Source organism: Martes martes (genome assembly GCF_963455335.1).
Source record: "Martes martes genome assembly, chromosome: 3".
NCBI lineage: Eukaryota > Metazoa > Chordata > Mammalia > Carnivora > Mustelidae > Martes > Martes martes.
The window spans coordinates 115,907,381-115,979,469 of NC_137890.1; the positions used below are offsets into that span (position 1 = coordinate 115,907,381).

A 72,089-nucleotide genomic window follows, 5' to 3' on the forward strand; every position below is an offset into this window, starting at 1 on the left:
CCTGGATGTTTAGGGTTTTTTTTGTTTTAGACAATTTAGAGCCATCGAAGAATTAGGAAGATGGAGACCTCATGATTAAAGCAATGCTTTAAGAAGCTAAATCTGGTAGTGCTTTGGATGATTAGTTATAGGAAGGAAAGAAAATAAGATTAATTAGAGCACAGTGACCAAATGCGCAGGTTTGAAAGGGGCAGTTTCAATGTGTGTCAGTTGTACTAGTGTAAGTATTGAAAGAGTTTCTTCACTCCCCACAATGTCTTTTTTACACTCAAAAATGTCCCAGTTTGGAAGATAAATAATTATGAAGGCAGTTGAGAGCCTGAGTAATACAGAACAGTAATGGAGGACAGTTAAATAGAAAGGAGGATGGATGTGAGAGAATCTTGGTGTTGTTAGAATAATCAATTTGTATTTTTTAGTTCAAGTTGATGGATAATAAAATCTCAGTAACAAGGAGGATAAAAGAGAGAAAGAAGAAAAAGAAGAAACGATTTAGGAGAGAAAATGATGACTTTAACCTGGAATCTGATGCGGTGGCAGGATATTCATGTTGAGCCATGAGGTAGCCTATTGGAAATATGAGGCTGGAGTTCATATGGAAGTGATTATTGAAATCATGGAAGTGAATGAGATTGCCAAAGAACAGGGAATAATTAAAGATGGCAAAGAGGCCTAGAGGACTTTCAAGGAAAGCCTATTTAGAAAAATTCTCAAACAGTAAATACTAAATGAAGTTAATAGAGTTAATAGATAATTCTGCAATTACTTGAGCACGTTGAGCCCAGTCAACCACCGCCCGCAGGGAATGATGAGTTTGAAAGTAGCTGGTCAAGAAACCAAAGGGCAACTTCACAAACTTTCCTGCTTGTTAACACTTCGTGAAATTTGCATTAACATTTTCCTTGCGAATGTGAATTCCTCCCAAGTATTATGTTATAACCATAACACATACGCTTAGTCCAGGACTTGAGTGATTAATATGCAGGTGAAGAAAAGGTTTCCCTTCTTCCCTTCTAGGTTCCTTGGCTGGTCTCATAATTAAATTGGCATAAAACAAACAGGAGAAAAACAAATTTAATTTCATACTCATGGGAGCCCCAAAGATAAGAGACTTCAAAAAAAGTGACCAAAGCAGGAAGCTTTTATAGCTTTCAGACAAAGAAACAGTATCTGTGAAGATTTGACAAAGCAAAGAGGTTTGGGCTTAAGGTAACAAATTAATGAAGAAGTAACAAAGTTTGCTTATCCAGCCTTCTTGGCCTTGAATTCCCTATCTCTGGCAATAATGATGCTTTCTCCCTACCTGGTATAGAAAGGATAAATTCACATGGGAGGTTTATTTCCTGTGTTCAGAGTGTCCTTTTTACACTGGTTATTTCTTAAGTACTTTAATTCAAAATAATCAATATGCCTAAGCGGCATGCTTTGTGAGCCTTCAGATGTAAGAAGGTAAATATTGCAGTAGGTGATGTGGGCCACTTAAGTGTCTACATTCTCTGTCACTCCTCCCTGTACATGACTAAAGAACAGAATTCATCTCTGAATTATCAGTGCCTTCAGAACTACAGGGTACATTGGCAAATTATCAAGCATTCATATGTAAAAGCCCATGACTTACTGTTTGATTTATATCTAGAGATGTAAATTTCATCCAGGAAAGACCAGATACATCTTAAAATTACTACATGGAATTGATAAACATATAAAAAAAAAAGATCTGAATTTAAGGCTACTTTGACAATTGAGAAAAGGGTGCCTTAAAAATGTTTATATTTTATAGAGCAAATTCATATTCTTTTTTCTCTTAAAACAAAGCCATATGAAAGCACTTTAAATGCAAAACTTCATGTACTGTGCTGGAAGTTGAAATTAAACACGAGTACCCCCATGGTTTTTAGCCTGTCTCTTAAAACAAAACAAAACAAAACAAAACTTTGATGTTTCAGTACCAACAACATTTATAATTAACTACAAGTCTAACTGAAAACAGAGACTTTGCAACCGCTATGCTCTCTTCCTTCATTTAACAAAATTCACTTTTTGGAGTAGAAACAGTTTTAAAGTAAACCACATATTTTTCCATATATCTGAAAACAAATGGCACAGTCAACTGGAGTTAATTTATGAGGAAGAAAACAGAGGATTATAATGAATCTTTCCAAGCAATTTCAATACATTCCAAACCTTAACCTACTGTCAAAAAGACAAATAGTGCAGCAACTCTGCTAAGACTCTCTGAAAAGCAATGTGTTTTTAATACCTGCTTGGGAAAAAAAAAAGTATGTGTCCCATTAAGAATTCAGATACTTTGCCAATATTGTAAGATGAATTCAGGTAATATGGTAATCCGCAATATGCAAAGTTCATTAGTCATCAATGCAACCAATTTTTCCAGGTTGGTATTAGGACTTTCACATGTAAAACTGAAAATTTTTAATACAGTCATCATGGGAAACTTGTGCCTGATGGTAAAACACATTCATTATTAAGTTGTAAAGTCAATTCATGGCTAGAATCTAGCTAGAGACACTATGCTGTTTGACATCGTTAATGGCTTCATCTTTGTTTTTTTTTAAAGGACTACCATATTCATATCAAGAAAAAAATCTGTAAACCGTTTTTGGTGATAGGTTTAGTAAACAGCCTATTGAGGCTGAGAAGTTTTCTTTCCCAGGAGCTAAACTATTTCCACGATAGGTTCAGAGGATGAGGCAAAATAAACTGTGGTCTTGTATGTTCCCTGAATTTCCAAATTTTAAAGTGGAGAGCTTGAACAGTTTGTTATTACCACTTTGAATGCTTTCCCCATTTTTAGGATGGTGTTAACTTCAGTCTTCATCATTAACATATAGGCAAGTAAATGAACCAACAAACCAAAAGTGGTCAAATGTGTCAAAATTATTTCTTGAGATCCAATTTAAAGCAACAGCTTCTAACCTAAACATATGGAAATAAAAACAAAGCATAAAGATACATCTGTATCTTCTCTGAGAAGGTAATCCACCGAATATTTAAGCTTCTATAAATTTATACAGTTTTAAAGAATTTGTTAGTTATTGTGGCTTTTACATAGAAAGTCTTAGGAAGGATTTGAAAGCAGTAATTTGGGGAAAATTTTTTTGTTTCACATAATCATTTAAATACAGACACATTTTTTTAATAGTGAATTCAAAAGAAGTATGTGCAATAATAAGATCATTCTTTCAGCCACTCAGTAGACCTCTTTATCAATTTCCGCTGCAGTTCTTTACATTTACTTATATCTGAATTGTTCTCATGAGATTTTAATATTTCATACTATAATCACACAGAGAATTTCTACTCAAATGTTTAACCATAAAAAAAATCTTAACAAAATAAAGCAAATTGTTCTTTCTTGAGTATGAACATTCTTAATATTTACAAAGCTATTTCTGTCAAGTAATTTCATAAATAGTACTGACTAAAAACACAAGATACCTGGGTAAACATAAGGATACGTGGTGAAGAATTAATGGGGGGGGTAGTAACTTTGTGAACCCCCACACTTCTGCAAGATTTTGAAGGTTAGGCCAAATCTTTCCTGCAACAAAGAAGTAGTGCAAATCTAAATTAAGACTTCACTTCCACTTTTGGCCAAGATGTCACAATGAATCAGATTTATCTCCTGCTTGAAAAATGGTTTTCAAGGCACTGAGTATCAGACAATAGGAAGTGATCCCTAACAGATGGAAAACAAAGAGCCCCGTGATTGCTCCCAGCTAACTATGTGGAGTTTCCAGGCCACAGAGCAGGAAGGCAAAACCCAGGAGGATATGGAGTCTAGGAAGGCCAAGGCAACTACAATTTGTAAGACAAGAGAAAGCCATACACAAGGCCACTCTAGAGATATTTAGAAGATGTTCTCAACTGAGTACTAATGACATGTCCATGCATTTCAGTAAAGTCTACAAGGCTGGAGGAAAAAACCACCTAAAAGTTTTAGAGAGAATAATACTCAAAGCTCAGACGGAGCCAGAACAATTCCTGCTCTCACCAATCAGAGAGGAAGATATCCTAATTCATGGGGCATCTGGCACAGTACTCAGAAAGGTTTTGCCTCACTTGTGAGGAAAATTACACCTAGACTAAATCTGTTCCTAAGCAACTTAACTACATACAAAACCCAAGTAATATTTACAGAAATACAAAAATATCCATCACTCAACAAAGAACAGTTCAAAATATTTAATCATCCAATTGAAAATTATCAGGTGAAAGAAGCACAAAAATATAACCCATAATGAGAAGAAAACTAACCAGTCAAAATTAACACAGATTACAGCTTATAAGTGAAAAGAAATAAAATGAAATCATACAGTCAATCTAAAAACAAGGTAGTAAAAGGAAAAAGAACAGAAACAAGAGCATGATGGTAGACTTCAACCCAATCAGATGCGTAATCATATTACATGTAAATGGTCTAAAGACTCCAATTAAAAGGCACAGATTATTAGATTAGATTAAAAAAAAACAAGACCTAACTACATGTTGTCTAAAAGAAACCCACTTTAAATATAAAGACATAAATAGGATAAATGTAAAAGGACGGAAAGATAAGCCATGCTAGCTAGCACTTATCAGTAATGATACAAAAGGACTAAAAAACACTACTGACCAACTTGACCTAATAAACATTTATAGAACATAACAACCAACAACAGCAGAAATACACATGGGACATTCACCAAGATTAACCATACACTGGATCATAAAATAAATCTCAATGATTTTAAAAGGATCCAAATAAAAAAAAATATGTTCTCCATTCAAAACAGAATTAGGAATAAGTAACAGATGATTCTTGGAAAATTTCCAAATATTTGTGAAATAACACATTTCTAAATATCTCACTGGTCAAGTGAAATTAGGAAGTATTTTGATCTGAATTAAAATGCAAATTTATGGGATATAACATATCAAAACTTATGAGATGCAGCCAAAGCAGTAATTAGAGGAATATAAGTAAATATATGCTAATACATTGAAAACATATGAAATAGCCAAATTCCTTGAGACACAAACTAGCAAAGCCTAAACAAGAAGACATAATCTAAACACCTCTCTATCTATTAAAAGATACTGAATTTATATTTGAAAATCTTTCTACAAAGGTGGTTTCACTGGTGAATTCTACCATATATTTAGGGAAGATCTAATACATAGCACCTTCCAGAAAATCAAGGAGATGAAATATTTCCCAATTCATTCTATAAGAACAGTACTACCCTGATCCCAAAATGAAAGACATTTCAAGAAAACTACAAACTAACTCATCAATTATACACATAACCATAAATACCCTAAATATAATTTTATCAAATCAAATTTAACAATGTATTAAAAAATACATTATGATCAAGTAGAGTTTATCTCAGAAATTCAAAGTTGGCTTCATCATATTAACATGTTACAAATTTAAAAAATCATATGATCACTTCAGAGGATTCAAAAGCCAACACCTATTCTTGACTAAAACAAAACCAAAACCCCTCCAACTCTCAGTAAGTTTGGAAAAGAAGGGAACTTGCTCAATCTTATATAAGGAAATTATAAAAAATCTACAGCTAACATTACTTACTGGTGAAAAGACTGAATGCTCTTCACCTAAGATAATGAACAAAGTAAAAATGTTTGGTTTTACCACTTCTATTTAATACCTTACTAAAGGTTTTAGCCTTTTTAAAAAATATTAAAAAAAAATTTTTTAAATAAAGGTTCAAGTAGTAAATAAGTCAGGCTTTGTGGGGCCATTTCATCTTTGTAGTCACCACTAAACTATCATTGTAGCGTGAAAGAAGGGAAGATAATATACATAAACAAATGTATTTGAATAAAACTTCATTTACAAAAACAGGCTTGCTGACTCATGCACAATAATGCAATTATGCAAGAAAAAGAAACAAAACATATCCAGATTGGAAAGAAAGAAAACTCTCTTTATTCACATGTGACTCTCAGATGATCATCTATGTGGAAGACTGTGAAATCTACAAAAGGAGCTAGTAGAATTAAGTGAGTTTAGCAATGTTGCAGAATACAATCAAAATGCAAAATTGTGTTTCTGTATATTAACCACCAATAACTGTAAACTGAAATTTTAAAAAATACCATTTACAATAACATCAAAAAATATGAAATACTTAAGGATAAATATGACAAAAAATGTGTAAGAACAGCATACTGAAAACTACAAAACACTGAAATTCAAAGACTTAAATAAAATGGAGACATGTATCATATTCATAGATCAGAAGTTTCAATACTGAAATGTCAATTCCTTGCAAATCTGATCTACAAATTTATTACAAGTCTGATCAAAATTCTAGCAGTATTTTTTTTTTTTTTTGGTAAAAATTGGCAAGCTCATTATTCTAAAATGCACATGGAAATGCATAGAATCTAGAATGGCCAAAGCAACTTTGTAAAAGATTAAAAAAGTTGGAGGAATTATTGTGATTTCAAGACTCTATTAGTATAAAGCTACAGTCATGAAGAAAGCGTGATATCGATATGCTAGCCAAAGAGATAAATGAATCAAAATAGTTAAAAAAAAAAACAACAGTTGAATTGTCAATTGATGGTCAGTTGATTTTCAACAAAGATACAAAGGCAATTCAGTGTAGAACAGTCTTCCAATAAATGGTGCTGGAATTATCAGGTTGTTCACTATGCACAGATATATTAACTTATATCCATACTTTGGACCAGATTAAAAATTAACCCTAAATGGATAACAGACCTAAATTAAAACTGATTACATCAAGTGTTAGTGAGTATGTAGAACAAACAGAACTCTTATAAACTGCTGGTGGAAACACAGAATAGTACAACCACTTTGAAAACATTGTAGAAATTTCTTAAAAGCTAAAAATATGAACTAGATGGGACACCTGGGTGACTTGGTCGGTTAAGTGGCTGCCTTCGGCTCGGGTCTTGATCTCAGAGTGCTGGGATCGAGTCGCACGTCAGAATCCCTGCTCAGCGGGAAGCCTGCTTCTCCCTCTCCCACTCCCCCTGCTTGTGGTTCCCTCTCTGTCTCTGTCAAATAAATAAAATCTTTTAAAAAAAGAAATATGAACTAGACATTCCATTTTTATGTATTTATCCAAATGAAATGAAACTGTATGTTCATACAAAGACTTGTATGTGAATATTCACGGTAATTTTATAACTCCAAACTGGAAATAACCCTAAAATGTACCAACAGACTAATAGATAAACAAGTTATTTTATCCATACAAGAAAATACTACTTAGCAACAAAAAAGAATGCACTATTGATACCTCCAACATCATGGATATATCTCCAACAATTATGCCAAGTTAAAAAAAATACGTATGATTTTACTTACATAAAGTTAAAGAAAATGCAAATGAAACTATGGTGATAAGTGCTTGCTTGAAGACAGAAGGACTACCAAGGGCATGAGGAATATTCTAGTGCGGTTAAATATGTACAACGTATCATAACTGTGATTATGATTTTACAGATATATACATTTGTCAAACAAAATTGTTTACTTCAAATATGCATAGTTTGTGTCAATATACCTCAATAAATCTGTGTAATGAAGAGCTATTTGGTTTTTTATTTTTATTTTTTAATTTTTATTATTTTTTTCTTTTTTAAGATTTTATTTATTGGACAGACAGAGATCACAAGTAGGCAGAGAGGCAGGCAGAGAGAGAGATGGGGAAGCAGGCTCCCTGCTGAGCAGAGAGCCCAATGTGGGGCTTGATCCCAGGACCCTGGGATCACGACCTGAGCCGAAGCAGAGGCTTTAACCCACTGAGCCACCCAGGCGCCCCCTATTTGGTTTTTTAAAAAAGGTATTATTTGAGAGAGAGGGAGAACGAGTGGAGGGAGAGGCAGAGGGAGAAGTAGACTCCCCAAGGAACAGGGAGCCTGATGTGTGACCCAATCCCAGGACCCCGGGATCATGACCTGGGCCGAAGACAGATGTTTAACCAACTGAGCCTCCCAGGTACTCTGAAAAGCCATTTGGTTTTATCAGAAGAATTAATTCAGACACGTCTATCAATTTACCTCTGAAATTTGCCTTATTTTACACCTTCAAATGTTAGTAACTCACTACATAAGGTCACATTTTGAAAAATAAATTTCATTTAAAACTGTGGCAAAAATCTCCATGTGAAGACCATTGCACAGCAAATTCCAATGTGTTATGTACTTCTCATAGAAAAGCTTATTCTCAGTTCTACAGACAAGTATGGTGATTCTTATGAAATTAGATCAGATACAAAAACAGTACAAGAATAAACCTGTTAGCAGCTTAAGTTTGTTGTCAAAGCCTCTGAAATATTATTGGCTCACTTTTAATTTTTTCCTATGCTTTTATTGTTTGCCTCTGGACAAGTTCTGACAGTCAGTTTTGCACTTGGTCTTCTGATCTTCAACTATCAAAGAGAAGAGAAAATGAAAAAGATGGACAGGCTTTTGAAAACTGTTAGCACCATTCAACTCTGTTCAGGAAGAATGCAGTGAGTGATATGCATTATCATTTAAGAATCTTACTGAAACTTATTTCTGTACTTATTTTCATTTGACTTCAAATAAACTGGCAGATTTCTAGGCAGCATATAAAGCTTGTATTAAATTACAAGGGCACCTGGGTGGCTCAGTAAGTTAAGCTTCTGGCTCTTGATTTAGGCTTAGGTCATGATCTCAGGGTCCTGAGATCCTGTCCTGTGCTCAGGCTCTGTGCTGAGTAGGGAGTCTGTTTGGGGTTCTGTCTCCCTCTGCAACCCTGCCCCCCCACCCCTGCCAAATAAAGAATTTAAGAAATTAAGAAATTTTTTTCCTTTTTTCCTTTTATATATACATGACACATGTAAAGGATGAAGAGATTTATGTTCCTGCCCAGATGAAACTTTTTGATTTTATGCAAATGAATTATCAGGAAAATTGATCCTAAACCATTTCACTTGTTCTTGCATTCCTATATTTTTAAGGAGTATTACATGTTTGTACAGTAGCATGCTGTGTATGGACACAGGGTTCTGTGATTAGCATGAAACTACCGTCCCAGTGAATGCCTTCCCAGCCTTCCCAACACTGTTTTCTTACAGACAACTCACCTGTGTTGATAATTCTGTCACTTCTAATAGCGATTCTTACTGTTTTAAATAAGAGTATGTATAATTTTTTTATCTCTAATATTGGATGATCAAGTTCTTTGCTGTCAAAAATCTTGGGAGGGGGGAGGTGTGGCATGGGTGTCAAGGATGAATGGGGTCTCCTATATATAAGCCATTTCACACATCTAAGTGTCCTTGAAGGCTGCATATTAGCTGGCTGAGTCTTTACCCCTCCCATTAAAAGACTACACTGGGGGAAAAAATTAAAAAGACCAATCAGATAATTAAAAAACGGCAATGATTAGCTCAAACTAGATGGTATCGTAATTCTTTTTAGTCCTGCCTGAAGATAAATAGGCTAAAACTATTAGCAATTAATCCCCACCCCCTTACAGGAGTGGAAGATAGTTCTGGAGTATAAAAGATATTAATTATTTATGTTTCCTCCGTGGTGGGTAATCAGTGCAAGAGGTACTGGACTATCTAATAAATCTTAGCATATTAGAAGAAAATAATCCATGGAGTGAACTACCAATGTAGTTAGTTAATTAGCTTGACTATAACTGAATGGATAATAGCTGGTATAGTTATGCATTATCTCCACAAATTAACTGGCTTCTCAATCACATGTTAATTCACAAAATCATCAAAAGGATTTAGCTACTAAATTAAAGGATGAACATTACTATTAATGCAGTGGATTCTACTACCCTACGTTGAACTTTTCTATGTGCAATACATACAATATATACAATAATGCACAATTATGAACTGATCCACACAATTAGTGTATCATACACTGTACTTTTAAATTGAGGGATTTCTATTAACTCAAGTACTTTCAATTATACATTCTTACTTTATATGCCATAAACAGGATTATTCAAGATAAATACTAAGTATGGAAACACCATCACAAAATTCTTAAAATATGTAGTGTAGTCAAAATGGTACTGATGACCTTTGTCACAGAAATACACAGAACCTTAAGACTTAGATAAAAATAATTTCAAGGATTCACAGGTAGAAACAGCTGTACATGTAGAATAAAACTGATGTATGTTCCTTTGAGAACACTGGTACAACCTGGAGATTAACTACCCAAAAAAGTGGTTAATAGGATAAAAAGAACATGGGCTGATGAAATCTCCTGGATATTGAGGAGAAAACTGAAAGTTCTCACATTTGGGAAAATAATCTCATTTTACAGACTATAAGGAAATAAATGCAAAACTATGGAAGGCTTACACTGTAAGTTTCTGAATGTCTAAATCACAAGCCTTTTAAAATGAAGCTAAGTCTCATAACTGAAATTAGATTACAGAGATATACTATGTTAACAATGGGAATGAGAAAAAAGAACAATTTGTAGGAAAAAACTATGTAGTTATGTGTAAATGGGTTTGAAAAGAGGAGCTAATTTCAGATTTACTGTGCTAATATATGGTAACTGTACTGTGAACAATACAAAACTGTATCGATTGGTCTCTGAAATATACTGTTATTTTAGAAGATTTAATTTTACATTTTGATTTTCTCATATTAAAATATTTTGCATTCTCCAAGCATATATTGATTGTATTTATAATGGAAGAAACCTAAGGGCAAGATAGGTGAAGGCCATCTTAAAGAATTGTAGGTATCGGGACGCATGGATGGCTCAGTCAGTTAAGCCACTGCCTTAGGCTCAGGTCATGATCCCAGGGTCCTGGGATCAAGTCCCGCACTGGGCTCCTTGCTTGGCAGGGAGCCTGCTTCTCTCTCTGCCTCTGCCTGCCACTCTGCCTGGTTGTGCTCTCGAACTCTCTCTCTCTGACAAATAAATAAAATCTTAAAAAAAAAAAAAAAAAAAAGACGGGGCACCTGCGTGGCTCAGTGGGTTAAGCCTCTGCCTTCGGCTCAGGTCATGATCTCAGGGTCCTGGGATCGAGCCCTGCATTGGGCTCTCTGCTTGGTGGGGAGCCTGCTTCCTCCTCTTTCTCTACCTACTTGTGATCTCTATCAAATAAATAAATAAAATCTTAAAAAAAAATTGTTGGTATCAAAAATTACCTCCATGATAGCATTTCCCTTTGACTGACTTACTAAAGAAAATCTGGGTTTTCAAAATCACGTATTTGCTGTAAGGTAGTAATACTTTAAATTCAAGAACTAAAAGTCTTCAGCGTACTTTTGTTTGAACAGGCCTTCCACGTACATTTAAAAACACATACACACACACTTTAGGGCCTAAAGTAAAAGGACTAAAGGTAAGGTCTAAAGTAATACAATTATTTGGAAAAGTTTTAGATGGTTTCAAAAGTGAAAAAGAAAAGAAGTGCTTGGGTTATAGCTTTAGAAAGATTTAAACTCTACATTATTTTGAAAATATTTCATTATTAAATATTATAATTGGTAACATTTAGAACTTTTCATAAAGAAATAAACAATCTTTCATAGATCAAAATTTTAAAACTCAAGCAGTCTTTTTATATACAAAATATACTTTCATTGCATATGGGAAATAAACTTGGTTCATGTTCTACATTTTAAAAGTTTCAATTACAGTACAAGTCATTATCAACTTTGATATTATCATTTGACAAGATTTACAATCATGTTTTCTTAGGTTTTATAACTGAGAAGCACTTTAACTGCTATACGCAGATGAAGAAACTAAGTTTCAGATTTAAAAATCAAACAATTTATCTGAGGCAGAAATGAAATTGGGGCCATCACCAGACATGCTCATACTATTATCTTAGTCTAATGCTTTAGAATCCATTTTTATTTGCAGATAACAAAAGAAACACAGCACAAATATTTGAAAATAAAATGACAAAAAGCTGCCGGCACAAATTTGCCATTTGTAAATTATGTCCATTTAACTGTATCATCCTAATTTTTCAGGGAACTCAATGACAAAGACCCTCAGCTCAGTTTTCTGGTGAATTTGTTTACACTTTTTCATAGTAATCAAATTTCAGCATGTAATATTGTTAATACCATGGGTCTCCACAAAAATGGCTAAGTGGTAATTAGTTCTGTAGGTGATATTTAATTAGGCTGATATCTATCAATTAGGGAATTACTCTTTCCTATAGCATTATCTATAGTCTCTTTTTAAAGCCAAATTCATAGTTTACTGAATTCATAGTAGTACTGTCAGTATTCTACATAGTCCCATAACCAGTTAAGAGAATCCATTAACTGTCTATACCTTCTGTGCTAACTATAAGGGATCCTCAAACTATAAATTCTAAGAAAATATTCATATAAAAACTTAAAGAAAAAAAAGGACTATATTTGGATTTTAATGTATGATGGTCTTTATTTACAACTTTATTGGCAAAAAAGAAGAGGGAAACATTTAAAACAGTTTAACACAGGGCATTGCAGCTGATTCTGTCAGGTTAAAGAAGTTTCTTTTTAAATGTCCATCTAATTGTCCAAAGATATACAATACTGAATCTGCATATGCAGTTTTCTTTATGAAATACAGTGCTCGTATTTTAGGCAGTCCTTGAAACACATAAATACAAAGAAAAACACTCATTAAAAACTGTGTTAAATGAAGGGTATTTTAAATTTAAATTTATGTTGTTCTTATAATACATGCCCAATGAAAACCAAAAGCTGGAAAAGCAGTCACACTTCCTACTTGAATGGACAGTTACAACAATCATTTTCTGCAATGACCATTATATTTTCAATTTATCATGAACTACTCTGAACTTACTATGAGATGTAGCCAAAGTCAGAAGACAAGACGTAGGGAGAATATTCCTTTTTTGGAGGACAGTAAGCCCTCCAGAATCAGCATGGGAAATAAACATCCTGTTGAAGAATTCTAGGTGGAAAAAAATTACTGTAGTCAATTTCAACTCATGCTGAGCTGGCTTAATTTTTTCAGACTTGTCTGGTGTCATTCTTCTAAATCAAGTGTGTTTAATTCTTCTTCTAGTTCATCCAAATCTTCCCCAGTAAAAAGATTTTCATCAACAGGAACAGCATCGATGGCTCCATTTTCCTGTCCCTCCCCTTCGTTGTCCTCTTCCAAATCACTTCTTTCACCATTTTCAGCCCTACCTCCAGAAGCTTCACTTAATTTGTTTTCTAAAAGTAAACATTGAAATCAGTAAGGACAAGAAACAAATACTATTCCATTAGCAACTGAGAGTCACAGACTGACACATTTTTTTTTCCTTTTTCAATGAAAGCTTTTCCTAAGATTACTCCAACAAGAAATGATCTTTTTCTAAGCCTAAGAAAGCTGAAGCTATATACCTAGTGCAAGTATGTTGTGCACTATAGACATTTGATTGCTTAATGGTATACATTTGAAAACAAGATTTATCTTATATAATTTAGTGTTTTCCTATATGACCTAGCAATTAGATTTTTAAAAAGTCAACTTCCACATAGTATTTTGAACAAATGACTATGGAATCAAAAAATGTTTATTAGCAGCTACTTAGCTTTTGATTTGGGGGACAGCAGTTAAATCACACTAGTTGTAATGTTGCAAAGAGATGTGAATCCAAAAACATTTCAACTTATCAAATAGTGAAAAAAGAACCTAGGGTTATGCAGCTACTTTATAGGCTAGGAAAGACTGAGAAAACAAAAATGCTGTCTTTTCATGTTCAAAGACACCAATATTTATACAAAGACAATTTTTAATAGCCTCACTTAGATTTTAGCTATTTTAAACATCTTTGATGTCAAGTCTTGGGGGATTACAGACTCTGAAGTACTTGCAATTTTGCCTACTGTTACCAGCCCTACTTCTAAAAGGAGCAAATCCAGTCTTAAGATTGGCATTAAGACAATAGCCTGACAGCACTCAGACCTCAGGAGGGCAAGCCAGTTTTTCAAGTTATAACTTGCATTCCTTTATTGTAAAAATAAGGTTAGTTTTTGCTCTCTCAACCTTTGTCTTGATTAGTATTCTACGTTTTCCTCTCATACTAACCATGCCAAACGTTCACTTTTCTTTCAACTCCTCAGTCAAGGCACCATTAGACATAAATTTTATCAACAAGCCTTACTACCCAGCCTTTGCCCCATTCTCTCTCTTAACTGAACTTATTACTTATATTTCCAGATCTTGTTTCTATAACTAATATCCTTTCATCTTCCATTTTTCTTTTTCCCCTGCTATATAAGCCCTTCCCATGACCATGTCTCCCCCTCAAACAAAATCTGTAAGAGTGATCTGCACTTATTTTTCTCCTCATTCCTCTTATCATTGCAATCCTGATGAAAACTGGTACCCTAATTCCTACAACTCCTTTCTTACTGCAACTAAAGATTTCCAGTTTAAATCCAACTTAATTTTTCTGAAACTCTTCTTTCTTTTCCTTTGTACTTCTCAAGCTTTCCCTCTTTTGAGTACTCTAAGTGATGTTTGCTGTATATTCTATAATATTCCCATGTTAAGTATTGTGCCTGGGTGAGTTCATTCACTCTAAGCTACCAAAGAAAATGATTTTCCAAAGTTTTTCTCCTGTTGACAGTGTCACTTTTGATAATTAAAATATCTCAAAATCATGAGGTTCCAAACTGATTAGCTACACCTCCAAATTCATTTTTGTCCCCTTCTACTTCCAGTTAATGGCTTCAGTATCCACCTAGCCACCAATTCTATAGCTTCCACGACTCACTATTTCTATATAGCCAAACCACACATATTTATGTTACCAGTCTGGTACCTGCAGACATCAGTTTGCCAGTCTGGTCTAACTGTCCACCCCTGCTATCTTTAGACAGTGTCCTAGTTCTTGGAATCTTGGAATACAAAAGTTAGCATACTTACCATCCTTTTCTGAAGTATATGTGCTGAATCTTTCAAGACTGGCTACAGTAATACCTGTCTCATCTACATCTCTTGGGATATACAGGCTTAAATCTATGTCATTTACACTCACAGAATCATCAACCTTTAAAAACATAAAAAATAAAGTTGTTACTTATGAGAACAGCTTTCATAAATTACTTACCTTTTACCTCTGACATTTATCTTAGTGAAACAAAATTAATACTAATGCCAAGTGAAAACAGTAACTGACAACTGCCAAAATTCACTCGTTTTCTTAAACTTCTTAGGAAAAAAAATAGTAATGTCATATTTCAACTTTCTTCCTCTCACATACAGAATATGATGCTTTTATTTTCAACTCGAAGACAGAGGTTAAAATTTTATACTATACAAAAAATGAATAATCAGCTATGTTTGCCTGTAACTGAGTGATTTTGCTGTTGTCTCCTGCTCCCTCCTCAATCTTCCTCCTACTCTGTACTTTTTAGTCTCTGTCCCTTTTTTTTCCAGTATAAAATACTGAACAAACAAAAAAATCATTTTCCTTTTAGGAGAATAAAACACATACTTTTTAGCTAATACATACAAGCATTTAAATCTACCCCAGTCACTGTTCTACTTTCTGTATAAAGAACTATAATATAATTTTATTAACTCATTTAACTCTCACAAGTAGCCTGCATGTAGGGATTATCATTATGTCCTTATTACAGATCAAGGTAGAGACCTACAGTGTAAATGATTTCCCAGGTTAGAGTCAGGATTTGGACTGAGGCCCTAGAGTTGATTCTCTTAACCATGCTATTCTATTGTTATTCTCCACTGTTTCTCTTCATCAACATGAGGAGATGAGGTGCCAAAGCTGCTTCTTACCTCATCACCACCTGTTCCTTGGGTGTAACGGGTATCATCTGCTTCCTCATCATCATCATCAACCAGTTCAGGACGAAATTCAAACACCTCACGACCACTAATCTATTCAGATACACAAATATATCAACTCATGGTAAAATTCAAACATTTCTTGGTCATGGATTTCAGACATAAACATGATTAAATTATAATAAATTCTTTCATGACACAGAAATTATAAAATGAAAGAAAAAATAAAGAATCTCTTCAGGTGAGTTTGGGACGTACCACTAACGCCTTCCCTGCCTTGAAGTCTGCTTTCCTTCTTTCCATATCTTGCTCAAGTTTATCAATCTTTTCTTGTCTTTTTCTTTTCTTCCATGCAAGAAAAGATTCTAGAGTGATTTTGGTAACATTTGGACCTAGGGCAGAACGCTGCAAAAACGAAAGAGTTGTTTATTTTCCCCCAAATCACCTATAACAATATTTAATAATTTTCTCTTAATGCAATTAAGTTCTTGCCTGTGACTGTTATGACATCAAATTTAGAATAAACAGATTTATTTTCATTTTATATGGCAATGAATAAAATGAGTGTCCAGAGATACAAACATTTGTAAACACAGTAAAATATATTATTCTGAGCTGCATTTCTTTTCAATACTGAAAGTGAGTAAAACCTGTCATATGAGAAATGGTTTTAAAATAAGTCAACTGCTGAAAACAAAAAATATCAAAAGTACCATGAAAATATCCAAGTTTCATTTGTGTTCCTCAGGAAAAGAGGGAAAAAACTAGGCAAAAACACCATCTGCTCCTCGGAGCCAATAATCAAGTAATAAATGTACGGAAAAATAATACTTCCTGAACATCTGCCAGCTATTCAGTATTAAATGTTTTCTACACATATGCTAACACGCTGATCTCCACAAATAAGCAAACAGAAAGATATGGGAAACTTACCGAGGTTAACAGCTAGTACCTGTAGAAGTAGGATACAAACAATCCGAAATATACCAGACTCCAAAGTCTGTATTTTCTATTATAGCACAGTGCCTCATATGAGACACTAAACAATACGTCCATTTAAGAACAAATGTATATAATCCCAACCTTAGACATTTACACAACATATTTAGACAATCCAAAGACAAAATGGATATAACTTGAAATATACAATCCTAAACCTAGTACTTCCAATAATCTCAACATTTTCTTGTCACTCCCAGGAGCCATATCTACTAACTCAGTGGCCCCATCTGCTATCTCATGGAGTAAACCTCTTTTGTGCTGAACCAGAAATGAGAAGCAGAAGACTATCTTCAATGAGACATATTCCCCTCTACCAACACAGTGAGAGTTTTGACCTCAGGGATGATAAAATATACAACTGGAAAACTGTAGGAGCTGTTTCCTTCAATACATATTACTGATTAGTAAAATGGCTAAAAAATAAGACATCAGGGGAAACATCTAAAACTTCAAGTTCAATCAGTCTGAATATCATTTTAATGAATATACTAGTACAACAATCTTATAGAATTTATTTGATAAACCAGTGGCATAAAAAATTGTTTTATAATCCTAAAATTAATGTCAATCATGGACTAGTGATTATGGTTAGGTTTATATTCTAGACATAAAATAACTAAAGAAAAAGTAAGGCAACTTTGGGAAAAGGTCGCATTTTTTCCCCTTTCATAATAACATGCTATTGCCCCCAAGTGGTAAATATTATAATTTCATGATAAATACTACTTTAGTTTTATAGTAGGAAAGAATTCTACTTACCTCTCTTTCAATTAGATCTTCTAATGAAATTTCATCTTCTTTCTCTTCTTTTTTTTTATCTTTTTTCAATACAAATCCAGGAGGAAGTGCATGACGATACATGCAAATATCACCACCTCCAGGGCATACCCAAAACCAGCCATATTTGTTGTTTTCAATAGCTTCAAGGAAATGCTTACACACCTATAGAGACAATATTATTCACAATAGTGGCTCAGTGAAGTCCATTTCCAAGGTAAATGCTTAAATATATGGAACAAGTACATTCTTATTCACATCCTTAGGCTATTCACTTTTCAGAACACCCTTGGCACAGAAATGTACATGTAAATCAATCTTAAAATACTTAATATGATGGTAAATTCCCTTTAGAGAAGATCTATATAAAATTTCTATTTTCAACACTGCTCCAAATTCTGAATTACACAAAAGGACATGCCTCAGTTTAGTCTTTGTAAATGTAATCCAACCCTGATTTTTAAATAAATGAAAAAAAAAGAGAATGTGGTTACAAAAACTAAAACCAATGATTTTGTTTTGATCTTTCCTAAAAACTCATCACATGCAATAGTGATACAAATACTATTTGAATTACCTGAAATTATAGGCAATTTCTCACATCTAAGAAGGGAGAAAGCAAGCAAGGTACAAAAGGAACACAAAGGACAGTGACCTTTGGTGCAGAATACAATTGTACTGAAGCCTCAGGTAATAAACTTTAAAAGAAAGAAGTGAAAATTAACTAATAAACAATATTCTTTTCCTGAAAAAAAATACAGCAGATATAAATAAAACTAGTGTTTAGAAATTTTCTAGCATATCAAGGTTTTTCACTATAACTGCACTATAGGTAAATATGTGGACATGAATGCTGGGTCCGAGAAAAAAGGTACAAATTTTTAAAAGTGCATTTCCTGGAATACTAGAGCCATTACCTATCCAAAACTCATTTTCACCTTCTTGATTTAAAAATCTCATCATTAGAGTAGGTGTTTATCAATTGTCCCTCCATTCACTTTGCACAAGGAAAGAATTCTTGTCTGAATATGTGATCGTGTTCATCCATATCTGAAAGTAAAATCACCTCAGAAAATGACACTTGAGGACTTTAGTCACATGCTTTTCAAAGGCTACTTTTGAAAAAGAATCTAATTTTGTATGACTTAACACTTGCAAATTCCAACAAAGCTTGATGCACTTTATAAAAAGCTCCAATAATTTAAAAAATAATCCAGTAAAAAATAGCAGCAAATACCTTGCCACATAATTCTCCCTAATGATAAATATCACAGCAACTCAATTCAAGAAAAGGACATACTATTTGAGTTTTTGGTTTTTTCTTTTCCGCCTCACCGTGCTTCTTGTTCACTACTTCTTCCAGTTTTTTCTCATCCCAATTATCCATAGTATCTAAATAAAAAGAGATACGAAAACTAAATACTGTAATTTTATCTACTGTTCCCAAAACATATTGCATATCTCCTTAGACAGGAAAGCTGGATATAAGACTTATAACCTAACACATTTTCTTTAAATGGCACCGAAGATAGGAATAAACAGTGCTATGAAATTATTCACCAAAATCCCAAGCAGTTTAGGCAAATGAGAAGGTAGTACTGGAAGAAAGGGTGAGACTAATCCAAAAGAAGTAACTGCTTTTTATACATCCTCATTTATTTAACCAAAGGACATAATGCTGTCAACTCAGATTTTGTGAAAAATATTTTTTTTTTTTTTTACAAACACAGCCTTCCTAAGAGCAAAATATTCTTCAAATTCTAAATATCTTAGTTAACAACCAAAAGATATTTTTAAGAAAATGTCTTAAAAAAAATACCTTTTTCAAGTTCTTCATCTCTTGCATCAATGTAAACACTTCGCTTTTCACACTTTCTCTCCAGAGTCAAGTCATGAGAGAACTTACATTTATCTCCTTTAGTACACTGTCCTTGCTTAAAGAATGCACACACCACGGATTTGGGATCTGCACCTATGTCAAATGGCACATGGTATTTGTATTACAATCTGCCAGATCACAAAGTATAGCTTCTATCTGAGATATAATTACCACTGGTGAATTTGTTATTTTCCATTCACTGATGTGAGAGGAAAATACCACTTATAGGTGATTACTAAGACATTTCTTTAAAGCTCATTCTACACCATTTTTTACCTATTTTTGTTTCTTTTATTCTTACCATTATTCCTTCTATTCTTACTCTTATTTCCAGGGGTGGGAAACCAAACAAACTCAGAGGTTATTCCATAGTCACTTGTCTAGTTTGAGTCAATGAGGCAGAGGCAAAAGAGAAATATAAACATACATGGAGATATACTACCAAGAGTTTGGAACTTATAATTTATAGAACCACAGGTTGTCTACCAACCTGTGGTTGATTATAAATCAACTAGCAGACTGTCTAAATCCTTAATTTTACCGTAAGTGGGGGGCTAGTGGCTGGATTTATAGTTGTACAATCACATAGCTGAGCACATATATAGAGGAACTATAAGAAAATCATTGATACAGTTTAATTTTGACAAAGGGAATATCATTTCCATAGCAGACACACTGGTTTATATGAAGAAAATATGCATCAAAACAAATTAAAGGTTTTTTAAATAGTAGTTGACCCACAATGTTACATTAGTTTCAGGAGTACAACAAAGAGATTTGACAAGCCTATATGCCACCCTCACCACAAGTGTAGCTGCCATCTGTCACCATGCAGTGCTATTATAATACCACTGACTATACTCCCTCTGCTGTACCTTTTATACTCATGACTTCTTCACTCTGTAACTGGAAGCCTATACATTCCACTCCCCTTCATCCTTTTGCCCATCCCAGGCCCCCAAACTCCTCCCCTCTGGCAAAGGATCAGTTTATTCTCTGTATTTATGGGTTTGTGCTTTTTGTGTGTATTCATAAAACAAATCAAGAGGCTTTTAAATATGAATTATATTTGATAAAGATAATACTTCCGACATTTAAAGTTTACCTTTACTTATTTTTTGAGCAGCAACTACGGGTTTGAACAGCTCATTTAGTTCCTGCAATTCTTTTTTCTTGTCATCTTTCTTCAATTTCTTTTCAGCCTCACTTTGTGCTACCTAAAATATTCCCAGGAATAATATGAAAATTTGTTTTCATATAATAAAACTGTTCTCATACAATAGTACATAGAGCATCACTAACAAAACATTTGCACATTTATGTATATATAGTCCATACCTCTTAGTATCAGTGTTACAATGGCCTTTAAGTATATATTAAATCGTGTGGTTAAACTATTAAATGAAACTGCGAAATCTTATATCAGTTGACTTAAAAAAATTTATAAATGGTACCATGCCAAGTAAAAAGCATATTCAAAGCTTACAGCAATAAGCATTTATTAAGCATTTGCTACATGCCCAGCACTTTTAGTAAATGGTTCTCACCTGGGATTTTCTTCTTATGACAACCACCCACTTCCCAGAAACATGAGGGTGCCTTTTGAAGATCAGAAATGCAAACATCCGGAAATGCGCAGTCCCAGACAATAAAGAACTGTACCACCCAAAATACCTATTCCCCTTGTGGAAAAACACTGAGCTAGGTCAATGTGGGAGATAAAACAAAACAAATATGACATATGACATAGTTCCAGGCACACAATTTACATACCTAATATGATTAGAGGATTCATCCAAACATTTATATGTCAGGTCCTATGTTAGATGACAGGGAATACAAAGATGAAAAGATAAAGATGCTTATTTAAAGAAGCTCAGACTCTAGTGGGAAGACAGACATGTCAACAACTGTAATATAATACATGGTTCTCTGGGAACAAGGAACGCCTATATGCCTATGAAAATTAGACTGAGCTAATACTTTATGGATGAATTTTTCTGATGGGTAAGAAAAGGAATGCAGAGAGCCAGCCAATGCAAAGATACAGGCACGAGAACGAACACAGTATGAGAAACATCGATGAAAAGTTTGGACTGCATCAGTAGGTGACAGGTAAAACTCCATGGCTTAAAGCAAGTCAATGACACAATCAGACTGTATTTTATAAAGACCACAATGGCAACTGTGTGAAAAGTGGACTAGAAGGAGCCCAAGAACAGCAAGGAAAATGAAGAGGCTAATGCAACTGGTGTAGGCAAGAAAACACAAGAGCTTAAAATAGGCATTAGTAGCAAGGTTGGAGAAAGAGGTGAGAACTCTTAAGGAGGTAGAACTGACAGTACGAAGTGACTGACTAGACAGGAAGTAGAAAAGAGAGGGTGGGGTCTAGGACTATCACATGTATGGTTAGTGCTGTTAAACAAGACAGGGTATACAGGAGTAACAGGTTTCAGGGCAGAAGGTGGAGATGAACTCAGTTTTAGACATACTGAGTATGAGATGCTTACAGAGCAACTGAATAGAGCTACTTAGAAGGCAAGTGGACAAGGATCTTGATACCTGGGGAGAGAGTCTGATTTGAAATATTTTAGAAACAGCTTACAGATAATAATTGATTAAAACTTTGAGTGTGTATGAGATTACTCAAGAATAGCATAAAGAAGTGATTAAAAAAAAGTGACAAGAGCAGAGGACAGTTCCCTGAAGAATACCAGTATTAAATGAGCCAACACAACTTTAAAAAGCCCATAAAAGGGTCCAAGAAACATCAAAGATACAGGTGGAAATCCAGTACAAAAAAAGTACTTAAGAAAGGAGAAATTTTAGGAAGGCAATGGTCAAATGCTATAAGGCTAAAGACATCCCAAATCCTAACTTTGATCATATGGTAGATGTGTTCAAATGGAAAAATCAGAAAACATTTTTTAAAAAGAAAAATTTAAGTCATTTTATCTATAATAAAACTATCGTTTGCTCATGAGGTTCATCTTAAACATTCATGGACCCAGAGCAAGGATACATTGGAAGCCCATAAACCACTTCTGTGAATATTTGTAAGTTAGAAATCAAACTAATGCTAAATAAAATATGGTTTGTACCCCTACTTGACAAATATACCTTACAACCTGGAAGGACGGGCTCAAATTTAAAATGCCCAGGTTCCATGGAGTTCTACACTGGAGCACAGCAGTACAACAAGAGTCAACTTCTGGCTCTTCCTTGTCCCACACTGAGTTTCATCCCACCATGTGTGTGCATGAAGGTGGAAGGTGTGGGGAAGGACATGGTATGGATTCAGGTCTGTCCATACTCCCAGCACATACCCTTCTTTTTTTGTGTATGTGCTGCTGAAGTGAACACACAACCTTCCTTTTGAGTACTTCAGGCACATTGGCAGTACAGTATACCCTAAGTATAGGCAACATGACCTTTGTAGGCCCTGAAGTATTGTGGAGTGGGATGGTATAAACTCCCTTAACCTCACTGACTCCTTGCCTGTGGGAGAGCTATGTCTAGAGGAGACACAGAGTAGGATCATCCTCCACAGTACAGGGCCTACAGTGGGGTACCTACTGCCTGGCTCTAACAGCTGGACTGCTGCTCATTTTGCAGATAAAAGCCCAAGTACCCAAGAAATTATCAAAAATTATAATACTGAAGGTACCATTAATCCTAACCACCACCACCACTGAAAGTTTCAGGCTTTCTTGGGTCTATAAAATATAAAATTACCTGTCAATATACTTCCCACTAGAAGAAAAATAGGGAGAGGAGAACAGGATTGAAGAAAGGAATAAGGGAAGAAAAGTAAATTCTTTTCACACACCTATATGCACCAGAAGATTCACATTATCTTCTCATTTAACCACCACAGGTACCTTACAAGGGTAATTGCCTTTCCACTGTAGAGATAAGTATCACTAAAATTTAAGTTCATGTAACAAATAAGATGACTCCAAGATCTAAGCATACATTTTTATTAAACCAGGCTACTAAATTAGCAGCATGGAAGATCAATAGTTTTTGGCTCTAGAATCAAGCTGGGTATAAGAAAAGAAAAATGCTCGAGGCACTAATCTGCAGACAATATATGTGAGAGAAATTTGTTTCAGATTGCAGTCACAAACATATATTCTGATATTCTCAGATGAAAAAAAGTATTTCCAAAAGTTAAGGATAGAGTGGCAAAAAGAGTACTTTTTAAAATAAAGATGCATGTCTGTAAAAGCTTAAACTCAAGAAAGTGAAAGATCTAAAGAACATGAAGAAAAGGAGCTAACTTTTTTGAATGTGTTGCCAATAGATAAAATCATTTCAAAATTCATATGGAAGAATAAATGCCTAAGAATAGCCAAGAAAAATATAAAAGAAGTAACATTTGGGGGAAAGGACTTCCTTTAAGAGCTAACAGAACAGGGGCACCTGGGTGGCTCAGTGGGTTAAGCCTCTGCCTTCGGCTCAGGTCATGATCTCAGGGTCCTGGGATTGAGCCCCGCATCGGGCTCTCTGCTTGGCGGGGAGCCTGCTTCCCCCTCTCTGCCTACTTGTGATCTCTGTCAAATAAATAAATACAATCTTAAAGAAAAAAAAAAGCTAACAGAACATGTTACTAGGTCACTATAATAAAAATCAATGGGATACTGGTTTAGGGACAGACAATAAACAGAACAGAACAGAGAATCCAGGAATAGATCCTAATATATTTGAGACTTTACTATATGTCAACAATGGTATTTCAGTTTGGTGGGATAAATGATGCGGTGTAAGTGGCTATTTATTTGAAAGAAAATTAACTTACTGACATACAAAATAAATTTATGACATATTATAGACTGTAAAAATAAAATAGAAATCTAGGAAAAACACACATAATCCAGTAGTGCAAGAGACTTTTTAACTGTATTTTTAAAAAGCCAGACATACCTGACAATACAAAAAATAAAAATTATTGTACAGCAAATGAAACAGAAACATCACAAATTATCTGTAATGCAGACAAGGGTGTCTCTCAAAAATGATAAGAAAAAGACAACCAGAAAAGCAAAGGATATGAATACACAAGTCAGCAAAGTATAAACCCATACAGCCAACAACCATTTGAAAAGGTACTCAAAACAGAACAACAACAACAAAAAACCAAATGATACTCAAACTCACTAGTAGTGAGGGAAACAAAGCAAAGAATGAGGTCTCAATTTATACTTACCAGATTGGAAAACATTAAAAGAACGTTAGTACCTACAACTCATGCACTGCAAATGAAAATGTGAAGGATTACAATCACCACAGAAACTAATCTAATCTATTAAAATTAGATATCTGGGGAACCTGGGTGGCTCAGTTGGTTAACCACCAGATTCTTGATTTCCACTCACATAATGATCTCAGAGTCATGAGATCGAGGCCTGCATTAGCTCCGAGCTAATTGGGATTCTCCCCTCCCCACCCAGCTGGCACTCTCACACTCTCTCTCTTTAAAAAACAAACAAACAAAAAAAAGAAGTCCGTTTCCCTTGATCTAGAAATGTGTCACAAAAAAGCACAAATGCCTGTAAGAACACATGTACATGGACATTGCTCATAGAATTATTCTAATGTCAAAAAGCTAGAAACAAAGTGATCACTTATAGTGAAATGGATGTATACAGTACACCCATATTGTAGAATAGTATGAAGCCATTAGAAGAAATTAGAGCTATATCAAAATGGCTTAGAGAAATATCTAAGACATACTGCTGAGTAACAAAGGCAAGACGCAGAAAAGTTTTAAGGTAGGATTCCATTTTAAAATACAATTACCATTCCAAATACGTCTATCTGTAACAGATGTCTTATTATATCCATATGAAGAAAATGCAGAAATTTTAAGTTATTTACCTGACGTGGATTTTGTTGACCAAACTTAACCTGATGAGTGACAGCCTTAATAAACTTCTGTTGCTTTGCTCCTTTCTTATTCTTTAGACCAAAAGTTTTGTCCTGAATGAAAAAGAGAACAGAAATATCTTAGCAATTTATATTAATTTCTCACCTACTTTTTTCAGTCAGATTAAAAATCACTCTTTCATTTATGCACTGGTAAGAAAACTTTAGTATGCTATATAAACATGCAAAACACGAAAACATCAAGTCGACCCACAATTTTTTACAATTCAATATATACTTACAACTATCGTTATTAAACCTGTTACTCTAGGATGCTTTTTCCAAAGTGTGTTTCAGAATATAAATTTTACAGGATGTGCAGGGTTGGAATACAGGACAAGATGACCTACAGTCAAGAAAGTTTAGGAAAATGCTTGCCTACAGTGTTTTTAATTCTTAAATGTAAGATATCTTAGAGCCTTTACCAGAAGGGATGCAGTATGTAGCAATTCTGAATCTTTTTTTTACTTCAGAATGCATTCTTCTCAGAGTACCCTAAGGGATTACGTACTACCGAACACATTTTAGGAATACTGCATAAGTATTATGTACTCCACTGTTTTTTTGTTTGTTTGTTTGTTTTTTGTAAGAGAATTATCTTCTCAAAACAATTTAAAAATTTTTTAAAAAGATTTATTTATAAGGGTGCCTGAGTGGCTTAGTCGGTTGAGCTCTGTTCTTCTACTGAGCCAGTTACCAACTTATCCATACACTATCAATCTTTGTAGACTGAGGTTCAAACAAATGTTTAACTTCATCCTTTTTAAAAAATTATTTATTTTTTAAAGTAAGCTTCATGCCCAATATGCAGGCTGAACTCATGACCTTGTGATCAAGAGTTCCACACTCAGGGAACCTGGGAGGCTCAGCTGGTTAAGCATCGGCCTTTGGCTCTGGTCATGATACTAGGGTTCTGGGATAAAGTCCCATATTGGGGTCTTTGCTCAGTGGGGAGCCTGCTTCTCCCTCTGCCTACTGCTTCCTCTGCTTGTTCTCTCTGACAAATAAAATCTGGAAAAAAAAAAAGTTGCATGCTCTACCAACTGAATCGACTAGCTGACCCTAGATGTTTAATTTTAAAATGGCAATTTGCATCTTTTTCATTCTCGTTTGTGGTTAGGTCTGAGAAAGGATGAAGGGGTAAAAGGGTCTATACTATTGAAAGGAACATGAGACCCTCTGAAAATAATCAGTCTGAAATAAACTGACGATTTTAAAGCCTTCATTTTGGTATTATTCTGAGGAAGGGACAAAGTAATAGGAAGTATTACAGCTGCAGAATACCTATGTGGACATGTTGGAAATGAAAAACAGTACTGATATGATTAGTATTTGAAAACATTCAGCATGACGTAACTTTACAGAATCGCAAAATCAGTAAAACAGATCTTTCAGTTTTCTTAACATTTGCAAAGTTGAAGACAGTTTAGCTCTGGAAGGTTCTCATTAAGAAGTATCTTTTTATTCATTCACATCTACATCCATCCATATACCAAAATTTCACTTTCCCCTACTTAAAATTTCTCTCATTTTAATATTCCATCATATTTCAAAATTCTACATGACTTTTCTATAATTTACGCATGTAAAAAAAGTAGTACAAACATGCTGAACTTGAGTTTTTTTTAGGGCTGGTGTCCCCCTTTTTTAAAAAAAATATTTATTTATTTGACAGAGAGAGGGATCACAATTAGGCAGAGGGACAGGCAGAGAGAGGGGGAAAGTAGGCTCCCCGCTGGGCAGGGAGCCCGATGTGGGGCTCGATCCCAAGACCCTGAGATCATGACCCGAGCTGAAGGCAGAGGCTTAACCCACTGAGCCACACAGGTGCCCTTGGTGTCCCTTGTTTTTATAGGTAAGAGAGTTCAACATTCAATTCAGTAAGAAGAAAAGATGGTCAAGTATAATGTGATATATGAAAAGAAATGAGCACATGCAGCAACCGGGTATGAAATGGCACTTTCCTTTTACAAAAAGTGAGTTCTCATGGGAGATAGGGGACATGGAAAATCCTAGATAAAAATATCAAGATCAAAGTGCAACTGCATCTACATAAGGCCTGCCAGAGAAGAGCGTAACTAGGGTTCAAACCATGCCCCATATGTTAATCACAAAACTATTGAATAAACAAGGCCAAACAGCAAGATAGATACTAACATATGACGATTAAGGAAAGAAAAAAGTGCTCTAAGGGGACCTGCCTAGTTAGAAAAAAATACTCATGACAACAGTTTCTGATAGAAGTATATAAGCTCCAGATCCCAAAAGAAAAACAGTTTTTCTGGTTTAATTACACCGCTTTAGCACATAATTAACCAGCCTAAAAGAGATAATGAATGAGTTGTGTTTTTAAAGTCTTTAATTAGGTTAGAGCTCAGAAATCATTATTTTTTTCACAGAGACAGGGGACACATCTATTCAACATTCATGAAACCTAAAGTCAACATATATTTTATTGAATCCTCTTAATCTTATGTTATATTGAAGCTGAGAACTGTTCAACAATTCTTCTAAAGTCAGACTGTATAGTGTAATGATTTAACAGTATAAGCTCGAGCCAGGCTGCAAAAGTTCTAAGCTTAAACAAAACTGAGCAAATTACCTTTTTTGCCACAGTTTTCTATTTTGTAAAGTGGGTCTCACTCTAACCTTTTAGAACTGTTGTGGAAGTTAAAAGATTTACTACAAAGTAGTGGAGCACACTGGTTAACAGTAGGGGGGTCCGCAGCCACACTTCCTGGGTTTGAATCGTGGTTCTGCCAATGGCCAATTTAGTAACCTTGGCCAAGTTATTTAACCCCTGTACCTGTTTCCTCAATTATAAAAAGGGTGATAAAACTTATGTCACTGAGAGAATTTAAAAAGCTGCATAAATTTATCACTTGTACGTGACTTGTCTTCTCTCCTTTCTCCAACACACTGATAATTGTGTATGGCTCACTAAGTGTTAACTATTAAGTGACACAGATGATATTTGAACCAAGGTATATTTGACTCCAAGCAAAGTCTTTGTTCTTTCCACCATGAAAAACTATTTTCCAGAGAAACCTAGTTAGGTTACTGTGCAGGTTGGTACACAAAAAGCTTTCTGAATACCACATTGTTGATGTGGATACTAACACCACCTATTGAAAACAGGATGGTTTATAATTTGGAATATTTCAAAAGGGCTTTCTCCCTTTTTCTTCAATTTAGGACACTTATGTGAAGATTAACCTGGATTTTTTGCAGGTGGGGAGTATGAGACAGGAAGACTGGAGGTTACAATCGAACCCAAATCGTACTTAAAATAAAACTGGGAGGAGCGCCTGGGTGCCTCAGTTGGTTAAGCAACTGCCTTGTGCTGGGGTCAGGATCCTGGAGTCCTGCATTGGGCTCCCCACTGAGTAGGGGGCCTGCTTTTCCCTTTGACCCTCCACTCCCCGTGCTTTCACTCTCTCAATCAAATAAATAAAATCTTAAAAAAAATCTCTTATTTTAAAAAAATAAAAAATGAAAAATAAACTTGGAAATAGTAGTCCTCATTGGATCAATATGGTCCCAAGGTTTAGGTTATAAGGAAGGAACAGTGTATGTGTATGTTTCAGATGTTCAAAACTGAATACGAAGCAGTTTAGAAAACACGTATTTTTTTTTTTTTTTTTAAGGATGGCTCTCTGAAGCTCCAAGAGCCTTAACATTCAATGAACTCCAGACTTCACTTAAAACTGACCCATTCTTCCCCCTGCCATCCCATTAAGTAATCATGCTTCTTTTACAGCCAGCCTCCACTCCTTAAATAAGATGTGTGAAAACAAGGGGGAAGGGTTGGGAGAGCAGGACAATACTGAATAGTACTCCAAGACAACTAGAGACTACCTTTTGGGACACTAGGGTAAGCAGAAACAAGCATTGTTTTATTTCGTTAGTCATTGTCTGCCTCCCCCACCTGCCACACGCACTGTCTAATGTATTTTTGTTCTCCATTCATGAAATGGATATTCTACAGCTGGTTAATCTAACTTCAAATAATCAACAACTGGCCTTGACTAAAGTTTTTCCATTGGCAACCAATCATTTCTCTTTCTCCATCCTTAACACATCTGGATACCATCTCTTTAGGTGTCTTACTACCACTTTCTTGCTGCTACAAGTCCTTAGCTGAACACTTTATTTGCATGCCCTACAACCCAAGGATCCTTTCTCTTCCCATTATCAAATCTAATTCTCAAAGTTGACTTCAGTTTATTAAATGTTAGCTATAAGAAAGCAAATAGTATATGCCATTTGAGATAATTGCATAAATGTTTAACAGAACCATAACATATTTTGATATACTCATTTCAGAAAGAAAATACCTATTAATGCAAATCAATTAATACATTTTGGAAGGTTTAAAGAGAGAAAGAAAAAAAAATGTAGGCAACAGAAGGAAATTATTTCAGGTGACAGAAAGTAAACTCTATATAGACAGCACAGGCCAGTCTGATTATTTTCACTTACTAATTCTTTTTTAAATAGTAAATAATAGCAGCTGCCATTTATTATCTATATGTCAAGTATTTTACAAATGTCATTTCATTTAACCCACAGCTCTATAATACAGGAATTAGTTCCATTTTGCTGATAAGAAGTACATCAGTCTTTGCTCCCAGCTCCTCAATCCATTTTCATCCTTAACCCCATACACTAGCCATCAGGCTATGCTAGGGTTTGGGGGAAGTTAAAAAAAAAAAAAAAAAGGTCATCTATAATATTTAACAAAGAGGAATATATTATTTCCTAATCAGGCTGAGTAACAGAATTTTCTACGTAAATCTCATTTCACAACAAATGATAAACTTAACACTAAATTCACAATATTGTTGTACCTCTCCACTGGTAGCAAATATCCATGCAGTACACTTGAGTCTACAAAACCTTACTACCATTAAGAAAAAAAAAAGATGCCCACCATATATGATAAATGGGGGGAGGGGCAGGCTAATATCATCACTGTTAGGGTATTTTTGGTTAAAAAAATGCAGTTGTCTAATTTCGTATTTTTCTTTGGCTAAGTTTTCATTAACGAAACTAAGGTTGCTTTCTCTTTACCTTAAGAATAACTGTGTACAAGATGAATGAACCCATTATATACCTACACTTTTAGTTGATAAACAGTACATAACTTTCATGTAAAACTCCTTAAAACAAAAATACTACTCCTGCCAATTTAAAATAAAATCACTGCATACAGTTAAAGTTCAATAATGCAGGAGGTATATTTTGTCAGGTAACATTTAATTTCACGTCAATAAGGAAATTTCACTTTGTATCATGTTAATTCAATCTTAGTAAAGGAAACTGACAAGTATAATGTGATCCCTAAAATGTCCCTGGTTTACATAGCACTGAGTGCTATGAGATCACCATTCCCAGAGATCTACTCAAGTGGCAGTGTCCAGATTGTTCAAAAAGGTGACAGGAGTCACATGTGTGAAGAAGATAGTCATTTGCTTTCAAAGTTCTGGCTATCTGCTTCATCACAATTCTAAATAGAACAAATTAGCAATAAGAATACAGGTTGGGAGGATGCACCTGAGTGGCTCAGTCAATTCAGCCTCCGACTCCTGACCTCAGCTCAGGCCATGATTTCAGGGTTATGAGTTCAAGCCCTAAGGTGGGCTCCAAGTGGAGCCCACTCAAAAAAAAAAAAAAAAAAAAGAATACAGGTTCTGCTTCAGAGCTGGAACTCAGCAAAGATTACTAGAATTCTTTATAAGGATGTTAAACCAGCAGAATTTAAAAATTATGTAAAAATTGACAAAGACAAGTTCCAATAAGGTTTATACTATGAAGCCCTGAGGGTTTTCACTGCTGTTTTTCAAGGCTATAAATACCAAATATTAAAAACAGTAATCATTTAGGTATGCCTGGGTGGCTCAGTTGGTTAAGCGTCTGCCTTCCCCTCAGGTCATGATCCCAGAGTCCTAGGATTGAGTCCTGCATGGGCTACTTGCTCAGCGGGGAACCTGCTTTTCCCTCTGTCTGCCGCTCCTCCCGCTTGAGTGTTCTCTCTCTGACAAATAAATAAAAACTTTGAAAAACAAATAAACAAAACCAGTAATCATTTATAAATAAACTCATTTCAGAACAAACAACATGCATTTTGGTCGAGTTCTGAGAAAAAGTAACAATTCCACAAATGGTGTCCATTATTCAGGTATACCATAATAGGAAAATGGTCATGGGTTTTTCCAATTATATCCAAAGAACACGAAGATCTGTTCAAAAGTCACTGATGGTTCACTCTCAGGAAACTCACTGGTAGTCATTAGAAGGCAAATATAAAACATTCAAGAACGTCAATAATGTTCCTCGGCCATAAAGAGCTGTAGACTCAAGGCACTAATTGAATAAATGTGTGTATACAGACATATATATGTGCATCTACATATCTATGAATACATAACAAATTCAGGTACGGCACTTAGTACAGCTAGTGACACTGAAACGATCTCTTTTAAAGCAGAGCGGATGTAATTCACAATGTATATATATAGAGAGCCATGTACAAAACGGTGAGCTGAGACCTTAAAGAAACCACCACTCTATGGAACTTGTAATGGATCGAAAAAGCCACGAAGTGGTAATTTGTTAGCTCGAAACAACTACCACTCCCAAGTGATGGGTAAAATTGGAACACAAAGGCTCCTCACGGAGCCGACCCCCCAGAAAAAGTCTGACCCGAGCCCATTCAGCGTACTTTCCAAAAACACCAGGCTAGAAATGTCTTCAATTTTAAGGACTAGCGAAGGTCAAAACCCTGAAACGGGTAGGGGAGAGGGGTGCCCTTTCGGACCTGGGTCGGTGAAGGCGGGCGCGTGGGCGGAGAAGCAAAGGCTAGATGCGGGGGCGCCAGCAGCGTCACTATAGCGATGAGAGGTAGGGAGCGTCATCACGGGGCTGGGGAAGGGGCAGTGGCCCACAGAGCCAGAGGGGGACACGTCGTCCCGGAAGACGCGAGCAGAAGCCGTGGAGCGGGGAACCAGGAGGCTGCTTCCCTGAGGGCTCACAGCATGAGTGGGGGAGGGGGTGGGTACTCACTTCAATAATCTTCTCCTTCTTTTTCTGCTCCGCCTTTTTGCTGCCCCCGGCCTGAGCCTGTTTCTTGGGGGGCATTGCGGAGACAGGTGGCACCGGCCAGACTTAAGCGCAGCTGGACACCGTCAGGGGATCTGGCCCCGCGGCAGGAGGAAGAGGACACGGGCCTCCTTCGCCGCCGCACCGCACGGAAAGCAAGGCGCTCACTCGCCGCCGAAATGCGGCCTTTGCGACAGGTCGGTGCCGCAGAGCATTGTGGGTCGCGAGGAGGGCGCCCGGAAACGGAGCTGCGCGTGCGCTTCTGCCGCGGCCGGCCAGGAGGGGGCAGGGAAGGGACGTGGGGAAATGACTTGGCATCACTTGTGATGTCGTTCATCCACCTGGTCCTTTCTAGGTTGTGTCAGGCCTTAGGATCAATGCGGCGAGTTGGTTGGCGCCCGGTGCGCTTTGGTCCTCCCTTCAGGTTCGTTGTTGTTGAGGATGGGCGATTCTTTTGTCCTGCCTGATCCGTTAATGATTGCCCTTACCGTTCCCATCCTGAATGATCACCGAGCAGCCGCCGCAACTCAGGGTTGCTCCGAGGGCCACGGTACTCAAGTTACTTTCTTAGGCACAGATGGAACAGGGCCGGCGAATACAGCATACTTCGGGTTCCTACAAAGTCTTATTAAGACATGGAAAAAGTTTCATTTGAAGGGAGCCTGGGGTGGCAGCCCAGAGAAGGGGGAACTTGAACTCTTTGATGTACTGTACTTATCATTTTCAGATTTCAGGAAAGTGTCTAGATGATTCCTAAAAACCCATTTGTAATGTGAAAACCAAACCTAGTTTGGGGGTGGAGAGCACATCTCAACAACTTTCATTAAGTTCTTGAAAGGCTGGAAACTCCTTGGCACATTACACACATTATTTCATTTAGTTATCACAAGGACTTTGAGGTAGGAATTGTTACTATTTGCGTTTTATAGATGAAGCACAGAAAGAAAGAAACATGCCCAAGGTTATGTTAAAGGCTGAGCCACGGATTTCAACTTTGACAGTCTCATTCCTATCTAAATTCCTATCACTAATATTACAAAAGTCTAGATTTCTATCACTAATATTACAAAAATGGTCCTGTTTGAAAAAGTACGTGAATGAATGGCTGGTTCATATTTCTACAAACCAAAATACTGTTGTTGTTTTTTTTTTAATGTAATGCTTGGCTGTTATTTTTGTTCCATGATTATCATTTAATCTGTTTCTGTTAGAAAAGTACTATAGGGCCTAGAGTCATCTTTATAGATAAAGGTTTTAAATCTTTTTCATTAATTTCCATAAGGAGAGAACTAAGAGTTCCTTTAATTAGTGCAATTGATTATTTGAGTAGTAGCTTTCTACATAAGCTAGATAATGCCAAAGAATCCCAAGTATGGGTGTGTGTGCTTGTGTATATGTGTTTGTGTATATACAGATCTTTCTGAACTCACGATGGGGTTATGTCCTGATAAAACCATGGTGAGTTGAAAATATTAAGTCAAAGTGCAATTAATATATTTAATCCACTGACCATCATAGCTTAGCCTAGTCTACCTTAAACATGCTCGGAACACTCACATTAGCTTTCAGTTGGGCAAAATCATTTAATGCAAAGCCTATTTTATAATGAAGTATTTAATAGCTCATGCAATTTATTGAATGTTGTACTGAAAGCAAAAAAAAAAAAAAAAAAAAAAAAGAATGGCAGGGGTGCCTGGGTGGCTCAGTCATTAAATGTCTGCCTTCAGCTCAGGTCATGATCCCAGGATCCTGGGATCAAGCCCCGCAATAAGCCCCACATCAGGCTCCCTGCTCAGCAGGAGGCCTGCTTCCTCTCTCACTCTCCCTGGTTTATTCCTTCTCTCACTGTCTCTCTGTCAAAGTAAATAAATACATAAATAAAATCTTAAAATGAAAGAAAACAAAACAAAAAAACAATGGCACTATGGGTAAAGAATGGTTATGGGTCTGTTGGTTGTTTACCCTTGTGATCACATGGCTGACTAGGAGCTGTTGCTGCTGCTTCTGCCCAGCATTGGGAGAGTATCTTATAACATATGAGTAGCCTGGGAAAAGATAAAAATTCAAAATTTGAAATATGGTTTCTATTGAATGCATATCACGTTTGTATCATTAAAAGTAAAAAAAAAAAATTAAGTCAAACCTTCGTAAGTCGGGTACTGGCTGTATATACAATCATGAAATTTACTTCCTCTGGGCTCCTTTCTCAGGTTGATGGACTACCCTATCTTTTACTTCTTTATTTACTCCCTTATTTATTTCCTTGTTTATCTTTTTTTTTGTGGTTGTTCTTGTTAGAGCACAGAGGGACCCTGCCTTCTTTCCTCTTTACTCAGTTTTATAATTGATTTGATTCTTTGGGGATTCTCTCCTTTAAGAGGGGTGGAATGTAGTTGTCTTAATTGTTACTTTTTAGTGCTTTCAAAAATACACTTTGGGCCCTTTGTTTTTGGAAGAATTTTACTGGCAATTGTTCTTATGAATCTGATCAATAATGAGTAACAAATATAGGGGAAAATACAAAGAATCTAGAATCTCATAAATTATAATAGTAGTGCTGGGTCCATAATTTTTCACTACCTTCTGCCTTTCACATTTGCTTTTGTTTCTGCCCTGACGTGATTTATGTAGAGGAAAAAGATCCTTCCTGGCCTCAACTGAAAAATAAACATTTCTAAATATGGTGTCTTCTCTGATAGCTCTCTCTCACAGTCATTTCTTCATCAGTCAGAAATCTGACTAATTGAACTCACTGTTTTCTGAAATAAGGTAATTGCTGGTTTGCAATCTCTGATAGAAAACCACAACAAGAGGAGGAATTCTATACCTGCTACTCCACTTCTTCATAATTCAAGCTAAACTCCCACAAAACAAAGTTTAAAGTTGTAGTCAGGGGTTACCAAATTCAAATGCCCAAAAGGCAGGGATATACATTTCGGTGTCAAGATGAGTGAAATACATTAGGGAATGGTGGGACCACAGCCAAGCCTGAGGTAAATGCAAACCATTAAAGAGAGGAAAAAAAAAAAAAAGCCATACCCGCCTGGCTGATTTGATGGACAGGCTGTGAATTTACTGCCTTGGACACCATTTCCAAAACTTTACATCTTTAGAAGACATCAGAATATACTCTTTGAACCTGAGTCACTAGGGTGTAGATTTGGTATGGAAGTCTTTTTTTTTTTATTATTGTTGTTACCCAACATCCAAAGGTCCTTCCTGACCATGGTTAATAATATTGTATCGTATACTTGAAAATTGCTAAGAGAATAGATTTTAAGATTTTATTTATTTATTTGACAGACAGAGATCGCAAGCAGGCAGAGAGAGAGAGAGAGAGGAGGAAGCAGGCTCCCTGCTGAGCAGGGAGCCCGATGCGAGGCTCGATGCGAGGCTCGATCCCAGGACCCCGGGATCACGACCTGAGCTGAAGGCAGAGGCTTTAACCCACTGAGCCACCCAGGCGCCCAATTTTAAAAGTTCTTTCTCACATAACAGAAGGAACTATGTGACATGATGGATGTGTTAACTAACTTTATCACAGTATCATTTTGTAATATATACGTATATCAAATCATGTTGTATACCTTAAACTTAACACAGTGTTATACGTTACTTATATATCAATAAAAATGGAGGGAAGAAAGAGAACAGGGTAGAGATCCAAGATGTAAGACAAAGCAAACAAAGGTCCTCCCTGTGTGTGTGAAAGAGAATTACCCATTTTGTTATAATTCCCACTTTACAAGCTAAATGGGGGCAAGTTTCTCCTTTTCCCTTACTCCACACAACCAGATCCTCAATTCATAATCTAGGGCAGGGCAGGAAGATTCTTCTTTCTCTCCCACCCACACCTAAGGCTTTGTTCTTAAAGGAATGAGACAAGACTCAGGAAGAGTTCTGGAGTTCTTAAGGGCATTTTAGGGATTACAGATCCAGTGGTGGTAGGCCAGTGGCAACATCTGCACTAGACTTTAATTATATTCTTTGGTATTCTCTCTTGCTGCTTTGTTTTCCTAGTCTGATTTTCTAGGCTTCCAAAGATTCTGGTTTACTAAGATTTCCAGGATTCCTTAAATTCTGTGAGAAATATTTCCAATAAATTTACTTTTTACTTAAGTTAGTCTTGAATTTAGTTGTTTGCAACCAAGAACTCTGTAGTGAATTGTGTTCCCCCTTTATTCGTATGTTAAACCACCAATCTTAGTACCTCCAAATGTGAAATTGTGGCTGTTTGGAGATAGGGCTTTTCTGGAGTTGATTAAGTTGAAATGAGGTGATTAGGGTTGGCTCTAAAGGAATCTAACCGGTCTTCTAATAAGATGAGGAAATTTGGACATACAAAGAGACATTAGAAATGGCTGCACTCAGGGGAAATACCACATGAGGACAGAGCAGGAAAACCACCATCTGTAAGCCAAGGAGAGAGGCCTCAGAAGAAACCACCACCTTGATCTTGGATTGCTAGCCTCCAGTATCATACGGATATAAATTTCTGTTGGGTAAGCCACCCATCTGTGGTATTTTGTCATGGCAGCTCTAGCAAAGTACTACAGCCCTGACTGGTAAAGGACCAGTCTTTTCTGTAGATGTTGCTATTACGGTGAGCAAAGACAAGACTGCTAGCTTATCTAAATAAATTCTTGTCATAGAAGTAAGACCAATCTGGTCATATAAGTCACTGATGCATTTTATGAGTTGAGGCAGTACATAGTAGAAAGTATTTTGATTTATATATAATATTGGATTCTTCAAAATGCGTCTGACATGTAGTCAGTTTCCTTTAAGACATTTTTTTCTCTCCAAAATAATAAACTATTACAAAAGATTTGCCAGTGTTTCAATAGAGCATGTAAAATCTCTTTTCACTTGTCAGTATGAGTTTAAATTCTGTAAACCTTCACTTCAACCTACACTGACATAAAATTTTCTTAAATGGGTGACTTATGTGGGTGACTTATCTGTTGCTATTTGAAATATTTCTTGGTGCCATTCTGATAATAGTTATTATGGCATTTGTCAAGATATCAAGATATACAATTTCCAAATATTTTTTGTTTCATTGAAGTTAAAACCAGTTCCCATCAATCATGTCATTGCCCTAGTAATAGTTTTCTGATGGCTTCCCATGCCCCTTCAAATTCAATACTAAGGATTCTATATTTTGCTCAGCCCAATAATGATTACTTTTTATCTGGTTATTTCAGTTTATACTCTCCATTTTAGGACAACTTTCCTATCCCCTCTGTACCCCATATACTAGACTCCACACTCATCAGTTTTTCATAAATAGCCCCATGTATGTAACAGAAACTGCCTACCTTTTATCTAGGTACCATAAATAGAAACTGATGAGTCATCTTTGATTCCTCCTTCAGCTTCCAAATCCAGTCAAGTCCTAATTATTCTTTCTTTTATTTTTTAAAGAGAATTATTTATTTTAGAGAGAGAGAGAAAGAGAGCAAGAGAGTGAGTGGGGAAGGGGACAGGAGGGGCAGAGGAAGAGGGAGAGGAAGGCTCAAGCAGACTCCACAATGAGCGGGGGAACCTGATGTGGGGCTTGATCCCATGACCCTCAGATCATGACCTGAGCCAAAACCAAGAGTGGGATGCTCTACCTACTGTGCTACCCAGGTGCCCCCTAATGACTCTACCTTTTAAATATTTTTCAGATTATGCCCTTCCTACCTCACTATTTTATTCCCAGGACACATCTCTTGCTTGAACTATTGCGAAAAACTCCTATTCTCATTTTCAGTATTTCTCCTTCACATATGTTCTTAAAAAGTTAGTAGATTGCTAGCATTTTTAGTTAGTATATCATCAAACAAATGAACAAAGAAGAAACAAGCAGTCATGGATAAAATACTTCATGTGGCTTCATGTTTTATATACATTTCAAATAATCAGGATATTACATAAAATGAGTCTTATTTTCTGTTTGAAACATATCTAGGTTTTTGTGACATTAAGTGTATATATATATTTTTTGTTATTGCCCAAATAACACCACAACTTCCAGATGTCTGCTATCTGAATACATTTTAGAATAACTGATTTATTTAATCAAACACCATGTCACCTATGTATGTGGATTTAGCAGTCATCCCAGAATGCTAAAATCTTTGAAGTGGTTTTTAAGTTTGTTCCTGGAAAGAACTATCAAGTTAAATGCTTCATTTTTCTGTTAAGAAAACTAACTTCTACTTGTTTTCTATGATACAGTGTTTAGAAGATCAAATTTTAGAGTCAGAACTATATGGGTTAAATCTCATCCTTTCCACTTCTGTAAGTGATTTTAGGCAAACTCCTGAACACCTCTAAGCTTTGGTTTCCTCATATATAAAAGAGAAATAGGAGCACCTGGGTGGCTCAGTGGGTTAAGCCACTGCCTTCGGCTCAGGTCATGATCTCAGCGGTCCTGGGATCGAGTCCCGCATCTGGCTCTCTGCTCAGTGGGGAGCCTGCTTCTCTCCCTCTCTCTCTCTCTGCTTACTTGTGATCTCTCTCTGTCAAACAAATAAAATCTTTAAAAAAAAGAGAAATAATTATACTCTTCATAGCTTACAAAGCTATTGGAAGGATGAAATGACATAATGCATCAGAGTGCATGACACATGGTAAGCACAAAATCAGTTTATATTACTATATAATCCAGGTCATAGTATAAAGAAGTAAATAGTTTAGTGCTGACTCATTAATTTCTAAAGGAACTTACTCCAAGAAATATTAGGAATGTATAAATGGGAGATTGGGTAACTAGGTGTGGGATCTGAGGTAGAAGAAGCCAGAAAGTAAGGAGAGGATTTCCATGTGTCAAGCATGGCCAAATGATCAGTGATGATGTTAGGTAGGTTATATCAGTAATGTACAGAGTGTAGGGGGTATGGGGTAATGCATCCAGTTTTGGCTCAGTTGCATATAGGGTGGTGCTAGCAGGACATCATGTGGAGAAATGGCATATGGATATATGACATATGGCATATTGAACACTCAGGAGAGACTTTGGAACATATGAACGTCAATGGGAATGGATGATGTTGAGGGAGATTATACAGAGCAAAACAATAGGAATATAGGGGAACAGCATTTAAAAGACAAACATAGGAAAAGCAGCTCAGGGAGGAAAGTGAGAAGAGGCAACTGTGACAGGGATGCTTACTGAGATGAACCTTCCAGGTAGGAGATTGTCAACAGGGTAATTTTGACTCTGGAATTGTTTTAAAAATGTGGCTACTCATTTAGAATTAGGATGAATTGTACTGAGTATCCAATGTAAGACATAAAGTTCCGATGTTTGTAGATATTTCAAACTGTCTTGGCCTCTATTTCTTTCCATGTGTATGTGGATACTGTTATTTGCTGGTAACCTGCATTTTGTGATTAGGGTACTGTATTTAGGGTATGGTTGTTCTTAGTCCCTCTTTGGGGTATATTCTTCTGCCAGATCTCCACATAACTGGCTCATTTTCATCTCAGCGGTCTCAGCTCAAATGCCAGTTCCTCCAAATGCCTACCTATGACCATTATATCTAAAGGACTTCCATCCCCCAACTCCCAGGTGATCTCCATCTCATCACTCATCATTTCTTTAATAGCATTTACCACAGTTTGTAATTACTTTGTGCTTTCGTTTCTTTATTTTTTTTAAAGGATTTTATTTATTTATTTGACAGATCAAAAGTAGGCAGAGAGGCAGGCAGAGAGAGAGGAAGGGAAGCAGGCTCCCTGCTGAGCAGAGAGCCCGATGCAGGGCTCGATCCCAGGACCTGAACTGAAGGCAGAGGCTTTAACCTGCTGAGCCACCCAGGCGCCCGGTTTCTTTGTTTCTTAATCAGATGTCACTTGCCCCAGAATGTAGACTTCATGGGAGCAGGGATCCTAAGTGTCTTATTTACCACATTAACAGCATCTAACACAACCTGTCTCTTAGAATGAACTCAATGAACATTTGTGTGTGTGTGTGTGTGTGTGTGTGTGTGTGTGTGTGTGTGTTTTAAGTAAATGGTGGTTAAGAACTGAGGTGATAGCTGAGAGTTCCTTCCCATTTGCTCTGCAAAAGTATATTTAGTTTTGGTATTTATCTTATCTATGGAAAATGAATTTGATAAAAAGCCTCTGGGGCAAGATGTTTTGAGCATCAACTTCCATCTGGGGAATTTTCCAGTAATTATGGGGATGTGCTATATGTCACCAAATGCCAAGATTCCACAAGAAAAGGACAACATTAATAGGTGAGGTTTCTGAGGATAAACATCTTTAATTAGGTGTAGAGACACATTTATAGGCTTCCTTTCTTCCAGTTCTCTTGATGACACAGCTGCTTATTATGAAATGTGGATTTTTAATGGTGTGTTGGGGTGGGGTGGGGATGAGGAATGGGCAACGTGGAGAAGGGTGTAAACGTTATTAAAATATTTACTTGTGCTGTGGTCTTGAAATGACTCTTTGTCTTCTTTAATGATGAGTGTTTGCAACATAAAATTTAACTATGTTCCAAAATTTCTGCAAGAGAAGGTGTCTTCCTGTGAAAGTTACTCTGCAGTTCCTGGAGGGGACAAGTAGTGTCACTAGCAATCACATTTTCCGAATTAAGAAGTGGGAAACATAGTCTGACAAATTTATTCATGTTCTCATGAGGAAATAAAGACAGAACATCTGAAATTGAAGCAGTCCTAAAAAGCGTTCATGACATATGGGTGACAAAGATATGCCAACGGGATATGTGATGGTGTGATAAAAATGACTTCTCACCTAGGGAAGTCAGAGAGAGGAGCTTAGAGGAGGTGCTATTTGAACTCTGAATATAGGAGTTTACCAAGCAGAGTGGAGAGTGGTGGGTATTTCAGACAGAAGATAGCAAGTGCAAATATATGACTGTGTGAAAGTACATGACATTTTTGGGGAATGCCAGTGATTTGGTGAAGATGTGTTAGGACAGTGACAAGAGATGAAGTTAAAAACATTTTAGGATTAGATTTTAAAGGACCTTATATATCATTTTAAAGGACTTGGGCTTTAAACTGAAGTTATTAGTGAGCCATTCAGGGTTTTTATAGAGATATATGATCTCAGATATATATTTTAGTCAAGATAAATCTGACAAAAGATAAATTAGAAAGAGGAGAGACTAGACATAGAGATCAATTATTAGGCTACTGTAGTAGTCTTAGAGAGAAATGATGACAGTTTTACAGAGATAGTGATGATGAAGAGAGGAAATGAACTGTTATTTAGGAGGTATAAACAATGAGGGCAAATCTATATCAAAGGCCTGAGAGGTGAGGAGAAATAGGAATTGAGGATCATTTCATGTTTTCTATCTTGGAAACTGGGTTGAATATCTAGAAGAACAGCTGAACTGGGAGCAAAGAGAAAGGAAAACAAGACTTTGGTTCTGGTTCAGCTGAGTTGGCTTTCTGGTGACATAGGACAGGCAGTTGACAACACAAATATGAATTTGGAAGACAGGTCAGAACTAGAATAATGAATCTCTCAAATAATGATTTGAGACTAAACATAGGAGAATATATTAAACAATATAGCTGACATTTGGAACCTTTGGAGTAGTTGAGATCACTGAGGAAGAGAATAAAGTGAGAAGGTAAGAGGACTGTGATAAGACTCCTAAGGAACAGTAAAGTTCAAAGAATGCAACGTAGAAGTTGGTGGTAATATAAAAATACGTCCACATATTAACTGATACTTTTCAAGAGGTAGAATCTAATTCCTCTGTTCTTGAGTGTTGGACTGGGTTTAGTGGCTTACTTCCAACAAATAGAATTCAAGTAAAAGTGGCAGTGTACAACTTTAAATACTAGAGCGTGAAAGGTATTGCAGCTTTCTGTCTGTCTGTCTTTCTGTCTATCTACCTCTTTGCTTGATTTGGGGGAAGTCATATGCCACGTCATGAAGACAGTCAGGCAGCCTATATATAGAAGGACCCATGGAGTGAGGAACTGAGGTTTCTAGCAATTGAGGTAGAAGTGGGGAACTGTGGGGAACTGAAACACCTGTAATAAGCTAGAGAGGAACTGAGGACTTCTGCCAATAGCCACATGGAGGAAGCTCATGAAAGATGACCCTCCAGTCGCATTCCAACCTTTAGGTGACTATCGCCCCAGGCAATGACATAACTGCACCTCATCAGAGACCTGAACCAGAGTGAATTCCTGACCAACAGACACTTGGAGTGAATTAACATTTGTTGCTTTGAGCCTCTAAGTTTTAGGGTGATTTGTTACATAGGAATAGATAACTAATACAAGGACCCTGAAGGAAAAAAAAGGGAGTTGTCAGAGACGTGGGAGGAAAACAAAGAACAGTGTTGAAAAAAACAGAAGAGGAGAGTTTTTAGGAGGAGGAGTTATGTCAAATGCAATAGGTGAAAGTACTACACTTGGAAAAGACGTTTGGTTCTGGTTAGGAGGGCCGTGGTGATCTAAGTGAGATCCATTTTCTTAGCGTTTATGGTAATAAAAGCCATATAGAAAAATCAGTTAGAAAGTGGGAACAATAAATATAAATGACATCTTAAGGATACTGGAAATAAGAGGGAAAAAATTTGATTGAGGGAATGACAAAAATAAGGAAATATCTGTCCAAGGTAGTGGGGAAGCTTGAATGTGTTTATAGGTTGTGAGGTCAAAGACAGCCTAGATGTAGCAATTATTCTATTTTATTTTTTAAAGAGTTTATTTTGAGAGAGAGTACAAGCAGGGGGAAGGACTGAGGGGGAGGCACTAACAGACTCTCCACTGAACAGGGAGCCTGACAAGGGACTTGATCCTACCACCCTGAGATCATGACCTGAGCCGAAGATGCTTAACCCACTGAGCCATCCAGGCACCACTAGCTGTAGCCATTATGAGTGAATTAGTCAAAATCAAGGAGGCTGGCTATGATTGCATGGAAAACATAGGAAGAAATGTTTTCTCTGGACAGGCTAGGAAAATACCAGTCTCTATGAAATAAGAGGAAATGGAGTAGGAGGTATAAATAAATGTATCTGGAGGAAAAGGTAAAAACAAATGAGGTTTTTTTCCCCCAGTAGTCCACTTGAAAGAAAAACTGCTGACTAAAGGTAAGGAGAACAAGATGGGTAGGCAGGCGACTTTGGATCTCACTGGGAAGCATTCTGCAGCTGTTCCAGGTCAGTCTCTCCTTCCTTGGTCTCTCTCCACAATGGACCTTTTCCCTCCAGTTCATCTACTATTGAATACTGCCGGAGGGAACCATGCCAACTGGTATTTCTAATGTGTTTAAAATACATTCTCTCCTGTATGTTCTTGTGAGGTAAGGGTTTTTCTTTAAATGGAGTATGTTATGTAACTTCCAATAGTGGAAGAAAACAGCAGCTACTTTGTTGAGGCCTACAGAATAGGATACAGGAAGTGACGTGCTGATTCATTGTCAGTTGTCTTATTGAAGGCTATAGCCCAGTTGTCTGTGCAGCTTTCTGACTCCTGCTTGTTACTGAGGATTGATGGCTTATCACAGTTTATCGTCTGACTTACCTGCAGTATTTTTTTTTTTTAACCAACTACAATAAACTCTTGAGTAAATTGGAGGGAGAATTGGGACATATTAATTCAAATGTCAAGTGCAAACAAAACTCAAAAGTACACAGAGCAAACGGTCTTCTTTAGTAAATGCTCTCCTTTCCGTATTGTGAGGCAAAGGTTGGTAACACACACAGCTCTGAAAAAGCCATCATGTGAAAGAAGGCACAATATTTGCAGCAAACTTTATTTCATGGCTTTGATCAAGTTATTAATTTCTTATGAAAATGCAACGGATTCTCCAAATGGAATAACTTTCATATAAAAAAACACGGAAATTTTCTGACATTTACGTGTGAATCCAATGTGTAATTCATGTTTCATTGCCATATGTCAAGGCTAAAAATCAAAATACACTTTTTTGCCAGTTAAATAGAAAATAGGTTTTTAAGTTGCTGTAGTCTAAGTTTTAGTGCTTATGGTCTGATAGCTCTGATTGAATAACTGTAAGAATTGTATAGTGGCCTAAACATTTGCAGAATGTTTTCACTTACATCACCTAATATGAGCTAATAAAAAAATCTATTTCTAAAGATAGAGTTATAATAACTTCCAGTTTTCAAGTAAGAAAATTTAGGCTTATGTAAAACCCGTTAGTTTTCTGGAGTCACTTATTTAGGTTGAAAAGACAGGAACCCTCTTCTTCAAAGTCAAGACTTTTAAGTAATTAGGTAGCATGGATTTTACCGGTGTTCATTTTTCAGTTCAACCAGTATTTATTGAGAACCACATACTTTTGGTACTGTGCTTTATTTCCCTGTGCTTGGTGAAATTGGTTTTTAAAAATAATTAAATTATAGGTCAAATTTTCATTTTCTGATTTCACATTAACTTAGAAAACTATATATCTCTCTTCATAAAATTTAGTTTCATACATAATACTTGTTCTGTGCACTGCATTAGCTTTGTAGTCAATTTTTCTGATTTCAGATAGTAAATCCCCTAATATTGAAAGAAATAATCAACAAGAAAAATCTCGAATACACAACCTAACATTCCACCTAAACGAGCTAGTAAGAGAACAACAAATGAAACCTAAACCCAGAAGAAGAAGGGAAATAATAAAGATTAGAGCAGAAATAAATGACATGGAAACAAACAAACAAAACAAACAAACAAAAACAGATCTATGAAACCAGGAGCTGGTTCTTTGAAAAAAATAAAAAACTGATAAACACTTCACCAGACTCATTAAAAAGAAAAGAGAGTGGACCTAGATAAATAAAATCGCAAATGAGAGAGGAGAAGTCACAATCATCACTACAGAAATACAAACAATTATAAGAGAATATTGTGAAAAATTATATGCCAACAAATTGGGCAAGCTGGAAGAAATGGATAAATACCTAGAAACATAAATTACCAAAACTGAAATAGGAAGAAATAGAAAACTTGAACAGATCCATAATCAGCAAAGAGAATCAGTAATCAAAAATCTCCTAAAAAAGAAATGTCCAGGGCTAGAGGACTTCATAGGGGAATTCTCCCAAAATTTTAAGGAGGGTTTGTACCTATTCTTTTCAAACTGCTCCAAAAAATAGGAAAGGAAGGAATACTTCCAAAGTCATTCTATAAGGCAAACATTTCCTTGATTCCAAAATTGGACAAGACCCTACTAAAAAGGAGAACCACAGGCCAATATCCCTGATGAACATGGATGCAAAAATTCTCAACAAAATACCAGCAAATCAAATCCAACAGTACATTAAAAGAATCATTCACACGATCACATGGAATTTATTCCTGGGTTGCAAGAGTGGTTCAATATTTGCAAATCAATCAGCATGATACACTGCAATAATAAAAGAAAGGATAAGAACCATATGATCCTCTCAAAAGATGCAGAAAAAGCATTTGACAAAATACAGAGTACATTCTTGATAAAAACCCTCAACAAAGCAGGGTTAGAGGGAATATACCTCAACTTCATAGGCCGTGTAGAAAAGACCCACAGCTAATACCACCCTCAATGGGAAAAACCTGAGAGCTTTTCCTATAAGGTCAGGAACAAGACAGGATGTCCATTCTCACCATTGTTATTTAACATGGTACATGAAATCCAGGCCTTGGCAATCAGACAACAAAAAGAAAAAAAAGGCATCCAAATCAGCAAAGAAGAAGTCAAACTTTCACTATTTGCAGAAGACATGATAGTCTATGTAGAAAGCCTGGAAGACTGCACCAAAAATTTCTAGAAGTGATACACGAATTTAGTAAAGTCAGAGGATACAAAAATCAATGTACAGAAATCAGATTTCTATACACCAATAATGAAGCAGCAGAAAGAGAAATCAAAGAATGGATCCCATTTACAGTTGCACTAAAACCCATATGATACCTAGGAACAAACCTAACAAAGAGGTAAAAGATCTTCACTCTGAAAACTATAAAACACTGGTGAAAAAAAACTAAAAATGACACAAAGAATTGGAAAAACATACCATGCTCTTGGATTGGAAGAACAAATATTGTTAAAATGTCTATTCTACCCAAAGAAATCTACATGTTTAATGCAATCACTATCAAAATACCACCAGCGTGTTTCACAGAGCTAAAACAAGTGATCCTAAACTTGTATGGAACCGCAAAAGACTCTGAATAGCCAAAACGATCTTGAAAAAGAAAAGCAAAGTTGGAGTGATCATCAATTTCAGATGTCAAGTTATATTACAAAGCTGTAGTCATCAAGACAGTGTGGTACTGGCACAAAAACCGACCACATAGATCTATAGAACAGAATAGAAAACCCAGAAATGATCCACAACTATATGGTTAACTTATCTTTGACAAAACAGGAAAGAATATCCAATGGAAAAAAGACAGTCTCGTCAATAAATGGTGTTGGGAAACCTGGACAACAACATGCAAAAGAATGAAATTGGATCACTTTCTTATACCACACACACAAAATAAACTTAAAATTGGTGAAAAACCTAAATGTGAGATAGGAAAACATCAAAATCCTACAGGAGAACATAGGCAGTAACCTCTATGATAAAGCTGTAGCAACTTCATTCTAGATATGTTTCCTGAGGCAGGGGAAACAAAAAGCAAAAATACATTATTGAGACTTCACCAAGATAAAAACTTCCATATGGTGAGGGAAAACAATAAAGCTTGAAGGCAAACTTTGGAATGGGAGAAGATATTTGCAAATAACATATCTTATGAAGGGTCAGTATCCAAAATCTGTAAAGAACGTGTCAAACTCGGGCGCCTGGGTGGCTCAGTGGGTTAAGCCGCTGCCTTCGGCTCGGGTCATGATCTCAGGGTCCTGGGATCGAGTCCCGCATCGGGCTCTTTGCTCAGCAGGGAGCCTGCTTCCCTCTCTCTCTCTCTGCCTGCCTCTCTGCCTACTTGTGATCTCTCTCTGTCAAATAAATAAATAAAATCTTAAAAAAAAAAAAAAAAAAAAAAAGAACGTGTCAAACTCAACACCCCAAAACCAAATAACCCAGTCAAAAAATGGGCAAAAGACACGAATAGCCGTTTTTTTCTAAAGACATCGAGATGGATAACAGACACATGAAAAGATGCTCAACATCACTCAACATCAGGGAAATACCAATGAAAACTACAATGAGGTACGACCTTACACCTGTCAGAATGGCTGAAATTAACCAGTCAGGAAACAACAGGTATTGGCAAGGATGCAGAGAAAGGGGAATCCTCTTACACTGTTGGTAGGAATGCAAACTGGTGCAGCCACCCTGGAAAACAGTATGGAGTTTCCTCAAAAAGTTAAAAACAGAGCTACCCTCTGACACAGCAATTGTACTAGTAGGTATTTATCCAAAGGATACAAAAATACTGATTAAAAGAGATACATGTACCCCAATGTTTATTGCAGCATTATCAATAGCCAAGTTATGGAAAGAGCCCAAATATCCATAGACTAACGAATGGATAAAGAAGAGGTGGTATTTGTATACAATGAAATAATACCCAGCCATAAAAAGAATGAAATCTTGCCATATGCATGACATGGATGGAACTAGAATATCATGCTAAGCAAGATAAGTCTGTCAGAGAAAGACAAATACCATATGATTTCACCCTATGTGGAATTTAAGAAACAAAACAGATGAACATAGAGGAAGGGAAAGGAAAATAATATAAGGTAAAAACAGAAGGGAAGCAAACCAAAAGTTACTCTTACTATAGAGAACAAATGGAAGGTTGCTGTAGGGGAGATGAGTGGGGGGATGGGCTAAATAATGCGATGGGCATTAAGGAGGCCACTTGTGATAAGCTCTGGGTGTTGTATGTAAGTGATGAATTACTAAATTCTACACCTGAAACTAATATTACACTGTATGTTAACTAACTGGAATTTAAATACAACATGAAAAAAATTAACATTCAGAAAATCTACATAACTAGTTTAACTGATATATTTCAAAAGACCACTGCACGAATTAACAAAATTATATGTGGGTAAAATACACATTACAATAGAAGATGTGGGCACCTGGGTGGCTCAGTGGGTTAAGCCTCTGCCTTCACCTCAGGTCATGGTCCTGTGGTCCTGGGATCAAGCCCCGCATCGGGCTCTCTGCTCAGTGGGGAGCCTGCTTCCTCCTCTCTCTCTGCCTGCCTCTCTGCCTACTTGTGATCTCTGTCTGTCAAACAAATAAATAAAAATCTAAAAAAAAAAAAAAGGTAGAAGATGTGTCACTTTAATGTAACAGAGTAGGAAAATTGATGGACATAATTTCAGACTCCACATTGCAACTAACCTTTTAAAAAAAACTACCTTTTTTTGGAGTCATGGTATACTATTAAATAATGTTTTTCACAATGATTTTAAAAAATAATAAAGTTCCTTCTCTTTTCTAACAGTCTATCTGTGTGAGACTGGATTTTCATCTTCTGTTTTAATCAGGAAGCAAGTATGAATATCCAATCACCTTCTATTGATAGATATTAAAGGAGTTTACAAAAATACTGATCTTTCCATTAAGTTTTTTATTCTGGACAATATTGTTATTTTTCATAAACATAGTTAACATGTAAGAGGCTTATTGTTACTTTATTTTGTTTATTTATTTAAAAAGATTATTTATTTATTTGACAGAGAGAGAAGGCACATGAGTGGGGAAGGGGCTGAGGGAGAGAGAATCCACAAGCAGATTTCCCACTGAGTGTGGTGCCTGACAGGGTGTGACCAGGAGCTTGATCCCAGACCTTGAGATTATGACCTGTGCTGAAACCAAGAGTCAGCCACTTAAACCACTGAGCCGCCTAGGCGTCCCTACTGTTACTTTAAAATGAATGAATATGGGACGTGTGGGTGGCTCAGTAGGTTGATTGACCTGCTCTTGATTTCAGCTCAGGTCTTGATCTCAAGGTTGTGAGACTGAGGCCTGTGTCAGGCTCTGTACTCAGTGCAGAGTCGACTTGAAATTGTCTCTCTCCTTCTCTCTTGGTCCCTCCCTCCTCTCACTCTCTCTCTCAAATAAATAAATAAAAATCTATAAAATGAATGACTATGTGTTAAGCAAACTTCTCAGTATTAATTTCTAGTATGGTAAATATTCAGTGATTAGTCCTCATAAACAAAAGCTCTTTGGTTTCTCAATCATTTTTAAGAACCCAAAGCGGTCATGAGCTCAACAAACTTAAGAATTGTTGTACGTGCAGTAAGACAGAAGGAACACTTGGAGTTCTAAGTTAAACAGATAAGGTTTCTCTCTATACTGTGGAGAGTAAAGGAACTTTTCTCTGTTGTCCTTGCTTGCAGAGACTAAGTCAATTTTCATTACACAGAGTTTCCAGTGTCAGGCTTGGGGTCTTTACTGTGCAGTAGGATCAGTGGTGGGCTGATCCTACTAGCTAGCTAGCTGCAGCTAGCTCTTGGACCTTTGACATTTCTTTTTTTTTTTTTTTTAAAGATTTTATTTATTTATTTGACAGACAGAGATCACAAGGAGGCAGAGAGGCAGGCAGAGTGAGGAGGAAGCAAGCTCCCCGCTGAGCAGAGAGCCTGATGCGGGGCTCGATCCCAGGATGCTGGGATCATGACCTGAGCCGAAGGCAGAGGCTTTAACCCACTGAGCCACCCAGGTACCCCACCTTTGACATTTCTTACAGCTGATATTAGTATATCATAAAAGTAGATTGGTAAGTTTTTAGGAATTATGCATGACAGTTTTTAAAAAGCCATTTTTAAGAAATTAAACTATACAAACTTATAAGTAAATCAGTTGTATTACAAATAAATAATAAATATTTTAGGCCATAAGTAAGTAATAAATACTCAGCATTCTCCACACTCTTGAGATGATATCTGTTATATCTGTAATGGCAACATTACATGATTACATGCTAGTGTGTGTCTCTTTCTCACTATATTCAGTCATGTCATGTGATTAGCTTGAAATCAACCACAATGGAATATTTACAATAAGGAATTAGGCAATTCCTACAAATCAGGTTTCCCCTCCCCTTTTCCCCCCATCTTCCTCCCCCCACAGAGAACTGGTTGGTAAGCATTTACCAACATATCAATGAATATAATGATCTTTTATTATATTAATTTGAATTTTCTCCTCTTATATTTGTATCTCCACTCTATTAGGAGCAAATAGTTTGGTCTTTCTTCTTCTTCATCTCGAGAAGAATTTGTATTACCTGAATGAATGGAGATATTACTTGCAAAGAGGTGTTTTCTTCCTTTGTTTTATGGAGAGAGTTGAGCTTCCAAAGACTAGTCAGTGCAGAGAAGAAAGTTGAATCCCTTCGAGGAAAGTGAATAAAGGAAGAGAAATTCCCTAAGACTAGGAATGGAGGTTCATGCCCCTCAAGAACAGTGATAATCCACAGTCTAGTACCTAGTAATACCCTCAGGAACTGGCAAGAGATCTGCATAGATACACCATGTGTTGTTCCTAGAGAGACCTGGTCCACAGCAAGGGGACTCCCAGCTTTGACAAAGATTCTAGGGCTCAGGTTTGACATGAATGAGTAGACTTGTTTGCCTTCAGGAACCAAGTGGCTTTGGAAGACATCACAGGGGAATATACTAAAGAAAGATGAGAGGATGCTTGCGAACTCTTAAGGACCTCAGAAGAATTTCCTCCTGTTAATGGAATGGGAAGTTGGAGACGGAATTAATTTGATTTATAAGGAAAAATGGAATTTGGCATTTCTTGCAAATGTGTTTATAGTTGGAAATCCAGTATATGTCAGTGAGTGTTCTACAAAGAATGTGTGTATATTTATTTATTATAAGGAATTGGCTCATGTGATTTTGGGAGCTAACCTGCCTGAAATTTGTAGGGCAGGTGGGCAGGCTGTAAACTCACCATCTTGAGCCAAAATTCCTTCTCTTCTGGGAAACTTTAGTTTTGCTCCCTAAAGCTTTTTTATCCTTAAAATTACCTATGTATTTGCTTTTGTCATCATAGACAAAATAAAAAGGTTATTGAAATGTCCTTAAGGAAAAAGCAGAGAAAGTAAAAATATCAGGTACTTTTCTAGAGCCAATTATAAGCTTAGTGTAAATTAGAAGTCCTTAAAAACAGATTAATTCTTAGAAACAAGCACCAACAAACACATTTTTTCTTCCCCAGTTTTAAAGAGACTTCTGTGACTGTTCCATGTGCGGTAAATCTGATTTAGTCCCATTCTTCTCATTTCCACAATATTTTTAGAAAATACTGCTATTAGTTGGCATTTGAAAAGGCTTTAACAAACCAGGAAAAAAATTTTTTAATATATAAGAAGACACCTTAGTATATTGGAATTAAGATAGAAGTAAAAATTATATGAATTAACTGGTGTTTCAAAGGGTCATAAATAGATTGTTTATGGTGCTTTTCTTCCTGCAGTCCTCCCAAGGTCCTTTTGTTCTTTATAATAAGGCAAAAAAGTTTAATCAATAGGAATGAGCTTGGTTCCAAGATAAGAGTTAACCTTGGATTTGAATGATTCTATTGATTTGGCTTTATGAACCGTGAGGCAGGATTGCATCTAAGGATTGGGGTGTACTTTAGTTTAAAATGAGTGCTCCTTAAGTTGTTGGCAAATAGACTTCAATTGCCAATAAACTTGGTTGAGACAGGCTCAAACAATAGCTAAGCTCATACAGAGATAATAACTCAGATAAATATAGGAGTCGAAAAATGTTCACTTTTAAAAACCTTTCTACACTATAATTATCAAAGTAAATATCACCAGTAATGCGAAGTGAAGCTAACCAAAACACCTCAAGGGTACTCATGACCTTCAGTGTGGAAGGGGGTGTGTATTTAGTCTTTTTTTTTTTTCCCTCTCATGAACTATATTCTTTTTACCTTCTCTTACTTTCTTCTTTTTCTGCAAATCTACAAGGTCAACTTCCCCTAAAGGAAAGTCACATTTTTTTGCAATTTTAAAAAAAATCATTGAAGAAGTTCTGACTCTGAAATCTTAGTTAATGACAACGGTTAAGTCACTATGGGGGCTGGAGGGGGAGTAACACAAACCGTTTTAACCTCCTCATGGCCAGTCCTCTCCTTCCACCATCCCCATTGGGTCAGCCGTCTAAAACATCAGCTTACTGCAGAGGGATAAGAAGTTAGTAATAACACGTTTGTCTCAAATGCTTTAATTAAGCTAAGTTACATAGTATATTTTATTTTGTTTTGTTACTTTTTAGAGATTAAGGCTGTTGAAGGGGAGATAAAGAGCTTTCCCTGAATATGCTGGGTTTTGATTACTTTTTAACTCAAAATAGTCTTTGCGCCAAAGTGGCCCATCTTGAGTCAACCTGCCATTGGCCCCCCACAATAGAGACATGAGGAAGGTACTATACCATATGGTAATTCTGTAATAGAAGTCTACAAAGTGTTCTGAAACTATAGTGCCAAGAACAATTAAATCTATCTTAGGGTGACAAGAAATGTATATGATATAAAAGTAGATGTTATTGTATTTGGAAATGTGTTGACATAGTAAAAAGTAATTTAAGAAAGAAAACCTCTTATAAAAATTAGAAGCCAAAATACAAGGACAGTGAGAAAACAGACCCATTGGCCAGATACCAGCAGACATGAGGGAGATAAAACAAGAAAGGGACAGATAACGTCCTGTATTTTAATAAGATGCAAGTGGGAGAAACCAAGGAGTGGGTCCAGTGCAATCTCAAGGGAAATGATGAAAGAAGGAAACAAACAGAGAAGGAGTTTTTATTTTTTTGTGTAAGTATGTGTATCTAAACCTATGTACTTAAGAACTTTTTTGCAAACTTGTGTCTTTACTCACCGACTCTGATGAAATCAGTGTAGCTAATAAATCACAAAATTGCCACCCAATGTTGCCATACTTGTTCTGCTATTTGGCCTCCTGGAATAAAAGAAACTAACCGGAAAAAACCAGAAGCTATTCAGGAAGTCAACTCAAGGTGATGGGAAATCTTCACAGGAGCGATGACCTTTTCCAGGCATGTAAGCAATGGTAAATTTATTCCAGGAAAAGCAAATTGTGTGCACAAAGTCTTGAGAACATAGAAAACTTGTGGTGAGTTTAATGAATAGTAAGCTGATTGGAGAAGCTGGAGTGACAGAATCATTGGCAAGGCTACAGGGCAGAGGTCTTCGTTGTGCCACTATTCTTTGAGCTAATCTACAACTTGAGGAAATGTGGGCCAAGACTATGCTATAAATTTGGGGAATTCAAGGCAGCAGAGTGAAAGGTCTCTGATACTAGATAAACTTCAAATCGTTAAAACTTCCGTTTAGAGGTCCTAGCTTAGGTATGAACTCCTTAGGACTAGTTTTACCTCTCCACGTACCCTGGATTTCTCTTTACCAGCACACATTTGTCTCCTTAACTTTAGAAGTCTAGTGACCTTGAGTGCCAAAATAGCACTAAATGATGAAGAAAAAGGAATGTGTCACTGCTTTAAATTTAAAATAGCTCTGGGTTAGGGCTACTATAATTTGCATCATAGCACAGCTCTGTTGAGAGGTTTATATTAGAATTTATATAATTTTCTTGTATTTATTTCTATTTCCACTTATATGCTCTGATAAAATGCATGCAACAATAAAGTTACAATTTAGTGTGTGCTATGGTAAAGTTACAGTTTTCATTGCAGATTTTGACTTCTTATGATGAACATGTCTTCGGGGGAAAAAAAGCTGTTATTACTAATATTGTTATTATTCATATGATCATAACACAGAAAGTAAAGTAAAAACATGGCTTGAGGTGTAATATATTAGTTGTCTAATGTTGTATAATAAATTATCACGAACTTTGTAGTTAAAACAACAATATTTATGATCTTGCAGTTTCTGTGTGTTGGGAGTCCAGAAACAGCTTAGCTGGGGTCCTCTGTCTCAGAGTCTCAGAAGACTGTGAGGATGCAGTCAGATGGAGCTGCAGCTCATCTGAGGTTTGGGTCCTCTTCCAAGCTCACTGGTTGTTGGCAGAACTCTTTTTTACAACTAAGGATCTGAGTCCTCAAGTCCCTAGAGACTCCTGCCATTCCCTGCCACACGGCTCTCTCCATAACATGCCAGTTTGCTTCTAGGCCAATAGAATATGGTCTACTGCTACCTTGAGTCTCTTTTAAGGGTTCTTCTGATTAGGGCAGGCTCACCCAGAATAATCTCCCTTTTGATTAACCCAAGGTCAACTAATTAAGGATCTTAATTACATCTGTAAAATCCCTTCATTTTTGCCATATACTGTCCTTAGTCAAAAGAATGATATCTCATCATTTTTACAGTCCCTACACTAAAGAGGGAGGGGATTATACAAGGATGTGGATCATTGGCAGTGAATGCTGGGTGTTATATGCAACTAATGAATCATTGAACACTACATCAAAAACTAATGATGTACTTACTATATGTTGGCAAATTGAATTTAAATACAAAATAATAAAAATAAAAAATTCTGCCTACCATATCTATCAATCCTAAATTACAAATATTTTTCTATTTTCACAAATGAACTAAGAAATTTTATTAATACCTTTATAGTAACATCTAAGGCTTAGATGCTATCATAGTACTGTCTAACAATTATAATCCAAACCATAAATGTGGACCACATATATAACTTTAAAACTTTTCATAGCCACATAAAGAAAAAGTAAATAGAAACAAGAGAAATTAATTTTAATAATAATATTATTTAACCAATATAATCAGAATATTATCCACATGTAATCAATTTAGAACATTATTAATGAGATAGTATACATTTTTTTCATATTAAGTCTTTGAACATCACATCGAATTTGGGCTACCCACATTTCAAGTGCTTAACAGCAACAGGTGGCTGATGGCTGCTCTCTTGGAAGCACAAGGATATTACGTGCCTTTTCAACAACCACCACCAGGTGTCATAAGGAGTTTACAACTCAGCCAGAGGCACCAACAAATTTCTTCTCTCTTGGTGACAATTGTTGAAATTCTATTTGTATTAACATATTTTATGCTTCCTTCATATTTGTAATTTCCCTTGAGGTTTTTGTCTAGAGAATTAAGAAATCAAACAATATGGATTTTACTACTTGAGCAATAAGTCCAAATTCAAATTGTGTATGAGACCCACAATTCCTTATTTTTTCTATAATCTCATCCTAGATGATCTGACTTGTGAAAGAGTTAATAATTATAAATTACATGTACATGCAATCCTTAACAAGATAATAACAATTACTTCAAAGTTAGATCATTTCAATGCCCAAGCAATTTTCACAACCTCAGAAGCAATTAAATGGTGTTCTTTTTACTTTCTCAAATTGTCTAATAGAACACATTAAAAATAGAAAACCAAGGTTTTAAAGAGTCACAAAATGTTCTTTTATTTTCATACCATTACTGCTGTTTACTAATTGCCAACAAAGATTTCTACTTTTCACACATATAGTGAGCCCAAAAGGATTTTGATGTCTGAGTTTATTAACACTTATTACTTTGAAAAGCAGAATCACTTAAGAATTTAAATTCAGTTATTTGTAGGTTGTTATAAGATTCCTTTTTTTTTTTTTTTTTTTTTTCTCTTTTTAATTCTTTTTTTTTTTTTTTTTATTTTAATAAACATATAATGTATTTTTATCCCCAGGGGTACAGGTCTGTGAATCGTCTGGTTTACACATTTCACAGCACTCATCATAGCACATACCCTCCCCAATGTCCATTTCCCCACCACCCTCTCCCATCCCCCTTCCCCCCCGCAACCCTCAGTCTGTTTCTTGAGATTGAGTCTTTTATGGTTTGTCTCCCTCCCAATCCCATCTTTTCATTTTTTCTTTTCCTACCTCCCCCCAAACCCCCCCACCTTGCATCTCCACTTCCTCATATCAAAGAGATCATATGATAGTTATATTTCTCCGATTGACTTATTTCGCTAAGCATGATACCCTCTAGTTCCATCCACGTCGTCGCAAATGGCAAGATTTCATGTCTTTTGATGGCTGCATAGTATTCCATTGTGTATATATACCACATCTTCTTTATCCATTCATCTGTTGATGGACATCTAGGCGCTTTCCACAGTTTGGCTATTGTGGACATTGCTGCTATAAACATTCGGGTGCACGTGCCCCTTCGGAGCACCACGTTTGTATCTTTAGGATATATACCCAGGAGTGCAATTGCTGGGTCGTAGGGTAGCTCTATTTTCAGTTTTTTGAGGAACCTCCACACTGTTTTCCAGAGTGGTTGCACCAGCTTGCATTCCCACCAACAGTGTAGGAGGGTTCCCCTCTCTCCGCATCCTCGCCAGCATCTGTCATTTCTTGACTTGTTAATTTTAGCCATTCTGACTGGTGTGAGGTGGTATCTCATTGTGGTTTTGATTTGTATTTCCCTGATGCCGAGTGATGTGGAGCATTTTTTCATGTGTCTGTTGGCCATCTGGATGTCTTCCTTGCAGAAATGTCTGTTCATGTCCTCTGCCCATTTCTTGACTGGATTATTTGTTCTTTGGGTATTGAGTTTGATAAGCTCTTTATAGATTCTGGATACGAGCCCTTTATCTGATATGTCGTTTGCAAATATCTTCTCCCATTCTGTCAGTTGTCTTTTGGTTTTGTTAACTGTTTCCTTTGCTGTGCAAAAGCTTTTGATCTTGATGAAATCCCAATAGTTCATTTTTGCCCTTGCTTCTGTCGCCTTTGGCGATGTTCCTAGGAAGAAGTTGCTGCGGTGGAGGTCAAAGAGGTTGCTGCCTGCATTCTCCTCAAGGATTGTGATAGATTCCTTTCGCACATTGAGGTCCTTCATCCACTTTGAGTCTATTTTCGTGTGTGGTGTAAGGTATAAGATTCCTTTTAAAATGAGAGATAAATGGCTTTGTTTTTATGTTCCATTATTTTAATTTTTAGAGTCTTGTTCTTTCAACATTTTCTAGGTGAAACTATGCATTTAGAGATTGAGACATCTCAAATACTTTCTCCTTAACTTTCAGAAAATAATAATTAATATTAATACCATTAATATTAAAACATTAAAAATATAAACAGATGCAATCATGAATGTATGATCATGAAGATGATCAGAAGCAATCACGAGTATTAAAAAGATAAAACTGAGTTTTATCATAAACTTCTTTAAAATGAATTTATTTACCTGCACTGTAGTTTTATTCTAATAATTAAGCTTTCTCTTTGTCCTATTAGTCTTAGATGTATGATGTCCATAATATAAAAATAAACCTGATTCTAATTATATGTACAGAGAGAAGCAATAATTATTCATCTCTTGATTCACATTATCAACTAGTTTCAAAAGAACTGAATCAACCTTGGCATCTTACTAACCAAACTATTAAGGATAAAAGTGGCCAATGGTGTTGCCATAACCATATAACAAGACAGAAGAGTCACTATGTGGAGTTGTTCAAGTTATTTATTTATTTATTTATTTGAGAGAGAGAGAAAACGTGAGCAGGAGGAGCAGAGGGAGAGGAGAGAGAATCTCAAGCAGACTCCACATGAGCACGGAGCCCAATGCAAAGCTTTATCTCAGTGCACTGAGATCAGGGCCTGCGCCGAAACCGAGAGTCCGACACTTAACCAACTGCCGCCCCCCCCCCCCCCCGGTGTCCCTCAAGTAATAATTTAACTAAAAGCATAAAGTTTAAGGTTTTATATATATACTTTTTTTCCTTCTGTTTGGATAAACCTCTTTAAACACATCCAGGAAAATTTAACCACATACATAAATGTTTCATAAGCCAGCTTTTTAGTAAAATAATTATGTACATAAAAATCACATTATAACTTGTCTTATTTTTTCCTTGAAGAAATTTTAGCACTATGAAGGCTGAAGGCCTAATTTGTTTGTTCTTTTTGAAAGCACAATGCTCAGATAGTCCAAGAGATGGCAGCCAACATCTTTTGTAAAGTAAATTATGTTGCTACTTTGTCTTGGTAGTTTTAACGTTTTTTCTTTATTTTCGTAACATCAACACTGAAACAATCATTAAAAGAATAAAAACTGCTGAAATTCTAAATGTGGATATCTCATTGTTTAAGTGGGTTTAAAAGAGATTCCTCAGAATATTTTACAAGGCAAACTGAATAGATTTCTCCTTCCCTTTTTTAACTTCTGCCTACAGAGCAATGGTTTCTGTCAGAATATTAATCTAAAATTACCTGTAAATACAGAAGTAGGATTAAAGAATAAATTGTAGGGGCACCTGGATTGCTCAGTCAGTTAGGTGTCTGCCTTCAGCTCAGGTCATGATCCCAGGGTCTGGAGATCAGTGAGGAGTCTGCTTCTCCCTCTGACCCTCCACACTCTTCTGCCCTCTCTCTCAAATAAATAAAATCATAAAAAAAGAATAAATTGTAATATTAGTGATTATTTCAGCAGTATTAAAAATTAAACACATGAAATATTAATATGTCATTTAGAAAGTATGTCAGAACTGATAGTTTGAATAATATATACCTTTTTTGTGAAATTCATAAATAAAATTAACCCATTTTATGATAGGTAAGAAAGATTATAAAGCAAGAAAAGGATAAATACAGTGAAGATTTTGTTTATGTATTTGTTTTAAGAGGCAATTTTACCCTATAAATACATTATTTTTAATAATATTAAGCTGTTTGGTTATGGGATTTTACAGAGTCAAGAAAGGCATTGTCTTGTTTTGGGTCTTTGATCAATTACAACGATGGACCTAGGAAACTTTGCTTTTCTGAATTGCAAAATTCAAATAAGGAACTCTTTACATCAGTGTATTAGTTTTTTTAATGCTGTGCAACAAATTTCCTTAAACTAAATAGCTTAAAAAACACCCACTGATTAGCTCACAGTTCTGTAAGTCAGAAGGCTGGGCATAACTCAACTCATTTTCCAGTTCAAGATGTTGGCTCAGCTGTGTTCTCATCTGGAGCTCATGCGAACGTGGCAAGATTCAGTTTCTTGTGCTTGTAAGACTGAGATCCCCAATTTTTTGTTGATGGTCACTCAGGGGCTTCTCTCAACTCTCACAGGTCACCCAAATTCCTTGCTATATGGCTCTCTATACTCAAAGCCAGGGAAAGAGGATCTCTCACACAAATCCTTCTGATGCTCTGCATCTCTTGCCAGGAGGAAACTGGTGCCTTTTAAAAGCTTACCTGATTTGTGGTGCCAGGGTGGCTCAGTCCATTGAGGTCTGCCTTCAGCTCAGATCATGATCCTGGAGTCCTGGGATCAAGCCCTGCATTGGGCCCCCTGCTCAGTGGAGAGCCTGCTTCTCCCTCTGCCTGCTGCTCCCCCTGCTTGTGCTCTCACTCTCACTGTCACTCTATCTCAAATAAATAAATAAAATCTTTAAAAAAAAAAAAGCTTATCTGTGTAGGCCAAACTCAGTGAGGGTAATTTCCTAATTTTTAGGTCAACTGACTTGGGGTCTAATTATATCTATAAAATGCCATCACATCTAGATTAGTGTTTCATTAAATAATTGAGAGAAGGTATGTGTGTACATGAGGGTCTGTGAATCTCAATGCCATTTTATTTTTTATGTTTAATTTATTTTTATTTTTTACTTTTAAAATTTTCCACAGGTGAGTTCTACCGAACTTTTTAAAAAAGTTTTTATTTAAATTCCAATCAGTTAACATACAATTCGATGGCCATTTTAGAATTCTGCCTACAAGAATAGATTGTTTTTATTGGGCTTAGAATACCACCTAAGTGGTCATTGATAGATGAATGGATAAAGAATAATGAAATAATATTCAGTCTTAAAAAGAAAGAAATCCTGCCATTTGCAACAACATAGCATTTTATAGTGTGTATTATCCATATTATGTTGTCTGCCATATGCTAATTAAATTCATATTATTTCATTTGATCTTCATAACAACTGTAGAATTTATAACTAAATTTTACAGATGAGAAAACAGGATCAGAGATAAATAACTTTCTTAAAGTCACACAAATAACAAGTAGTAGAGCATTATCTAAAAGCTTCGGAAACTAATTCAGAGTTATTATGAATGTATCACTGTCACCCCCATCTCTGTGTCTTGAAGAAATCAAATTCTGTAACAGCTGATCTTCTGATAAATTCTTGCCACATTTTTCTCATAATCTCATCTCTGGAAAGGTCAAAAGAAACTAAGGGGAATTGCTTGTGATTAATTCTAAATAAGAAAGATTTGATTGATGATGGGGGAATAGATGTGCACTTTGAAAGAAATGCTAAGCATAGTCCAGTATAGAGAGTGGATTTTAGAAAAGAAAATTTCAAAAATTTCAGAAAAAAATTTTGCATGAAACCATGGTTGGAGACTTAACTGAAAATGTGGCTTGAGATGGTTGGGGAGTTTGAAAGGAAATGCAGAAAGTATCTACAATGTGTTCCATGGATAATGAATAGGGAACTGCAACGGAAGAAACCAATGTGAATAACATGCCACAAGGAGACTTAAAGGCTTTGTGTGGAAGATGGGAAGAAAATGAGCACCAAGAGTGGTAGGGGTTTATAAAGTGATAATTAGGAAGACTAAGTTCATAATAAATTTGTTTTTTGAAATATCCTACAAATAATTAAAATATGTAATTAAAGCATATTTTGAAGCAAGAAGGAGAGGGAATATGAGGTAAAGGCAGGCTTGCCATTTGGAGTCGTTGGTGTAGGGTTTACAGAGGTTAGGAAAAAGTGCAAGTACTCAATCTGTATTTTGCTCCTGTTTTACCTATTAAAAGGGAAAGGCCTCCAAATTATGAAGCAAACATAACTAAGAGGAAATTGAAAATTGGTAATAAATTAAAAGTATAGTCACTTCAATGAATTCACATTTTTGGGCTGATTGACTTGTATTTTAAAAAATGCATGAATTTTTCTTTTCTTACTTGTGATCAAAGAACTGTCCGAAACTTTTGAGGAATGCTGAAGAACGTGAGAAGTTACAAAAGCCTAGATAAGCAAATTTGATTTTTTTTAAAAAAGATTTTATTTATTTATTTGATAGACAGAGATCACAAGCAGGGAGAGCAGCAGACAGAGAGGGAGGGGGGGAAGCAGGCTCCCCACTGAGCAGAGAGCCTGATGTGGGGCTCCATCCCAGGACTCTGGGATCATGACCTGAGCAGAAGGCAGAGGCTTTAACCCACTGAGCCACCTAGGTGCCCCGACTTTGATTTATTTAAAAAAGATTTTGTTTATCAATTTGAGAGAGAGACCAGCAGAGGGAGAGGGAGAGGCAGGCTCTCCGTGGAGCAGGGAGCCTGATGTGGAGCTTGATCTCAGGACCCTAGGATCATGACCTGAGTCAATGGCAGATGCCTAATCTACTGAGCCACCCGGGCACCCAGAACTTTGATTTTTTTTAAAAATGAGCAACTAGAGACAAACAATTTTGGCTTTCAGGGCTGGAAAACGTGAATCTTATAAATTATAGTCTAGTGTATGGATTTTGAGCAAAATATTGAAGGAACTGTTAACCAAGTCAGGAAGAGAAATCGTATTTGTGCCAAGATCAATGCATGCCAAATTAGTCTTTTTTTCTGTTCCCCTCACTTGCTTTTCCATATTGAAAAAAGATATCCCATGATGCAAAATGCATAGTGATATAAAAGGATCCTGACAAAGTTGAAATCGGTCCCTCTAATACTGAAAAAACCAGAAATAACATAATAACTGTAAGGTTTTCTATATATATAAGCATGTGACAATAATAATCATCTTCAAGTTTAATTTGGATGTAGCCTAATGATCACATATTATTATCATGGACTCTTTAGAGGAAAGGCAGTATTTAAAATAACAATCAAAATGATATTTGTGCTTTTGTCTTATGTTGATTTATTTACTCAACAATCTTTATTACTAAATCCATTTCCTAGGTTTTAGACCATGCTACAAGTTCAGGATACATGGCAAATAAAGTCCAAACCTTGAAGTTTCACTATCTAGGTGGAGATAAAAACATAAAAAATTATGAAATATTGTATCATAATATAATAATTCATATATTAATAAAATATTTATATTATAAATAGAATAAAACAAGAGTCAATTGGAATACAGAAGAGGTAATAATTAACTTTGCCTCTACTAATAATTCCAGGATTTTAGAAAAGAAAATATCAAAAAGTTCAGAAAAAAAGATAAGCATGAAACCATGTGGGAACATTTGTGTTGAGTCTTGAAGCATTGATGGTAAAAGGAAAGTTACAACCGCAGGAAAAAGGGCTTGGCTGTGAAAAATCATAGCTTCGGACAGAACTGTGTCTTCAGGGTCAATAAGCGGCTTAGTATTCCTAAGAAAATAATGTGCACATGAGGTGGAAGGATGATGGAAGTTGCAGAGGTAAAGGAGGTAACAGCCAGTAACAGGCATCTGACATTACACATGCTGATGGGTTGGTGAGCGGTGAGAAGTAATAATGGCCCAATAAGATTACTGTCTTTGAGGTCAAGCTAGTAGAAAACTCTTGGATTCTAAAGATCTTATTTTATAAGAAATAAGGAGCTATTGTAGAATTTTAAGGACAGGAAAACATCATTTGGTTTCTTTTACAGAAACATCTCTCTGACAGCAGAAAAGAGGTTGGATTTGAGGAGGCAAGATGGGAGGTATGAAGGCTACTGAACTTTCGTAAGAGATGAATTAAAGCAGCGGAAGGCGAAAGAAAAGGGAGGGGTAAATTAAGTTTGGAAAACCCACCAATTTCATTAACTAATTGGAAATGATATTTGATGGAGAGGAAGGAATTTAAGGTAACTACTAGGTTCCTAGCTCAAGTAACTAGTTAGATGACAATGTCATTAAGCGGGTCAGGCACATAGAGAATATTATTATTATTATTGTTATTATTTTAATGTAAGCTCTACATGTGATGTGGGGCTCAAACTCACGGCTCCAATATCAAGAGCGCCATGCTCCACCAACCAAGCCTGCCAGGCACCACGAAGAGAATCTTATTTTTGAATAAAAATTTATTTGATAATGTTGAATTTGAGGTATTTGTGGGAATCCGGAAGGCGATGCTCAATACTGGAAGACGCAGGTCTGGAACCGAGGGTAGACTTGTGAATCGTTACTGTGTAAGTGGTTACTGAAACCCGAAACACTCTACTCCTTAGAGGCTGTTTTAAATATGTATGTTGCATTCTTGACCTGTACTTTTTTTTCTTTAATATGAAGCTAAAAATCAATTTGAAATGTATCCAAATGTGAATAATATCATGTTTGTTTTAATACATATTTTATAACTATAACTTTAAAAGTAAGCTCCAAAAATTCGTGGATAAATGTTATATAACTTTTAAAGACATGTTATCATAGCTTAATACCTAAGCAATATCGTACAGCATTTTATAAGGCATGACAGTATTTCTAAGAGTAGTACTTCAAATTGTTTTTATGTAACACATTTAGAACTTTATTCAACACAAAGCCTTGTGTTGTTGAATAGAATAATTGGTAGACATATGCATTTATTTTTTTCTTAAAAATACCTATTACCTTATAGGCTAGATTAAATAAATGCCTTTTCTCCAGCTTCCATACAACCCTGAATATCATTTTACCATAGCACTTATATTATTACATTGAAACGCTCTCTTTACATTTTATGATCAAACAGCTCCCTCATCCCTCAGCCACCACCCTGGATTATGAAATAGTCTATAACAATAGCTTTCAAATCTTTTTGCCTTCAGGTATCATAAGAAATACCTTTTATGTGAGTTACCTATAAAACTGAAATTAAATTTCTTGAAACAATATTTATATTTGCTGAGGGAAATATACTCTGATATCTTCCATTCCATTCCATTTCTTTAGAAACATTGGTGCAACCCAATATATTGATTTAATGAAACTCTAATTGATCTCAAGCTGTGGTTTGAAAAACGTACTCCAAGGCATGTCTTCTTGATGCTCATATCTCTGATGTTTAGCATAGGCTCTTGTGCTGTTGGTTGAATGCAGACCTATGGAATTATTTTAGATAGTACTGCAGATGTAAATTCTAATATAGGAAAAAAGAAGCTGCTTCCACTATGCTCAGAATAGGATTTTCTAAATTCACATTTTAAGAGGTAGCGTATCCATGAGCCATGAATTGTGTTAAAAAATAAAAGACTGTAAAGCCTTATTGCTTTGCATTTTTGTAATTCTCCTAATACCAGTGTGACTTACCCACATGCATCCAAGGGTAACATACTGACAAATTCTCAATTAGTACAAGCATTTCTGAGCTTTTAGTAGGCAGCTCTCATATATTAAAAGCTTTGTCACTTTTAGCATGGAAAAAACATAGAAGCCAAATGTTTAGAGTATATAAAGGAGCTCAATTTTTTATTTAATGTTATTAAGTACGAGGAAAAGTTGTACATTTAAAATGAGTACTCAGATAAACTAATAAATCAAGAGAACATTATCCCATTTCACTATGCATAATAAAGTCCTAAAAACCTGATGAAACGTTGCATATAAAAATCTTAGTATTTGTATTTATATTTATATAACATTTTTGTGTTTTTATATAATATATAAATACATCTATATGTGTGTTTATATAGTGTTTTTGTGAACTTGAATATACATAAGTAAATGAATAAGAATCTGTTATAGAATTTATAATACATTAACATTTATATATTTTTTCCTAGAAGCCTCTCTTACTCTCTGCTCACTTTCACAGCTAGATTTCTAAATTTCAACCTGCTTCAGTCAAATTTTGTCCCAGTCATACCACTGAAAATGCCTTTGCTTCAATTATCAATGACCCCATCAATGCCCATTTCAAAGACACTTTAGGACCTTATCTTTCTTGCCAATTTTGTTCAGTTTGATACTGTGGTTAGTTTTGAAATGTCCCTTTTCCTTGGCTTCTTTGACACCATTCTTTTCCAGTTTTTTTTTTCTACTTTTTATTTGTTACTCCTCAATTTTCTCCCTGAAATCTGTTCTACATAGTCTCTTAGAGGGTCTCCAACAGGACTGAGCCCTAATGGAGTACAGTGTAATCCACATGTCAGTATCCTTTTATTGGCTTTATTCCCTTCCCTGGTTGATTTTCCCACTCCTGCTTCTGAATCAACTCCAACATAAGCTATTTGCACTCATGGTCTGAGAAACATATGTTAATGCATTGCTTCTGGAGGAGAATAATGCTTCTCCTTCTCTTCAATCTTCCGCATTTTGAATACCTCTCTTAGACAGAATTTAAAACAGAAAATTGCTTACCAAGATGTCTGGGAAATGTCGTTTTTAGGTTCTTACTCCTTGTGGTACTGTGATTCCTAACTTGCTGCTATTCTCGATTTTAGGTTAAAAGAAATCACTATTTTTGATGCCATTTTATCAATGATTTATCAATTTTGAGCTGCTTATATAATCAAACAGTATGCAGCAATACATTTAGAGACTATAAAGTACAGATGGATTTTAATTTAAAATAATTCATTTATAGTTCTCTTACTAAAGAAAATTAGTGCATAATGTTCTCCAAATTTGTTTGTAAATCAAGAGTCAGGAAGATTGGAGAGTCGGGAATATTGGCTGTGGGTCATGTCCCAGTAAAATTGGCTTCATTCAGAATATTTGAGAGCTATTTCAATAGCTAAGGTATTTGAGGGCTTAAGTTCTGTCTCATTCATCTTTGTGTTCCCAAACCTAACACAAGTCTGGGCATTTACTATGTCAGATTTCTCTCCACCCAGGATGGGGCTTGAACTCATGACCCCCAAATCAAGAGTCACATGCTCTACCAACTGAGCCAGTTTAGTTTTATTTTAACGCTCTATAATGTTTGTTGTTACGATATACAAGAAAATTGAGCAAGATAACATGTAGTTTATTTTAGATCAAACTTTAAGATGTCATATCTAAAACCTTTCTAAAAATTTGAACCTCTACATCGTAAAGAAAACATAGAGAATATATTTGCAAATTGGAGTCAATTATTTCTTAGGTAAGACATAGGAAGCACAAATCATAAAAGGATAAGACAATAAATTAGACTTCATAAAAATTGAAAACTTCTGGTTATCAAAGATACCATTAAGAAAGTGATGTAAAAGTGAAGTGAATAGACATTCATGGATTTTAGAAAATATGTGCAGTACTTATATTTTTAAAAAGGGTTTTTATTAGAATCTATGAAGAATTTCTAGGACCCTATAATAGCTTTTGTGTTTAGATCTATCATCCTTCCTGAAATAATTTTCAAGAATTGTGAGAGACACATTTGAAGTTAGGTTTTTTCCATATGAATATCTGGTTGTTCCAATACCTTTTGTTGAAAGAACTTCTCTTTCTCCACTGAATTTCTTTGATGTGTGTAAAAATCAATTGACCATATAAATGTGTGTCTATTTCTAGATTCTCTTATTTTATTCCATTGGTCTATTTGTCTACCCTTGAGCCAATGTCACGGTGTCTTGATTACTGTAAATTTGTTGTAAATTTTGAAATCAGATAATGTGAATTTTCCAGTTTTGTTCTTATTTTCCAAGATCATTTTAGGTATTATGTACCCTTTTCATTTTTACACAATTCTTATAGTTTCATTAATTTCTACATAAAGGAGATTGTTGTGCTATGCCTGGGCTCCACGTCTTTGTGCAGTAGTTTGGAAAGTGTCTCCACACCAAAATCTGGGGAATGAGAGATTCATCTCAGTCTCATAGATTACTGTTCCGTGTTACCTGTCACCAAAAATGTGTCATCTGATGTTTCATCTATTTTGTTCAGCTTGATAGTTTTTTAAACCAGAATAGTTAATCTAGTACTGGTTACTCAGTCATGGTTGGAAAAAGAAATCTTAGATAGAATTTTAACTAGAATTCCACACAAAAATTGTAGTATATTATACAGGAAGTGTGACTATTCTTTCTAATTATTGCAGTGCAGAACTGTAGATTAGAATGTACAATATAATACTGTATAAACAGATAAACACTTATACACATGTTTAAAAAAATCAAATGAACTTTTTGGTTGAACAAACTGATATGGTTCTGCATGATTAATATTTTATATTTTTTGTTTGCTGACCATTTGGATAAGTTAAATAATTTCTCATTAATTTGGTAATTAATGAAGGTAAACAATTTTCTCCTTTTCCGAACTTTGGAAACGAGTGCGGGTATTTTGGCTAAAAGTCTATTTTGAGTCTGCTTTACATAACTGCTGTTTTTTTTTTTCTTGTGTTGTGTTTAATACCAATGACAACAGGCATTTATTTAATGAATCCACTAATTTGAGTATGTAGCAGATAGGCCAGCTGGATTATAGTTTGTATTTGGTAAATGTGGCAGAAAATCTACTTTGGACAGATATTTAAAGCCATGAAATCAGATGCTTCCTATACATCGTTTAAAATTCTGTAATTTCGGGATACCGTTTAAGTGATGTTGGTTAAGCGACTGCCTTCAGCTCAGATCATGATCCCAGGATCCTGGGATTGAGTCCCACACGGGGCTCCTTGCTCAGCAGGGAGCCTGCTTCTCTCTGTCCCTCTGCCTGCCACTCCCCCTACTTGCACTTGTTCTTTCTGTCAAATAAATACAATCTTAAAAAATAAAATAAAATAAAATTCTGTAATTTTGAAAATAAGTGCGTAGAGTTCTCTGAGATTTGTCTCTACCTAAGTTTTTATGATATTATTTTTTTTTTATTTTTTTTTAAATTTTTTATTTATTTTCAGCGTAACAGTATTCATTGTTTTTTCACCACACCCAGTGCTCCATGCAATCTGTGCCCTCCCTAATACCCACCACCTGGTTCCCCCACCCTCCCACCCCGCCCCTTCAAAACCCTCAGGTTGTTTTTCAGAGTCCATAGTCTCTCATGGTTCACCTCCCCTTCCAATTTCCCTCAACTCCCTTCTCCTCTCCATCTACCCTTGTCCTCTATATTATTTGTTATGCTCCACCAATAAGTGAAACCATATGATACTTGACTTTCTCTGTTTGACTTATTTCACTCAACATAATCTCTTCCAGTCCTGTCCATGTTGCTACAAAAGTTGGGTATTCGTCCTTTCTGATGGAGGCATAATACTCCATAGTGTATATGGACCACATCTTCCTTATCCATACATCCGTTGAAGGGCATCTTGGTTCTTTCCACAGTTTGGCGACTGTGGCCATTGCTGCTATAAACATTGGGGTACAGATGGCCCTTCTTTTCACTACATCTGTATCTTTGGGGTAAATACCCAGCAGTGCAATTGCAGGGTCATAGGGAAGATCTATTTTTAATTTCCTGAGGAATCTCCACACTGTTCTCCAAAGTGGCTGCACCAGTTTGCATTCCCACCAACAGTGTAAGAGGGTTCCCCTTTCTCCACATCCTCTCCAACACACGTTGTTTCCTGTCTTGCTAATTTTGGCCATTCTAACTGGTGTAAGGTGGTATCTCAATGTGGTTTTGATTTGAATCTCCCTGATGGCTAGTGATGATGAACATTTTTTCATGTGTCTGGTAGCCATTTGTATGTCTTCATTGGAGAAGTGTCTGTTCATATCTTCTGCCCATTTTTTGATATGATTATCTGTTTTGTGTGTGTTGAGTTTGAGGAGTTCTTTATAGATCCTGGATATCAACCTTTTATCTGTACTGTCATTTGCAAATATCTTCTCCCATTCCGTGGGTTGCCTCTTTGTTTTGATGACTGTTTCTTTTGCTGTGCAGAAGCTTTTTATCTTGATGAAGTCCCAGAAGTTCATCTTTGCCTTTATTTCCTTCGCCTTTGGAGACATATCTTGAAAGAAGTTGCTATGGCTTATATCAAAGAGGTTACTCCCTATGTTCTCCTCGAGGATTCTGATGGATTCCTGTCTCACGTTGAGGTCTTTTATCCATTTCGAGTTTATCTTTGTGTACGGTGTAAGAGAATGGTCAAGTTTCATTCTTCTACATATAGCTGTCCAGTTTTCCCAGCACCATTTATTGAAGAGACTGTCTTTTTTCCACTGGATATTTTTTCCTGTTTTGTCAAAGATTATTTGACCATAGAGTTGAGGGTCCATATCTGGGCTCTCTACTCTGTTCCACTGGTCCATGTGTCTGTTTTTATGCCAGTACCATGCTGTCTTGGTGATCACAGCTTTGTAGTAAAGCTTGAAATCAGGTAACGTGATGCCACCAGTTTTATTTTTGTTTTTCAACATTTCCTTAGCAATTCGGGGTCTCTTCTGATTCCATACAAATTTTAGTATTATTTGCTCCAGCTCTTTGAAAAATACTGGTGGAATTTTGATTGGAATGGCATTAAAAGTATAGATTGCTCTGGGCAGTATAGACATTTTAACGATGTTTATTCTTCCCATCCAAGAGCATGGAATGGTCTTCCATCTTTTTGTGTCTTCAATTTCTTTTAGGAGTGTTCTGTAGTTCCTCGAGTACAGATCTTTAACCTCTTTGGTTAGGTTTATTCCGAGGTATCTTATGGTTTTTGGTGCTATAGTAAAAGGAATCGATTCTCTAATTTGCCTTTCTGTATTTTCATTGTTAGTGTATAAGAAAGCCACTGATTTCTGGACATTGACTTTGTATCCTGCTACATTACTGAATTGCTGTATGAGTTCTAGTAGTTTGGAGGTGGAGTCTTTCGGGTTTTCCATATAAAGAATCATGTCATCTGCGAAGAGAGAGAGTTTGACTTCTTCCTTGCCAATTTGGATACCTTTTATTTCTCTTTGTTGTCTGATTGCTGTTGCTAGGACTTCTAATACTATGTTGAACAAGAGTGGTGAGAGTGGGCATCCTTGTCGTGTTCCTGATCTCAATGGGAAGGCTGCGAGCTTTTTCCCATTGAGGATGATATTTGCTGTGGGTTTTTCATAGATAGATTTGATGAAGTTCAGGAATGTTCCCTCTATCCCTATACTTTGAAGCGTTTTAATCAGGAACGGATGCTGGATTTTGTCAAAAGCTTTTTCTGCATCAATGGAGAGGATCATGTGGTTCTTCTCTCTTCTCTTATTGATTTGTTCTATCACATTGATTGATTTGTGAATGTTGAACCATCCTTGTAACCCAGGGATGAATCCTACCTGGTCATGGTGGATAATCTTTTTAATGTGCTGTTGGATCCTGTTTGCTAGGATCTTGTTGAGAATCTTAGCATCCATATTCATCAGTGATATCGGTCTGAAATTCTCCTTTTTGGTAGGGTCTTTGCCTGGTTTGGGGATCAGGGTGATGCTGGCTTCATAAAAAGAGTCTGGAAGTTTTCCTTCTGCTTCAATTTTTTGAAACAGCTTCAGGAGAATAGGTATTATTTCTTCTTTGAAAGTTTGATAGAATTCCCCAGGGAATCCGTCAGGTCCTGGGCTCTTGTTTTTTGGGAGGTTTTTGATCACTGCTTCAATCTCGTTACTAGATATCGGTCTATTCAGGTTGTCAATTTCTTCCTGGTTCAATTTTGGGAGTTTATAGTTTTCCAGGAATGCATCCATTTCATCTAGGTCGCTTAGCTTATTGGCATATAACTGTTGATAATAGCTTCTGATGATTGTTTCTACTTCCTTGGTGTTAGTTGTGATCTCTCCCTTTTCATTCATAATTTTATTAATTTGGGCTTTCTCTCTTTTCTTTTGGATTAGTGTGGCCAATGGTTTATCGATCTTATTGATTCTTTCAAAAAACCAGCTTCTAGTTTTGTTGATACGTTCTACTGTATCTCTGGTTTCTACCTCGTTGATCTCTGCTCTAATCTTGATTATTTCCCTTCTTACGTGTGGAGTTGGTTTGATTTGTTGTTGATTCTCCAGTTCTTTAAGGTGTAGAGACAGCTGGTGTATTCTGGATTTTTCAATTTTTTTGAGGGAGGCTTGGATGGCTATGAATTTCCCCCTTAGGACCGCCTTTGCTGTATCCCATAGGTTTTGGAGTGAAGTGTCTTCGTTCTCATTGGTTTCCATAAATTGTTTAAGTTCTTCTTTGATCTCCTGGTTGATCCAAGCATTCTTAAGCAAGGTGGTCTTTAGCTTCCAGGTATTTGAGTTCCTTCTGAACTTTTCCTTGTGATTGAGCTCCAGTTTCAAAGCATTGTGATCTGAGAATATGCAGGGAATCATCTCAGTCTTTTGGTATCGGTTGAGCCCTGATTTGTGACCCAGTATGTGGTCTATTCTGGAGAAGGTTCCATGTGCACTTGAGAAGAATGAGTATTCTGTTGTTTTAGGGTGGAATGTTCTGTATATATCTATGAGGTCCATCTGGTCCAATGTGTCATTCAATGCTCTTATTTCTTTATTGATTTTCTGCTTCGATGATCTGTCTATTTCTGAGAGAGGCGTGTTAAGATCTCCTACTATTAATGTATTCATATCAATATGACTCTTTATCTTGATTAATAGTTTTCTTATGTAATTGGCTGCTCCCATATTGGGGGCATAGATATTTACAATTGTTAGATCATCTTGGTGGATAGTCCCTTTAAGAATGATGTAGTGTCCTTCTGTATCCCTGACTACTGTCTTTAGTTTAAAATCTAATTTATCTGATATGAGAATCGCTACCCCGGCCTTCTTTTGAGGCCCATTGGCGTGAAAGATGCTTCTCCATCCCTTCACTTTCAGTCTGGGTGTATCTTTAGGTTCAAAATGGGTCTCTTGTAGACAACATA

General features: G+C 36.1%; 1 protein-coding gene across 1 annotated transcript; it reads right to left on the minus strand.

Annotated features, from left to right (window-relative positions):
* Window positions 1-11,482: 11,482 nt before the first annotated feature.
* ZC3H15 (zinc finger CCCH-type containing 15) lies at window positions 11,483-32,691 on the minus strand. Its single transcript, XM_080798409.1, has 10 exons — window positions 32,453-32,691; window positions 25,340-25,441; window positions 20,565-20,676; window positions 19,400-19,552; window positions 18,881-18,972; window positions 17,563-17,745; window positions 16,060-16,206; window positions 15,793-15,894; window positions 14,917-15,040; window positions 11,483-13,214 (listed from the first exon to the last, which is right to left on the minus strand). The coding sequence occupies exons 1-10, from the start codon at window positions 32,525-32,527 to the stop codon at window positions 13,024-13,026; spliced, it is 1,281 nt and encodes a 426-aa protein (XP_080654535.1). The 5' UTR covers window positions 32,528-32,691; the 3' UTR covers window positions 11,483-13,023.
* Between the last annotated feature and the right edge of the window lie 39,398 nt (window positions 32,692-72,089).

Coding starts and splice junctions, on each gene's coding strand:
- ZC3H15 (XM_080798409.1), bottom strand. CDS start 32,527: ATGCCCCCCAAGAAACAGGCTCAGGCCGGGGGCAGCAAAAAGGCGGAG. Junction 20,677..25,339: donor GTCAACAAAATCCACGTCAG/GTAAATAACTTA, acceptor GGAATATTTTAG/GTAGCACAAAGTGAGGCTGA. Junction 17,746..18,880: donor AAAAACCAAAAACTCAAATA/GTATGTCCTTTT, acceptor TTGTCTCTATAG/GTGTGTAAGCATTTCCTTGA.